The 72,089-nt window shown below is 38.3% G+C and overlaps 6 non-coding genes and 1 pseudogene across 6 annotated transcripts; all 7 read right to left on the bottom strand.

Moving 5' to 3' along the window:
* Positions 1-21,887: 21,887 nt before the first annotated feature.
* On the bottom strand, positions 21,888-22,785 carry LOC113353454 (annotated as a pseudogene).
* Positions 22,786-36,536: 13,751 nt separating this feature from the next.
* Positions 36,537-36,626, bottom strand: LOC113354852. The gene has a single exon (XR_003362059.1). It is a non-coding gene; the product is annotated as a small nucleolar RNA snoR20a (small nucleolar RNA).
* A 69-nt stretch (positions 36,627-36,695) lies between these two features.
* On the bottom strand, positions 36,696-36,779 carry LOC113354791. Its single transcript, XR_003362007.1, has one exon. It is a non-coding gene; the product is annotated as a small nucleolar RNA R38 (small nucleolar RNA).
* A 559-nt stretch (positions 36,780-37,338) lies between these two features.
* On the bottom strand, positions 37,339-37,448 carry LOC113354870. Its single transcript, XR_003362073.1, has one exon. It is a non-coding gene; the product is annotated as a small nucleolar RNA snoR100 (small nucleolar RNA).
* Positions 37,449-37,731: 283 nt separating this feature from the next.
* Positions 37,732-37,842, bottom strand: LOC113354864. The gene has a single exon (XR_003362067.1). It is a non-coding gene; the product is annotated as a small nucleolar RNA snoR100 (small nucleolar RNA).
* A 208-nt stretch (positions 37,843-38,050) lies between these two features.
* Positions 38,051-38,140, bottom strand: LOC113354851. The gene has a single exon (XR_003362058.1). It is a non-coding gene; the product is annotated as a small nucleolar RNA snoR20a (small nucleolar RNA).
* A 60-nt stretch (positions 38,141-38,200) lies between these two features.
* LOC113354789 lies at positions 38,201-38,284 on the bottom strand. The gene has a single exon (XR_003362005.1). It is a non-coding gene; the product is annotated as a small nucleolar RNA R38 (small nucleolar RNA).
* Positions 38,285-72,089: the final 33,805 nt, after the last annotated feature.

The following is a 72,089-nucleotide window of genomic DNA, read 5'->3' as shown; positions in this document are numbered from 1 at the left end:
TCGGGTATTTTAAGGATAGAAGGAAAATTTAATTTCATTCTTCCTAGACACTCTCTCAGTTTTCATTCTTCCTTTAAATTTTCTGTCTGTCTTCATTGAACCTGTGACCTTAAATTCTCTGTCAGTCTTCATTGCACTTGTGATCTTAAATTTTCTGTCAGTCTTCATTGCCCCTGTGATCTTAAATTCTCTCCACCTTAGCATTAACCACGCCCGCTTCTCCTGTTTGTTTCTTCTACTGCTGTTTTTGCCGGTAAGTTTTCCTTTTCTTTATTTCCACCGTTTTATGCTGTGTTGACTTGTGAATTTTCTGCTACTGTTGTTCCTTGTTTGTGATGAAGAACTTCTTCTGATGCTTGTATACTAGTTTGCCCCTGTTCTTCATCTTAAATTAAAGAAGCCATTACTTCGAGGGTGAAATATTGAGCATGTATACTACTTTTAGGGTTGCTACGTTATCGTGGTTGTATTACTATGGATGTGTTTTTTGATTTTGGTGTGTAACTTGTTCTTGATTTTATTCTTTCCGCAGCCATGTCTGACCGTCCGCGGCCTACTTATCAGACTCCGGATTCTGGGTTATCGAGATCTCCTCCGCGTCGAGAGTCTCAAGATGATGTTCGTCGGAGTCGAGTTTCTTCTGGAGCGAAAGCCTCGTCCTCTAGGGAAGATATTCCCCCGATAATTCCGTCTGGTTCTCGAAGAGTCTTTGATCGCTCAGTGGCTCGTCCTCGTGATGATACTAGGAGTACGCAGGCTTCGCCCCGCGCTGTTGCTTTTGACATTCCTCCTCTACGTTCGTTAGTGCCCGAGCATCATCTACGGTCTTCTCCAACTTTTAAAGGGAAGAATACGAAGAGCGTAGCTCCTAGGGTTGAATCTTCAAAGAATCCCCCCGTGAAGAGGAAAGCTTCGGAAGCGTTCGTTAGTTCATCCGGCCCTGCCGAGGAGGATGAGGCTGCTCCCTTGATACGCAGTGTCTCTGTTAGCAGGAAAAAAGTAACTTTTAAGCACATCGATCTTGAAATATTCAAGGAAAAGCATGAGCTTCAAGCCTTCGGGGTTCGTTTCTATGCCCCTGAGGATGATATTACGTATGAGCTTATCTCCAAGTACGAATTCGATGAGTTTCATTTGTTAACGACGGTTGGGGCATTCGAGGCTGGTCTGATGCTGCCGTTGTACAAATCCGGTGATTCCTTATACTACGACGTGCTGGCTAGTCGTGAGGGTTCTTCCACCAATACTCATAGCCGTTCCGTATCCCAACTATCGGGGAATTATCTCCGCGCCCTGAAGGAATGCTATCTGCGGAGTAAGGGGGAAACGTCGATGACTTGTTACGTTCCCAATCCCATGGAGAAGGAATGGTATACGCCTGAGAATTTCAATAACTCCTTTGGGGATTACGTCAATAGTAGGAATCGCAAGCCGTGGAGTGTCAGCCTTCGGAATCTCCCTGCTCCTCGAGGCGAGATTCGTCTGTTAAATGAGGTCAGCGATGCCAAGCTGAAGTATGTTCCTGGCACGGAGGCGTCCAGTCGTCGGAAACTCTTCCCCGCGCGAGAGAGGATCAAGCGCGATCATGATTACGAGTAGCACACCACCGTTATCGAGATAGTTGGTCCGTGGGCTTACGGTTGGATTCCCGGTCCCCGCGGTTGGCGGCCTACCGAGAATAGTAAGCCGCGCGAATCTCCTCATGTTCGCTATGGAGATTTCTGCCCCTGGCGTCTGAACTTTGCGGACATGAATTTTCCTTATGCCCTGGACGTCATAGAGGGAGACGAGGAGGATGGTTCCGGTGCTATACTCCCACCGAAGAATATCTCAGCTGCTCAGGTATGCAGATTCTAGCTGCGCTTCTTTTTTAGAACTTCCATCAGACGGGAAAAATAATTCTTTTTGTGGTGTTGGTTTCAGGTATTGAAGAAGAAAAAGATTAGGCCGAAGCAGTCTTCTACTACGGTGATGGGCGAGGTTGAGGCCCAAGAAGAAGTTACTAGTCCAGTGAACGAAGAGTTTGCTGAGGACGAGATTACAGATGGGGAGGAACGTACTGGTACGTCCCCTATCAATGTCGGAGAAGAGGTCTTCGCTGGTCACGCTGGTGATGAAGGAAAGAACAAAGTTGTGATGGCTGATGACGTTTTCATTGGGGATGTTTCCGTCCCTGCTGGTGATGTCGCGGATACCCTTCCCACTTCTCAAGAATTTTCTTTTGATCGGATGTATTCCACGGGGGAGTTTTTTGACGAAGCCCTCGATTTTCCCGAGGACTTCTCTTTACTTTCCCCCAATGATGATTGGGATGTTCTTGGTGGTGATGGTAATGGGGATGCTACTGTAGAAGATGTTGGTGCGGAGGAGCCTGCTGTGTATGTAGGCGCGGAGGAGCATGCTGAGGGGGTCGAGTCAGAGAAGGAAAATCTGTCGTTGACGCGCCGCCGATAGTCTTCCCCAGTCGCCGACGTCTGAGGGTGAGGACGCCATCATGGATTGGTTTAAGGAAAAGAATCTTCTGTTTGTCTCTCATCCCGCTCCTGTGGTTGCTGGGGAAAAGGAATCAACCGCGTATACCCGTCGCATGATGGAGATGTCTTCTAAGGCGCAGGTGTCTGAAGCCTGGGGAAAAAGGTTGACTGTTCCCGAAGCTACCCTCGTGCCGGAGCCTCCTACTTCCGTTGCCGATATGATGGCCATCGCCGACGGGTATCAATATGGCTTTCCGCAGCAGCGTGTGCTGGAGGTAAATTTTCGTACACACTTCTACGTGACGATCAGACGCTTCGGTGAAATAATGTGTCATCTTGATGTGTAGATGATGAGGAGCGAGCATTGTAACCACGTGCTGTATCAGTTCTTCAAAGCGAAATCTCTGAAGCTCGAGGCTAAGCTTCGTCACCGAGAAAAGGAATTATCTGCGGCTGAGGTGGAAATGAAGAGCTGAAGAAAAGCCTTAAGGAGAAAGAAAAGCTGGGTGAAGCAGAGGCTGATCTTCGTTCAGAACTTGTTGCAGTGCGCGCTGAGTTAGAGCAAACTCGTAGCCAAGTTTCCACTTTCACAGGTTTGGTTCTTTTCCCTCGCCGTATCGTCTCTTTTATCTCTTAGTTGTTCTGTCTGAGTCTCCCCACCCTATCTCCAGTGGGTGGCGTCCCCGAGCTGATATGGCTTCGAAACGAAAGAGTTCGGCAAAAATCTCGTATTAGAGATTTGGTTGAGAAAATTAAGAGTGAAGCTAAGAAATGGGATGCTCGGGCTGAGGTATGGCGCGCGCGGCATGTTCAGATGGTCGACATGCAAAATCTGTACAACCATGATCGTGCTTTATTTAATGGCACACTGCTGTGGACCCGTGATAATCTGCGGGAAGCCCGTGAGCGCACTTCCTTGTTGGAATCTAGGATTCAGCGTTGGAAGAAGAATTACAGACGGCTCGATCCATTCCTCTTTCAGGGGTCCAGGATAATATGCTCTGTCTTGCCAGAGAAAGAGATGATGCTCGTGCTGAAGTCTACGCTCTCAGCAATGCTCTTTCCGCGTCTCGTGCCGACGTAGCTCGTCATGCTGAGTCTGAGAGGAATCTCGAAGTGTGCATGTACAGACTCAGCAAAGGGGTCTCAGAGATAAATAAAGAGGTCGACCACCTTCGTCATATGGACTCGATGAAGCAGGTAGAATTAGATGCCTGTCAATTTACTCTCACCAACCTTCAACTAGACTATAAGAAATTATCCGCGGAATATGATCATCTTGATGAAGCGCGAGATGCGGTTGTTAATGAGTATGAAGAGGCTTCGGCTTGTGTCGAAGGTATAATCCCATTTCATCGAGTGTGACCTTGTTTTTTTCTACGCTAACTCCGTGGTGTTGTCTTTTTCAGAGCTCGAGGGACGCCTTCGCGTCACAAATGAAAAACTTGAAAAGGCTCAATCTTCCTTAGCGCAGCAGGAAGAACAGACCAATCACTTCAAGAATTTAGCAGCAACCCGCGAGGAGGCCGTTGGTGCTGCTTCTAGAGAAGTGAATCGGCTATCTTCGTTATTATCCCAAGCCCAACAGCGGACAACAGTTATTAAACACAGGCTCGTTGTCAATTGGCTGAGGAGACGAACAAGATGCTGGAGAGGATAGAACTTGGCCTAAGGAATGAACATGGTCTCGTGAAGAACTATCCTCGTCGTCCCGTTCCTTCTGCCTTGCCCAGCTCCTCGGGCCCTCTTCTGGTGGGAGCGTCCCATCAAGTCTTCGGAATAATCCTGCCGATGGGGCCGCCACTTAGGTAGAGATCGCAGCGTTTTGTAGGATCCGCGGCATCATTATACTTTTTGTAATCATGTAACAAGGATATTTTTTGCTGATGATCCTGTAAAAGGAATATTTTTTGATTGTGTATCCTTGTTTGGCTTTCACTTCTTGTAATCCCTTTATGAAATGAATCTCTTCTTGATATACCTACAATGTTGTTTGTTTTTATTTTAAGTATTTGTGAAAAATCAAAACAAAAGTTTTTAAGTGTTTTTGAGTGCGATACTGAAGGAAGGTACCTTCGTGATCGTCTTGAGACCTGTCACCCCGCTGGCGAATCCTGGGCCAGAGGATTCCCAGACGGTGGGGGCCGGGGCAACGTTCTAGGATATGGGATTAAAATATTTACGCACCCATTCCGTCGACCCGTTGCCTTAAGATTGGTTGGGTATCTCTTTCTGCTGGGTGCCTTCCCCCTGGTCCTACACTTATGGACACTGATGGGGGAGCCCTGAGAGATTGTAGATTAACTACTTTCCCCAATATTGTAGGTAGATTCCACTGACTTGATAATTTGAAAGCTTGTTTGATTGATAAGTTGAGGTCTGCAATTCCTCTTCCAGAGATAGAAACATGTGGAGCGGTCAGGCTCCCTTCTTCTTCTGGTACACTCCAAGCAGATTCAAATCTGCGTTGCTTCTATGGGAAGTATGGTTTGAGCCATTTAGCATTCCAAGGATGCCGGAGGACCTCGCCTTTTAGATTACGAAGGTAGTAGGAACCGTTACCCGCAATGTCGTGGATCATAAAAGGTCCTCCCCATGTAGGTGCTAACTTTCCCCATTTCTTTTCTTGCTGATACCGTGGGATTGTTCTCAACACATACTGTCCCTCTACAAAATTCCGTAGCTTTACCTTTTTGTTGTACTCCCTTGCTAGTCTTCGTTGATAATTTTCCATCTTTTGCAATGCTACTTCCCTTCTTCCTTCCAAGTCGTCCAACCTTTCTAACATCATATCTGTTGTGAGGTTTTTCTCCCAAGCTTCGGTCTTCGTGGTTGGCATGAGGATTTCCGTAGGTATGACTGCTTCAGCTCCATAAGTTAGAAGAAACGGGGATTCCCCGGTAGCGGATCTTCGTGTTGTCCTGTATGCCCATAAGACATTGTGCAGTTGTTCGCACCATCTTCCCTTATGCTCGTCTAATTGTTTTTTGAGTATAAGGGCGAGGGTCTTGTTGGTAGCTTCCGCTTGTCCGTTGCTTTGAGGGTATAAGGGGGTGGACTTGTTCTTTCTTATTTTGAAGTGTCGAAGAGCATGTCTATATTTTTTCCCTGTAATTGCTTGCCGTTATCAGATACAATTTCAGCAGGTATACCAAATCTGCAAATGATGTTCTGGAATATGAAAGTGAACACATCCGCGTCTCTGATCCTGGCCAAGGCCTTAGCCTCCACCCATTTACTGAAGTAGTCCGTGGCTACTATCAAAAATCGTCTCTTCCCTGATCCTTCGATGAAAGGCCCGACGATGTCTACGCCCCATTTTGCAAATGGCCACGGGCTATCGACAGAGTTTAACATTGTTGCCGGCGCGTGGATTTTTTCGCGAAGCGCTGACATTCTTCACATCGTCGGGACATCCTCGCAGCATCTTGTATCATGGTCGGCCAGTAATATCCTTGCGTTTTTGCTTGTCAGCTAGTGATCTCATGCCGCTATGATTCCCCGCGTCACCATAATGGATATCATTTAGAATTCGATGCCCCTCTTTCCGGGACAAGCAGCGTAGTAATGGTCCAAGGAAGGATTTCTATACAGGACCCCCTCCCGAAGATCATATCTTCCCACTTTGGAGAGTATCTTCCTAGCTGTTTCCGATCCGCAGGTAAGCTTCCTTTTTCGAGAAAGGCATGTATTGTCACCCTCCAGTCATCTTCGTTGCTGAAGTCTTCGTCTTGATTTGCTCTTGACAGGATGTCTTCTTCATCAAAGTCATTATGGATGTCTTCTCCTACCTGGTCTTCGATATTTTCTTCCATCACATCTTGATTGGTAGCGAAGGAGAATTGAGATGCAATCGAAGGCTCGTATACCCTTGCTATTTTAATAACCTTCGGCATTTTTATCCCTCAGCATGGATGATATATGCTAGGGCATCCGCGTGCCTGAGGTCCCTTCTGCATAAGTGCCGGAACTTAATGTTCGGGATTTGTGATGCCAATGTTTGGACCAAGGCCATGTAAGCTGAAAGGTGTCATCGTACACATTATACTCGAGCCCTATTTGCCGTATGACAAGCTGCGAATCACTTGTCAGCCTTACATCGGTTACCCCCATCTCTATTATTATACGTAGGGCATGTACGACAGCTTCGTATTCAACAATGTTATTGGTATGCTCTTTGAATTCCAATCTAAGTGCCTGTATAATCCTTTCTCCAGTTGGGGTGATAATGACAATACCTATTCCTGCTCCTTCCTTATTTTTAGATCCGTCGACAAAGACTTCCCATTGTCTATGACTCGCAGGTTCGAGGATATCCATTGGATCCTTGATTTCTTCCTCGGCTTCTGGTATTCCCTTAATCTCTTCGTCGTTGTCTAGGGGGAGGTCTGCTAAGAAATCTGCCAGCACTTGGGACTTCTGAGAATGTTGAATTTCATGAATGATGTTGAATTGGTCCAGATGGGTGTTCCATTTGGCTATTCGGCCCACTTTTCCCGTGCTTTTGAGGACTGCTTCCAATGGTGCTTTGCATGGTACCCTGACGAGGTGAGTTAGGAAGTAGGTTCTCAGTTTTTGGGTAGCCCATACCAGTGCGAGGATGAGTTGTTCAATCTTAGTATAATTTCTTTCCGCGGAATTGAGTGTTGCTGACGTAATAGATAGGCTGTTCTACCTTTGTATTGGTTTTGACTAATACCGCGCTGACTGCGTCCTCGTTGCTGCTATGTACAGTGCCAAAACTTCATCAGGGTCTGGCTTCTGCAGGATGGGATTGAAGCTAGATGTTCTTTGATTTTTTGGAATGCTTCCTCGCATTCAGCGGTCCATTCGAACCTGCTCCCTTTTTTAAGAATATTGAAGAAATGTTTGCATTTGTCCGAAGACCGTGCAATAAATCTGCCCAACGCTGCTATGGACCCATTGAGCTTCTGCACTTCCTTCAGATTCTTTGGGACGGCATCTCTACTATGGCTTGAATCTTAGCTGGGTCTACCTCGATGCCCCTTTTCGTCACCAGATACCCGAGGAACTTCCCCGAGGTGACACCGAAAGTACATTTCTCCGGATTCACTTTCATGTGATGCTGTCTCATTGCTTCGAAGATATTCCTCAGGTCCTGGTGGTGATTTTTACGCAGCTTGCTTTTGACGAGCATGTCGTCCACGTAGACTTCTAGGGTTCCTCCAATCCATGGCTTGAAGATAGCATCGACCATCCTTTGGTATGTTGCCCCTGCGTTTCGGAGCCCGAAAGGCATTCTGGTATAGCAATAAAGGCCATGTGGGGTATAGAACGCTGTGTGTGGCTGATCTTCTTCTGCCAGGGCTACTTGGTTGTAACCAGAATATCCGTCCATGAATGACAGCTCTTCGTACCCTTCAACTGCTTCAACCAGTTGATCTATGCTCGGCAGGGGATAGCTGTCCTTTGGACATGCCTTGTTGAGATTAGTAAAGTCGATGCATATTCTAACCCCTCCATTTTTCTTAGGAACAATGACCATGTTGGAGATCCAGGTAGGGTACTTGACTTCCTTGATAAATCCTGCATCTAGTAGCTTCCGAAGTTCTGTTTCTACCGCCTCATGATATTCTGGAGCCACTTTTCGTATTTTCTGCCTGAACGGGGGCGTGCCCGGTTTGATGCGTAGTTCATGTTGGATTACTTTTGGGTCAATCCCCGGCATATCTCCTAACTTCCAGGCGAACACATCCGCATATTCCTTAAGTAATTTGGTTAAGGAATGTTCTCTTCCTTCGTCCATGATGGTCCCAATTTTGACCATCTTCGGGTCTTCTTCCGTTCCTATGTTGATTTCCTTTATGGGTTCTACTGGTGTGAACACAGGCTTCGGGTTTCCGAGGACTGGGGCGCTCTTTAATTGCTATTTAGCGTGTTTCTGCTCTTCGCTGGTTGTTGAGGTACTTGTTTCCGAGCCTTGGACATTACCATCTTTCGTCAAGCCTTTTCCTGTAGTTTCCTTAAGGAATAGGTCTACGGCTTTCTCTTTCGCGGTTTCTTGATTTCTTACTCTTCGGATTTTTCGCTGCTCTTCTTGCTCATTGTTGATATGATCCTGAGTGGCCTGGCATTCTCGCGTAGCGATTCGATCTCCCTTGATCTCCATTATTCCCTCAGGTGTTGGAAATCTGAGGTATTGGTGGTATGTTGCCGCAACTCCTTTGAGCTTGTGTACCCATTGTCGTCCAATAATGGCGTTGTAGGGGGAAGGGGTGTCCACCACACTGAATCGGGTATCCAGTTTCATGGGCCCTGCGACCTGTAACACGATGTCTCCCAAGGGCTTCGTGGCTGCTCCATTGAATCCGTAGATGGTGTGATAAGAGGTCATCAACTGTTCATCATGGAGCTTCATCCGTTTGAATGCATCATAGAATAGGACATTTACAGAGCTTCCCCCGTCTATGAGGATCTTTTTGAGGTTACATCCAGCTACTGGTAATGTTAGGACCAAGGGATCGTTATGGTCTTCCATATCTTCTTCGATATCCTCGGCATCGAAGATGATAGGAGATTCCATCCATTCTTCGTGTTCGTCCACGCTATCCCATCGACCTTATATAACTCGCAGCGGTCTTCGAATTGCTTCCGTAACCTTTTTCCAATCTGCGCTGTGAGTGAGGGTCCTGTGGCTTCGGAACACGAGATGGTGTTGATTGTTCGGTTTTCTTCCGGAAGTTGGACTGGTTTGGTTCGTTTGGATCTGTCCTCGGTAACCTCCTTTCGTATGTAATGTTTGAGCTCTCCCGCATCAATTAATTTTTGGATCATTATTTTAAGGTTCTTGCATTTTTCGGTCTGGTGTCCGTTGAAACAGTGATACTCACAGTAATCTTTAGACTTCTCGGATCTCGGGGGCTGCTTTCCCTTAGACCATGGCCACTCTAAGTTTTCCCTCCCTTTGATTCTCGTAGGATACGAGCATAGCTAGCGTTGAGTTTCGTGTAAACTTGATCTTCGAATTTTCGGTCGCCTGTTCTTCGTTCATCCCTCCGTTCCTTCCTATCTTCGTGAGGTCTCTCATCTGAGCAACCCCTTTTGGCCCCATTGGTTTGTTCCGCTGAATTGGTGCGGGTGAGACCTCTGCGGATATGCCCTCGGGTTTTCCCGTTGAATTTCTTCAAGTCGAGCGTGCTTCTCGATAATTATTCGGAGATCCTTCTGTCTTGGGCACGCTCCCGTGAATTTCAACAAATAGGGGACTCATTCGGTCTAAGCCCCATTTATAGCAGTTGATGCTTACCACTGGGTCCACGCTCCCTATGGCTTGGCAGATCTTATGCCATCTGTTTGTGTACTCCCTCGTGGTTTCCTTGTAGCCAATTGCTAGTGAAAAGAGCTTATCCATCCCGGTGTTTACAGTCTTGTTGTACATGTATGTTCTTAAGAATTTCTCTGCGAGTTGGTCGTATGAGTGGATGGAGTTTGGTGGCAGATTATCAAACCATGATAACGCCGATCCCTTCAAGCTTGACGGGAAGTATCTACAGAGTACGGCGTCGTTCTGACCCCATCTAGCTAAGACACGGTTGTAGTACCGAATGTGCAGCAGGGTCGCTGGATCCATCATAGCATTCGAACGTCGGGACAGGGCATTTCAGTGGAATAGGGGTGTTGGCCAAGCGATGCGTTAGGGCGTGGAGTTAGCTTCTCTCATGACCTCTTCTAACCTTCCCCCACCTTGTTTTTTTAATTGCCTGATCTCTGCCATCATCTCATCTCGTAGTTCCTCCATTGCGCGTTGGTGCTCTAAATTCTTCAGCTCATTACCGTCTGACTCTCCATCGTCATAATCCGGGTCGGATACGCTACGTCTCCTTGTCGCGTCTTCATTAGCCGCTAGGACGACTCTACAGTCTTGGTTTGGCTCTGGTGCTTTGGAGCTTGCTTCATCAAGTTGTTGGCTGGTCTTCATGCTTAAAGCAATCCGCTCCTTTAAATCTTGATTTTCTCTGGCCAACAGAGCTACAGCTTCTGCGTAAACCTGCTGGTTCTTCCTCAGTTCCTCAAGCTCAGCCATTAGTAGGTGTGATTGGTTGGACCCCTGATTGGGAGTCCCAGCGCGTGCCGCTACAGCCGTGGTACCGCCCTCCTCCATGGTCTGTACTAAAGGTGGCAGGGGCTCAGCTTCGGTTGCTGGTGTTTCCAAATTGGAGTGAGCGCCCCTCTGCGGTGCCAGAGCAGCCGGTATGGTTTGATTCTGATTATTTGTTAGCGGCATTCCAAAGGTTAGCAGGTGCGCGGGTTGGAATGTTCGGGATTCATCCACCCTTTCTCTTGGTTGATTAAGTTGACTCATGGCGAAGGTATTGCTAGCCTCCGCAGCCTTCGGAACTACCGCAGCCTCCCCGTATTTTATCGTTGCTGCTCTGAGAGCCGCCGCTGCAACTGAATTAGCGTTCATGGGTGAAGTGATTTCTGCAGTATCTTGCCTTCGATTGGTCACTTTAGCTTTATCTCCTTTCTGCTTGCTTCGGGTGATGATCGGGGTTGTCCTGGGCGTTTCTTTTGACAAAGCTTTGGATTTTCCTGCTTCCTGCGTCTTTTCCATCACGTGCCCTTTTGTTGATACTGAAATCTCGCGTAAACTTGACTTCTTTACTCACAACACGTTCTCTCTGCATAAGTTATTTCAAACAACAGAAACGGGAATATCCGCGTGAAGCGGGTTAGTTGGCGAAATACAATTTTTCAAGAGGGAATTAATACCCGCATGCTATAAACTACGGGTTAGAGTTTTATTAAAAGCGATCCTTAGTATAAAAACTACGAAAATTGTAAATCCGATGGATTAGAACGATAAGAGTTATTGTTCTAGCACCCCCGCTTAGAAAATAAATCTTATCGAAGACCAAAGGTGGGTTTTTGAACATAATACAGTTGACGAATGATCTATACGGTCCGAGCTGATAAAATCAGAGCAATCATATGCCAAATTAAAATGAAATCACAGGACAAGATAAATCTTTTACCGGGACGAAGTCCCTGTTTCTAGCGCCAAATTGTGAGCACACGAACCACGTGCGTGTCCGAACCCTCACAATCAATCTTTGATATCTAAGGAGACTATGATGATGGTACCCTGGTGTTGATTCATTGGCTCAAAACCTTCGGGTTTATCATGGCCAAAGCACACCAATTGCAATGCCAGAAGACGAGAAATTAGCACTTTGATCAAAAAAATAGCCGACGAGTACAATGTGAAGGCTTCTATAGAGTTGGAACCATAACAAAAGACGGCACTCCTGCTTCAACATTTTTGCTTGTTGGTGTCACTAAGGTTTATGCCTTTTATCTATTTTACTAATTTTGATTTCGTGCTCGTTTATTGTCTGTGAGTGTGATTTGTATTCTAATAATTTGATGGAAATGTATTTAAACTTTATACAGTACATGTTAAGACTGAAGAGTTTAAATTGTTTGTACTATTACAATGGTGGAATCAAATCCACTTCGAAACAGATTCAGCAATTCTGTTAACATGGCTGGAAAAAGGCGATGCACACCCCCCATGGATCATTCAGAGCATGATTAGAGAAATACAAATCCATCTACAACAAATCGAACAATTCACTATCACGCACGTGTATAGAGAAATGAATCAAGTTGCAGATGGATTGGCAAACCATGCAACACAACAACAACTACAAGTAGGAGATAGCATACATACGTGTATATGGGACAACACATGTCCAGACTTCCTTAATGTATTTGCAACGAATGAGCCATGGGGTATTCCTATCCGAGAGAAGGTATTGTTTAATATTAAATAAAAAACTCCTCTTCAAAAAGAAAGAAAAAAGCATGAAGCTCCTAGGCAGATTATCGACCCTGCCCCAGAAGCAAACACCACAAAAATAATAAAATGGGAGAAATAAGAAGAGTTGGTTTCTTTGACCCACGAACATAAATTGGTACGATCTTTTCAACATCACTTTTCAACATCACTTTTCAACATCACAATAACTGGGCATAAGAATCACTTCAACTAAATATTCTAGTCCTACCTCCATCATCTTTGCTTCCATACAATTTAAGAGAAGAATCCTCGTGACAGCAGCACTTGCAACGGATTACGAATTTTGACACTCCAATCGAGCATTTATTGCTAACCACTTCACCTTTCAGCTCTGAGCATTCATCCTTACACCAATTAGTACAATAAGTGCAATCTGAGGTGGGATATGTGATCTCTGAGTAAGTGTCCCCAGATTTATCACATTTGTCTCCCGTAGGGCTAGGAGATAGCGGTGATGGCGGTGGTGGGGATGGAGATGGGGGTGAAGGAGGAGGAGGAGTAGGAGGAGGAGGAGGTGAAAATGGTGGAGATCTTGGTGGTGTGCAACAACAATCACAAACGGCACCCGCAATACTTGGATAAAAATTGCAACCAAGCTGACGCGTCTCCTTGTTCAAGCTCATACATTTTGACATACATTTGTTTGCAAAAGCACTGCAACTAGTGTCCGTAGCCCAGCTATAGCTATCCTCTCGCGCAGGACACAAAACTGGGGATGGTGGAGGTGGGGGTGGGGGTGGGGGCGGTGTACAACAACAATCACAAATGGCACCCCCTGTAAGAGGATAAGAAGTGCAATCAAGCTGACGCGCCGCCTTATTCAAGCTCAAACAATTTGATGCACATTTATTTGCACATGAACTACAATTAGTGTCGACCTTAGCCCAGCTATAGCTATCCTCTCGCGCAGGACACTTAAGCTCATTTACAACCTCTACACAAGAAAAATACCAATTCATTAACAAATTCAAGTATCATAAGAGCTAGCCATATGTATAGATGCTCACCAGAATAGGCCGGCCGAGCAAGCATTGCAAAAACAAACAACCAAATTGGAGATGAACTGCAAGAAGCCATCGGGGAGAATCTTGTGATTATGGTCAAGCTAATGATATACCCACTACTTGGATGTTTGTAGGGGATTTTGTCTTTCTATTTATGGTAACAATATCAGTTTTAAAATGCTATCTAGATCTCGAGTATAGGAACCACTAAGGCCTTAACTAGTAAATGCGCCATGTGCATTCATAACTCCCCGCAACTTAATGCGCCATGAGCACCCTATGGCTAATTAGTGTAGGAACTTCTTAGAAAATGCACATAGGAAACCGCGAGATCTTACTTTGTCAACCCATACTACATATAGTAAGTTATTTGCAGAGTTCAAACTTCCAAAGGATATGGATATCTGCATTCGATTTGTGAAACGGATGGAGGAGCCTTTCCAATGCGCTTTGCAAAATCAGTTCGTCTGTATGGATACTTTCGGGCTAATTATTCTTGTGACCCTGAAAAACATGGTCTTACTCTCTTGGCCCTAGGGTCATATAAATAATAATCCAAATTTTTCTCATGACCCTAAAATAATTGTGAATATTTCCTACGTAGATTCTAGTTGTGCATATTTCCTGCACGGGTTCTAGTCGTGGATATTTTCTACACAACTTCATATTAATGTATTTGTTCACCTATAAAAAACGGTTTTCTAAACTTATTTAATGTACATATACTATAGTATAAACAAATATGAAAGGTTAATAAATATTATGGATAATATCTGCACGCTAGAAAAACACTGTGGATAATAAGTGCAAACTAAAAAAAATGTGAATATATTTGCACACCAAAAAAGATATTATGAATAATATTTGTACTTTAAAAAAATCTGTTGATAATATCTACACACTAAAAAATAAGAAAAAAAATTAAAAATCATTTAAGGAATAAAAAGTTCTAAAAATACGAATAATTTGATATTTGTATTTACGCTCGTTGGATTGGTCTTTCAAAAACCTTTTCTAAAGATATAAAATTTGTCAAATTTCTACGTATGGTTTGTGAGATATGTTATATTGAAGTTGGTTTGTCAATTATACCCTTACAGAATAGAGTTTAACATCATCTAACGTCTTTATTCCTTTAGTAAGAAATAGCAGGAAGAGGACCAAACACTTAGAGCCTGTTTGGTACTATTTTCAAAAATAGTTTTCTACTGTTTTTAAAACAGACTCCTTTTCATTGTTTTCATTTTCTAAAAGCTGTTTGGTACGATTGTTTTCAAAAACATAATTTCAGAAAATATATTTTTAAAAATTAGTTATAAGTTAAAATTAGCAATTCAAAAAGTAGTTATACGCTGGGATAAATGTTTTACACATAACAACAAGTTTACATATTTGTATAAGCTACACGCGCTGGTGGTGATGTCGGCGTTGATGATAAAACTTCGAGGTAAGGAACTATTGCAGAGAACGGTCACCAGTGCTACCCTGTAAGCGCCATTATCAGCATCTGGTATTTGTCAAACCATAAAAAGAGCATAAAAAATCTTAGATTCAACTATTTCACGAAGTACTGGGTGTTGTATGTAAACACTACATGTCATGAACAAACCAGAAGCAACTTCAATAAAATGTAAGCATAGATTCAACTATTCTGTAATTATCATCAGTAAACAAACAATGGCAGCATAAAGAAAGGATACAATCCAGTCCAGCAAGCATCTGATGTTCAATAATATGTTACAATGGCAAAAATTGCTGCAAGTTTGAATGCTAAAATCGTTCTTATTAATGTTCATCAAATATGTCTATCTTCTTCATGTTGGATTAACTTCAACATAGAAGTCACTAACAAGCTGTTTAGGACAAGATTAGGAAATTGATGTAATCGTAAGGAAATTAGAAGTCATCTAGTTCTAAGAAAAGGAAAGACATGTAATAAGGTAATAGGACGAGGAAAAGGAATTCATAGTTCTATATATATATGATCACCAAAGTTGTGGTTGATCATATGAGCAAGATTAGAGCTTGTGTTTAGTTTTGAGAGATTTTCTAAACATCAATAAAGAGAGTTGTCTTTATATAAGCTAAGTTTCATCTTGCAGTTGCCATTAATTGGTATCAGAGCTTGTTTCTGAGCCATGGAAAACGAAACCACCATTGTGGGTGCAAAACAGTTCACGCCACCATCAATACAAGTTCCAATCTTCAACGCCACAAACTACACAGTATGGGCCATGAGAATGAAGGTACTGATGAAAATCTACAAAGTTTGGGAAACAATTGATCCTGGTACACTGGACCCAGACAAAAACAATGTTGCCATTGGATTACTCTTTCAAGCAATACCAGAATGTCTTGTTCTACAAGTTGGTGAACAGGAAACTTCAAAGAAAATTTAGGATGCAATAAAGGCACGTAATCTCGGAGCTGATCGAGTTAAAGAAGCCCATCTGCAAACCTTAATGTCTGAATTTGAAAGAATGAAGATGAAAGACACTGATACTATTGATTGATTTGCAGGAAAGCTATCAAAGATAGCCTCAAAAGCTGCGTCACTTGGACAATCCATTGATGAAGATAAACTGGTAAAGAAGTTTCTCAATAGTTTACCAAGATCCAAGTATATTCATATCATAGCTTCTCTCGAACAAGTATTAGATTTAAAGAAGACTAGCTATGAAGATATAATTGGAAGATTGAAAGCATATGAAGAGATAATACTTGATGAAGAAAACAATGGAGAAACTCAAGGAAAACTCTTGTACACAAACTCTTACCAACAAAACTCTGCGACAAGAGGAAGAGGTCGTGGAAGAGGTGGTAGAGTAAACAGAGGCCGAGGTCGTGGAAGAGGTGGTAGAGTAAACAGAGGCCGAGGAAGGGGAGGAAGGTTTAACTCACAAGATAGAACAACAAGTCAGAATGATCAAAACCAAGGGAAAGAAAAGAAGGATAGATCAAACATTATTTGTTACAGATGTGATAAACCAGGACACTTCTCCTCTATATGCCCTGAAAGAATACAAAAGATGGAAGAAGCAAACAAGAATGAAACAAGGGAAGCAGATACAGCTCTTTTCATGCACGAAGTTGTATTCTTAAACGAAGGGAAACTAATACCAAAGAACTACGAATCAAAGGATGGAGAAGAAGGAATCTGGTATTTAGATAATGGAGCCAGCAATCACATGACTGGTAAGAGACACTACTTTCTGAACTCAATGAGAAAATCAAAGGACAAGTGAAGTTTGTGGATGGATCTTCTGTAGAAATTGAAGGGAAAGGATCAATTATATTTCAGAGCAAGACCGGAGAACAGAAGCTTGTCACAAACATGTACTTCATCCCAATCTTACAAAGCAACATTCTAAGTTTAGGACAATCTACAGAAGTTGGATGTGATGTTAGAATGCGACAAGATTATCTAACAGTTCATGACCCAAGTGGAAGACTTTTAGTTAGAGTCTCACGCTCACAGAATAGACTCTACAAGATAAGTCTCATGATTGGAAGGCCATTGTGTCTGAATATGAGACTGGAAGATCAGACATGGAAGTGGCACGCAAGGTTAGGACACATAAGTTTCAGAACCTTAAAAACTATGTCTCGGAACAAGATGGTTCGAGGGCTACCACAAAAAAATGGAGTGGTGGAGAGGATAAACAGGACTCTAATGGAGATGACAAGAAGTTATTTAAAGGCTATGCAGGTACCTAATTATCTATGGGGAGAAGCTGTACGACACTCCACATACCTGATAAACAGGATACCTACGAAAGCTCTGAAAGACATGACTCCATATGAAAGTTTTTGAAAGAGAAAACCAAACATAGATCATTTAAGAGTGTTTGGTTGCAAAGCATAAGCAAAAGTTGATTATGAAACTCTTAAGAAACTGGATGATCGATCTCATACTCTTGTGAATCTTGGAATTGAGCCTGGATCCAAAGCTTACAGATTATTCAATCCAACAACGAAAAGAGTAATAGTGAGTCGAGATGTGGTATTCGATGAAAAAGCAAACTGGAACTGGAAAGAAACTAATGATGGACCAAGTAGGGATCCAAGAATGTTTCACATGAGATGGGGTCAAGTAATTGATGAAGGAGAAGGACCCATAATCATCAATACCAATGGAAACAACGATGTTAATCAAGAAGAAGAAGAGAATAATGAAAACACTGAGAATAACGAAGAAGAAGAAGAAGAAGAGATCGATGAAATAACTCAACCCATTCCACTGCGAAAATCAACAAGACAGATACAAAAGCCACAGTATCAGGAGGATTATGTTTTTCAAGCTGCAGAAGAATGTGAGATTATGCTAATTTGTGTTAATGATGAACCAAAGAATTTTCAGGAAGCAAAGGTCTCGACTAAATGGACACAAGCATGTAGAGAAGAAATTATTTCAATCAACAGAAACAAGACTTGGTTTCTAGTTGATAAGCCAGATAGGATTCAGATTAAACAAGAAGCTTATGCAAGGAGAATTCTGAAAGAAGCAGGACTTGATACTTGTAATCCAACTAAGATACCAATGGAGTTTGGACTTAAAGTTTCAAAGGCACAAGAAGAAGCAGAGATTGATTCAACGAGTTATAGAAGAAATGTTGGATGCCTAAGATACTTATTACACACAAGACCATATTTGGCTTTCTCTGTGGGAGTAGCAAGCCATTATATGCAGAGTCCACGCAAGTCTCATGGTGATGTAATAAAGCAGATATTGAGATATCTAAGAGGAACAATCAGCTGTGGATTGAAGTATGGTCGAGGAGGATTAAAAGGAATTGTTGGATATAGTGACAACAGTCATAATATTGACCAAGATGATGGAAAAGGTACAACTGGTCATATATTTTATCTAGGAGAAGCACCTATTACATGGTGTTCACAGAAGCAAGACATTGTTGCCCTCTCATCCTGTGAAGCTGAGTTTATGGCTGCAACAGAAGCAGCTAAACAATCAATATGGCTTCAAGAACTGTTAGGTGAAATTAAAGGAAGAGAACCTGAAAAATTTCTCATCAAGATTGATAATAAGTCTGCAATTGCACTCACTAAAAATCCAGTGTTTCATGGGAAGACGAAACACATTCACAAAAGGTATCATTTCATACGAGAATGTATCTAGAAGGAGATCATCAACGTTGAACACATACCAGGAACTGAGCAGAAAGCAGATATATTGACAAAGGCATTAGCTCGGATCAGGTTTGAAGAAATGAGACAACTGATTGGAGTATAAGATATGTCACGGGTAAGGTTGAAGCTTAACGGGGAGAATGTTGGATTAACTTCAACATAGAAGTCACTAACAAGCTGGTTAGGACAAGATTAGGAAATTGATGTAATCCTAAGGGAATTAGAAGTTATCTAGTTCTAAGAAAAGGAAAGACATGTAATAAGGTAATAGGACTAGGAAAAGGAATTCATAGTTCTATATATATATGATCACCAAATTTGTGGTTGATCATATGATCAAGATTAGAGCTTGTGTTTAGTTTTGAGAGATTTTCTAAACATCAATAAAGAGAGTTGTCTTTATATAAGCTAAGTTTCATCTTGCAGTTGCCATTACTTCATATACGGGAATGGCTTTTGGCGAACCAGGTTGCTGCTGCATTGGCATCTCAGCTCAATGCAACATTATCCTATTCCTGTTAACATATATGGGCTCATGCCACCTTATTATTACAGTAATTTACTTCTTTTTCTGATCGGAAATCAAAGCATCTACCAAATCTCTTCCTTAACTGACCACATTCATAGATCTTAAGCGGGAAATAATGGCAAAGTAAAGCTACATACCTGAAACTTTTGATATGCATATTAACAACCAAATCTCTTCCAAATACTCCCTTTGGTACAGTCCTTACACAAAGAAAACACATATTGTTATTACACAAGATAGGCAGAACCTGTATTTCGAAAAGAATGTAGTGTTCCTTAAAAACCAAAGCAACAAGAACCTGTTAACTTGACAAGCACAACAAATAACAATAAAAAAGCAACTTTTACTAATATTAACATAAACCCATTACTATTTACTATCAAAATAAGCAGATCACATAAAACCAAGCTTATATTGAGATATTAATGTGTCATAGTCTAATTTCAAGTTCTAAATCTCAACACTCAACAACCATTAACCGAGTTCAGATTAGCTAATAACCTTAGAAAAATCGAAATGAAATCATCCATGAAACCTAGAAATTGAAAGAGATTTTCTTATCTAAAAATTACTGCAAACCCTAGAATTTGATACCAAATCAATCAACCCATCTATTTCAAATCATGCATCCAATTAGTCCAAAAAAAGATTTACTAATAACCTTAAATAAATCGAAAAAAAATTATACATAAAAGCTATGAAAAATTGCACCTTCTTGGTTTTACTCTCAGTTCGTGTTTTTGAAGAAAGAAGAAAATGAAAACGATGAAAACAATAAATATTCGTTTTCGTTTTCTCTGTTTTCCAAAACAAAAAACAGGTGCAAAACGTTTTCAAAAAAACCGCTACCAAACGTGTTTTCGTAGTGTTATCTGTTTTCTTTGTTCTTGAAAACGGAAAACAAAATGATACCAAACAGGCTCTTAATTTCCACTTTGCCAAACGATCATTAAATTAGGTATCCGTTTTCACCAATAATTTTCGAATCAATTATACGCGTTTCTGCGCTGTCGCATTCTTAACTCACATACCATTTCACTCACTGGCGCCCATTACTTGGTCGGGACCAATGATTTTATTACTGATGAATAGAACTCCAAAACTTGCACTATGCTTTAGACGCTGGTCTGCCTTGTGACCCCATTTAGTTCTACATTGATGTTCACTCATAACTACAGTAGTCTATCACTCGATGGGATTAGAATTTGATTTACTTCTAGAACGAGTTGCCAAGACCTGGTCAACACAGTTAATCAAAGTCAACTAGATTTGTTGGCGCTGGTCAAGAATTAAGACCTCCAAGAAGTTGCCAATCCTCGCTTGTTCATCTTTAAAGCATACATAGAATTTCTTCCGGCTTTCATTTCCAACTAATATAAAACCTAATTCTCTTGTGTTTTTGTGTAAATTCATAGGATTTTAACCTAACCAGAAATCACTATAAAACACATTAACTTCTCCAAATGAAGCATCAATTAAGGTTTCAAGATAGTGAAAGAAAAAATTTATCCAAAAACAGAAGAACAAACACACATTTGAAAAAGGAAAATAAAACGGAAGATTTGATATCGGTATCGGATAGTGTAAAAACGCTAGCCGATGAACGTGAGAAAGAAATGGAACCTGAGAAGCTTATGGTCAAGAATGCAATTGAGAAGGGTAACACGAAGCAAATTCGCATTCACGCAAGAAATATGGTTCGTATGAGACAAGAAGTGACAAATTATCGTCAAATATCTAAGCGTCTGGATTCTATGGTTGATTACTTTGACAATGTACCGGAGAAAAGTACAGTACTTAGTTCGATTCCATTGATTCCGCGTTGGCAACTGGAAATTCGAAGAAGATTTTAAAAACAATGGATCAAATTGAAGCACAATTTTTCTCTACCGAACTTGTGGCAAAATTCAATAGTTTGTCAGGTACCGAGTGCGCACCGATTTGTTTGTCCGAAGATGAGGAAATTAGCAGTTTGATTCAAAAGGCAACCGATGAATACAAATCGCCAGCAATAGTCGAGAATGAAGATAAAGACGTACAAAAGATTAATGAAGATGATACTGAAGTTAAGATTAAAACTTCTAGCTGCTTCCACATTTTTGCTTGTTGGGGTCATTGATATTTTCATTTATCTACATCTTTTCTACTAGTTTTCGTTGCATATTCTTTAATGTTTTCTAGTTTTCGTTGCATATTCTTTAACGTTTTCTAGTTTTCCTTGCATATTCTTTAATGTACGTGTGTTAAGTGGATTCTACATTGCATTGGCTGGACATGAATATATATTTGATTGATTTAGTATTACAAATAAATTTATTTGCTCATTCTTTTTTCTCTGTATTAAGAGATTGTTACCCAAATTGCAGAAACTAGATTTATGGCAACACAAAATTGGTCAAATAGCTCTAAAATAATAATTTTTGGGTGAAAAAAATACTGTTTAAATGTCTAGGAATTAAAAAGATACTTTTCAATTATCCAATTCGGATATCTTTCCCAGAAAAATATAAATAAAGTAAATATATTTGTCTAAAATAACCTTAATATGATATAATTTCTAACTGAATAGTTACTTTTTCTCCTATAGGTGATTATAAGTTTATGTTACAGATGCAACATATAGTGCCACAATCTACTATGTAACAGATTACTCAGTAGCGGCTTGGCCACCGATTATCGGACTCCTTAAGTTAACCACTAAGTTTCCTTGAAAGAGGAATAAATATTCAGAACAACACAGAAGTGGTTCATAAGTCCGTGATAATGGAAATCTATCCATAAATTCAAACCTACACAGTAGAAGAAGTATTTAAATTGGAATTTGAACAAATACAGAAAAAACAAGATAAGTTACACACTTACACCCGGAACACAGAGGAAAAGAGCAGTCTACTAAGTAAGAATCCTTTCATAGAAATATAGGAAGAAGTTTTGTTCAACTTTTAACACTAGTATAACTTGTTCAAATTCTGACAGCAGAAAGATAAACAAAAGATGCTACTAGCATACCATATAGGATTAGTTAAAAAGGCTCAAAACCAAACTAAAGTCGCAAAATCGAAACACAAATTGCAGCTTCACGGGAAACTAAAACACTTACCATTATCAATCTCTCACAACCTCACTAAATGATAATCCGAACTACATATACCACTTCTTTTTACTTCACTCCTACTGAAGTTCCTCCTCTTGTTCGTACTCTTCTTCCTCATCAGCAGTTGCGTCCTGATATTGTTGGTACTCGGATACTAAATCATTCATGTTGCTCTCAGCTTCGGTGAATTCCATTTCATTCATTCCTTCTCCTGTGTACCAATGCAAGAAAGCCTTTATTCGGAACATAGATGTGAAGTGCTCACTGACTCTACGGAACATCTCCTGAATAGATGTGGAATTTCCAATAAATATAGATGCCACTTTTAACCAAGTTGGTGGAATATCACAGACAATGGACTTCACATTGTTGGGAATCCATTCAACAAAGTACGACGAATTCTTGTTCTGAAAATTGATCACTTACTCATCAACTTCCTTGGTGCTCATCTTTCCGCAGAACATAGATGAAGTTGTTAGATACCGACCATGGCGAGGATCAGCAGCGCACATCATGTTCTTCGCATCCCACATTTGTTGGGTAAGTTCAGTTATTGTTAGGGTTCTGTACTTGTACGACCCACATGAGGTAAGAGGTGCAAACCAACCATAAAAGAAATGGATACGAGGGAAGGGAATCAGATTGACAGCTAGCTTGCGAAGATCAAAGTTAAGTTGACCAGGGAATCAATGACAGCATGTTACCCCTCTCATGGTAGCATAAATGAGATGGTTCAAGTCACCAACTGATCATATCCAAACCAAAAAAAAAAACAGCTCACATCAATTCCCATAAAGTAAATCGTTTATAAAAGTCATTACAAAAAATTAGGTGGTTAAGCAGTTCATTTATCCCCACTTAAAATTCAAGTCATAATCATAGAGATGACTACATTTCGATTTACAACTAGGATTTAAAAGTACTTTTGCAGGTATCCGGTGGATTGAGTCTAAAGTGAGCATAACTAAAACCATTACAACAGTGAAATGTACAAATAAATTGTTTAGCGGTTGAGAGGTTCATACCTCATTCTCTCCATACTGTTGAAAATCAAACATGGTGCTAAGGACAATACCTCATTCTCTTCATTTGCAGGATGTATCTAGTTTCATCAAAATACTCAGGATGAAACCAATTTCATATAGTCATAGACTATGATTAAACTGATTTCCATGCTGCATATTCCAATGAAAATACAGTTATATCATAATCTATGACTATATGAAATTGGTTTCATCCTGAGTATTTTGATGAAAATACAGTTATATTACATTCTATAACTAGATGAAATTAGTTTCATCCTGAGTATCTTGACGAAACTAAGTTATATCAATGAGCAAACTATATGAAACTGGTTTCATCCTGAGTATTTTGACGAAAATACAGTTATATTACAGTCTACAACTAGATGAAATTGGTTTTTGGCTGAGTATTCTGACAAAAATTAAGTTATACCAATGTATAAACTATGTGAAACTAGTTTCATCCTACATATTTTGACGAAAGTGCAGTTATATTACAGTCTAGAACTATATGAAATTGGTTTCACCCTGAGTATTATGACGAAAATTAAGATATATTAGTGTGTAAACTAGATGAACTTGATTTGATCCTTCCCGGCAAAAAAAAAAACAGTGTCATCCTTGTACAAACTTTAATGAAAACAACTTCAACTCAATCCAAAACAAGATGAAACCAGTTTTATAAAAACCAATCAATTTCAAACTAGATCTTGCATAAGCTTAACTCGGATGAAAATAGTTTCATCCGAACAAAACTTCAATGAATTTTAAATTGGATTTTGCTAAAGTTAAACTAAATGAAAGATACGATGAAACTGTATAAATATGGGTGAAACTGTTTTCAACCAGATCTAAAAACAAGATGAAACTGGTTTCATCCACATCAATCATAAATTTGTATTTAAATCATAAGAAATTCTATAATTCAATCTTAAGAAATCAAAGATAAAATAGATAAATCACTCAGTTAATTACATCCACAAGTAGAATGCACGTGCGTTGCACGTCAGCAAACCATGGCTTGTTTACATTTATCTTCCTTCTTGGCAGAACTATAACACTCACAGAAATATTGTTTCTCATACATCAAAAACACAATTTAGTAATGTTGCAAAAAATTAGTAGTGAGCTAAAATGAAGAAGCAGATTATGCGTGCTTTTGGTTTTTGGCATAACAATTTTTTATATTTTTTTTTTGGGCATAATACGTTATGATGGACTGTTCAGCAAGACGCTAAAAAAAGAATAGAAGAACAATCAACTCGAATTAATTTTTGATCGGCTTTTTTCAATCAACTCGAATGAGGTGGACACTTTAAGTTGATGGAGGTTAGTTAGATACAGATGTAACGCATTTCATTCATTTTACACTTTCACTTGTGAGCATCTCACAATCAGAAACATTAGTTCCCAAATATTTGACACCACAAAAAGAAGAGTTTTTTACATATCTATGCTAGTAGATAAGCTCATATGAGATCAAAGGAGAAAAGCACTCCAAATCCAAGTCTTGGTCATAATTCTTTGTGTCCATAAGTTACTATGTTAGTAGATAAGCGGAGTATCTGATCCTTCGGCATATATGTAGGTCTAAATTCAAACATGCTTAAAAATGTAGTCATTTACTACATTCAAACTTATCAAGCCAGTAAAACAAAATAAAAAAATTGCTTACACAGTATGAACCCAACTACATCACGCTCTTGAGCCCATAATAATGTTACCTGCATCTCTTTAGGTGTCCTAGTCGAGCTAGCTCAATTATTCTTGGATCCCAATATGGATGAATACCCGAAACTTGACCTTGTATTGAACTCATCTACAAATGAAAAAAAGAAAGTAAATCAAAATCGGTCATATAAGTTAACTGAAAATTTAATAAGTCCATGAAAACAACATAATTAAACTAAATCTTTACTCCTTAGGTCGACAATATCAGTAAATCACTTGTCTAACAATCATTTCTAACTATCAATTCACGTCACTGATCAGTAAAAGAGGGTAGACATCTGTCTCATTGCTCTCCTGGGCATTTTCACAAAAACTTCATAGGCATTTCTACAAAGACTTTAAAGAGAATTGTATCTGGCTAAATTTCTCAAACACATAAGCGAAAATTGAAGATCAATTATTTGGAGAAGGTAGAAGTGATAAGTTTCATAGTAAAATCAAATTGATGTTTCAACATAATTACATCTAACTACGTAAAATTAACTAAAACTGAAAATGAGACATTATGAAAATTATAGATTTGAGTTTCTAACCTACAAATGAAACTCAGATTAGACATCTGGGGAAAAAACCCAAATCCTTTCTTGATTTGTAATTCGAAATTTAATTTGGTAAAATCAAAGAAGGTGGAATAGGGAAGATCGGGTTTTTGGCGAACTCGAATTCATTTACTTTGTTGAGACCGAAGGTTTACAGTTTCAGAGAGAACTCACATACGCAGTTAAGAAGAAAAAAAAACAATCGAAATAAACTTGGGAAGAAACTTATTTTGGTAGGGGTATTTTTGTCGAGTAACCAAAAAACACCTGTGACGGGAATCTTTAGAGAATATTCGATCATTTAACGGTCCAGATTTTAAACTAAAAGAGATCCAACGGCTGTTGTTACCTAACTCTTGAAATTTTGATGCTCCTGCTCTCATTAAAGGGGGGGAGATTTATATGACAACAAAATCAACCAACTCAACAATCAGTGCATGTTATTTTGAAAATAAAATCAAAAGTAAATTTAAGGTTTTGAACTTACGAGTTTTGGGACTATCGAGAGGCATTTTGACTCTCCACCGCCAACTGACTCAGCTTCTGACTCCCTACTTCCTTTTATTTCCCTACCCCCATCTGACTCACTTCTGACTGTACTTTCCAAAATCAAAGCCTGATTACGTGCCAACAACAAATTGTTAACGGCATTTTGAATTTGAGCCGGAAATAGGTCCTTGACTAGAAAGTAAAAATTGCTAACTTCCCGACGATACTCAAGCTCCACAAACGTGATTTTATCTTCATAATTAGGATCTCATTCCGACGTTAGCACCACCTTCTACCCATCCACCTCCGCCACCAACACCGCCGGAATTGTATTGATATTTCCAGTGACTGCAATTCTAAAAAACCAGTTTCCATCCATCCTTAGTGTTTCAGTTGCAATCCTTGAGAATCCTCCTCCATAGAGTTTATTCCCTAGTCTTTTGATCAACTCAGAAGACCATTTATCAGATGCAAGTCCCCTAACCTTAAACCAATGGCCGATTCCTAAATCTTACCAACTGGATATAATGTCAGTTCTTTCTTCCGTTGCAGATTATGCACCATCATCCTCTTCGGTTTACTAACCAAGTCACCAGTTCACATTGCCAAAAATATCTTCACACCTTTATAAATCCAATTTAATGGTTTCCATATTTTCTTCCACTCCTCCTTCTCCATCTCCAACAATCCTTCCAACATCGACACTCCTTCAATCCCCAAAAACCTTGTAATACCCAACTCCTTTTTAATCAGAACAGCCACCTGATTCCACCCAACCTTCCTTGGCAGTGTAACAACTCCAGTTTTTTTTTAATCTGGATTTGATCGATCCACCACTTTTAGGAAAATCCACAGATTTGGGTATACTTTGACTCACCTCCTTCCATCCCATCTTCTCCAAATATAAGTCTAAAATCTCAGCAAGAATAGACCAGCAGCTCTTATTATCACCACTAGGTACACATATGCTATAAGAATTTTCTTCATCACCTTTCACTTGTCTTGAAATCCTGATATAATCTCCTCCATGATTTGACTGGACTCTAATAATAAAGATCTGATCTCCAACCAATTTCTCGTACTTCACCTCCTTATTCTTCCCTTTATAAATCATCTGTAGCAAAGATATCACTCATAACACGGTCTCCTTTGGTAATGCTATCCAAGCTCTAGCACCACCCCAACCCATGTCCAATATCTTCACCATCTCCTTGTTGCCGAAAGTCTCCCTCGTGATCTCAAAGGTTTTCCTGTCCAACTAAATAAGCTTCCGTCTCCCTCCATCTCTCTCTCGCTGTTTCACTCTCTCCATCTCCATCCACCCTTGTGAAAATAATTTTATCATCCAAAACATAAAATTTCAAAAAAAAAAAATTTAAAGAAAGAAAAATAAAAGATCATCGGATTCCAAAGTCAGTGGGAGAAATGGAAAAGCATTTTATTTGAAATGACAAGCAGTGGTCAGAAAATGGAAATCAAAACAGAAGCACTCAAATCTTTGTCGGGAAATATAAGAAAGCTAGCTGATGAATGCGAAAAAGAAATAGGACCTGCAATCGGGGACGTTCCTGAGAGATTTTTGCCCTGAAGCAAAATATTTTTGTATGCCCCCAAATTTTTTTTCTTTTTTGTTGCACAACACTAATAATGAAAGGTAGTTTTTTTGTTATGTGAATAATTAAACAAAATTCTAATAAAGTTTGTGAAAATATATTTTTAGACGCAAACTCTTTGCGAATATAGACCCTAAATTCAAATCCCTCTAAATTAATCAACAATAAAATTACAATTATAATTACATCAAAATTCCCAAAACTTCAAAACCTTGACTCCTCTCTATCTAGATGTATTATGTTTTTTGGAATCAGAAAAAAGGAAAATGAAAAAGAATTGTTGAGATACTTTTCTCAATTAGCCAAAGATTCAAAAATACAATAGGTAAAAGAAAAGGAAAAAGAAATGTCCCTGGAAAACATGAGGAATTAACGAGTTCAAGAAATTTTATCAGAAAGTCCTCGGACATTTTATCAATTGCCCCTTATATATTAATAATGCAGTTTCATGAATAAGTCCCTAAATAATTGTTTTCTGAAGAAAGACCCCCAACATAAAACCAGTCGTTTGATGCCCCTCGGCCTTGCTGCCCCAAAGTGGGCCTTTCCCTGATTCCCCTATGGGGCCGGCTCTGCCTGCAATCCGTAAGATAATGGGTGCAATCAAAGAAGGAAATACCAAGCAAGCCGAAAAACACAGAGACAATATGTACCGCATAAGACATGAGGTCCTAGATTGTCGTCATATATCTATGCGAATAGATTCTATGGTGGAATACTTTGACAGTGAACCAGAACAAAGTACGGTGTTTAGTTCTATTCCGGGGATTGTTCAATCTATTAGTTCAACGTTAGCAGCTAAAAATCCGAAGAAATTGTTGAAAGCCATGAATAAAATTGAGAAACGATACTTTGATAAGTATTCGGCAGCTACATTCAAGTATTCGGCAGCTACATTCATGGCGGAAGATGAGACCAAAACTCATAGTTGGAGGTCCAACATTTTCAGTTCGACTAATCTTTTGAGTGTGGTGCACGTGCTGCATTTTTTTAACGCATGTCTTTATGTGATAGTCCCTCCGTTCCACTTTAAATGATGTTTTAGGAGTATTCACGCAGATTAAGAAATGGAGAGAGATATAAAAAAATTCTATGCATACCCTTGAGAAAAGTCTCCAAACATTAATTGCTATTAGTATATTTAAAAATAAATTTATAGTTCCAAGATAAAATGTTAGGGTATTGTTGACAGTTTTGTGGGAAAAATACGAAAACTATCAAGTATTGTGGAACAAAAAAATAACCCTAAACACTCATTTAAAATGGAACGGATGGAGTATTATTTTTATCACGAAAAAAAACTACATCAAAAAATATGATAGGTTTTTACTGGTTGGTCCTAGTTATGAAAATTGTTACCTTTGATTATGGGGTCTTGAAAGCGAAGACTATCATTTTGGGACTAAACATCATATTTTACTCTTATTTTTTTTAGATTTTTTTTCCCAAAAGAAATACGTTAAGATGAAAAAGACCAAAAAACCAACTGGCATTAGCCCAGTTCATTAGGGATAGAGGTAAGAAAGAATCCGGAATATCAACATCATTCCTCACTGGATTCTCCCATGAAAATTTATGAAGATGTGTGTCATATATTTCAAATTTTCAACATTAAATATGAGTAATTTAAATTTTTCATTTTCCACATTTCTTTATATTGTTTACATTTAGATTAATTTCACTTATTTGGTAGAAGTCCTGACCTAAAATACCTGAATGAAGGAATTGAACATCAGGAAGACAGGAATAATCTGGTAACTAAATCTTGCGGCACTAGGAGACAATTGGAACTTGCATATTTCAAACAAGAATTATTAAACAACCATTGTAGACCAAGCGAAATATGAATCTCATGATACTGAACCATTGGTAAACATCATGCTGGTACCAATTTGAACACTATTTCATAAAAACACATGGACTAATTTCATATCCAAATTTCAAATACTCCACTCAATCACTCTTTCCAAAGGCTTACATTAACCAAATCTAGTATCGAATCCTCGTCTCTTTTAAAGGCGCAAGGCTATAATTATATTTTCAATATAGCACATTTACTTAAAATTCAGTAATTCAGTAAACAAAAGAAAAAAAGTGTAGATATGTTTCCAGGCGAACAAAATCAAAACCGGTAGCATCAGAGCAGGCAGACATTAGTACCAACTCGTGTTTTTTTTTATTTTTATTTTTATTTTTATTTTTATTTTATTTTTTTGATTGAAAATGTAATTTTATTGACTAGCAAATATAGTACATGAAATTTATAATTTCATCTGTATCAAAACAGTGTTTCTCTACAGACCGAGCAAAAAACCTGACGTCATTAGGGGCTACCCTGAAAGAATTAGGGGCGACACAAAAAGATAAAAAAAGATCACCCAAGCGTAAATCTAAGCTACTCCTTATCTCTGATTTTTCAAAATGGCAATTTTACCCTCCATAATCGTTAGTTTAATTAGGTCTACGACGTATTTTTTCTACGAACCCTTTAATCAGTAGCTATTATTAGAATCGGTTGTGTCGGTGTTCAAAATCGATAGATTACTCAGTAATCGGTAGTTACAGTGATGAAAATCGGTAGATAACTCTACAGTCAGTAGATAATGTGTATAAAGTTGGTTTTGGGAAACTTTTTCCCATTGTTTGGTTTAAGTTTTTGGTGGGAGAGAGAGAAGAAGAAGAGAAAGAAGAAGAAGTGGGAGTTTACCATTTTTCTTAAAATCAACAAGAAACATGGATGGGTATGAAGAAGAAGAAGGTGAAGAACATAATGTTGAAGCTTCACTACCGTTTAGAGAAGACAATTTGGCGGTTTTGTTGAATGACCCAAACTTTTGTGGAGACGAAACCCTAGACGACGCTTTCATGGAAGAAAGCGTAGAATCACCCGAGATCGAAGCTAACGATGCATCTAACACACAGGTATTGTGTTAAGAAACTCATGACCCATTTTGTATGCGTTTATATGCGTTTTTAAACGAGAAAATTCGATTTTTGCATGCAGTGAATGCCATGAACTACCCATAATCAGTAGATAATGTGGTCATACATCTACCGATTACTAAGTACTGTGTAATAATATATAATTAATCTGTAGAAAAGGGAACATAGAATTCTACCGATTATGAAAAACCCCCAAATTGAAATTTTCAATTTGGGATAATCGGTAGTTTCGTAAATTTACATAACTACCGATTGAAAAATTCGCCCCCAATAGAGATATTTCAAAACTTTAATTATTGGTTTGTTTCATAATCCACAATCGGTGGATTATGAAAAATTTTAAACCTCTGATTATTGAGGAAGCTCCAAAATCAAACTCTTCCAAAACTGAATTTTTTTGAATTTTTCAAATCTCATAATCGGTAGATGAGTTTTGTTTTTCTACTGATTCAATTATAATCGGGCGTATGAGAAATACAACTGCTACCGATTATTCAAGATTATACATACAGAGACGGGAAACTTTTCAAAGGATTTAATTGGTAGTATATAAACTGTATTTATCTTCCGATCGTTCATTAATCGGTAGATATGTGCTATCACGTGCTTCCGATTGTGGTGGCCTAACTTGTTATTGTTGTTTGTAGGCTATTGTAGCGGTGGATGATGAATTTTATTTGAGTCCTGATACTTTCCACCACTACACAAACGATTTGGTATACTCATGACTTCTCTTTTTTATTCTTCAAATAATATATGTTAAACGCTTATGTTTATGATGTTTGTTTTGTTATATGCGCATTTAGTCATTTGGAAGTAAGAAGGAGGCAAAGGAATGGCTCATCAACAAGGCAAAAGAGAAGATGTGCGTGGTATCTCAGAACCCTTGTGTGAAGGATATTCGGTTTGAAATGACATGTGAGCGAGGTGGGGTGAAAAAGAGTCACCAAGGTAAGAATCATAAGTATGTAAGGAAGACGGAGAGGAGGAAATACCAAACTCATGATACAAAGAATATTGGATGCCCATTTAAGATTGTTTTCTATAAGCCCGGTGGTAGAGAAGGTAAAGAGTGGAAAATGTCTAAAGTTGTTAATGGTTGTCACAACCACGATGATCCGGATACTCTTATTGGACATGTAATGGTTGCGAAATTAAAACCACATGAAATGGATACGGTGAAGTCTATGAGGATTTGTAAAGAGAGTACGATCTTAAGTAAGATTAAGAAGGACGACCCCGACAACCTTTTATATTTTTCTACGATCAAGGAGGACCTAGCAACGATCAAAAAGATGGAATGGGATGTTAGAACGGTTATGCAACAATCTGAGTGGTTAGCGGAGTTACATGACTACACGTTGCGAACGGAATAAAAGGATGGTAAAGTGGTACGTATTTTCTTGGCACATCCTTTGATGATCCAATTGGCACAATGCTTTCATCAAATTTTGTTGATAGATGCAACTTATAAGACAAACAGATATAACATGTCGTTGTTGAACATTACTTGTCACACTTCGGACAAAAACACGTTTACTATTGCATGAGGTTTAATGGATCATAAGAACGGTGCGAGTTTCATTTGGATGTTGGAGACATAGAGGTCCATTTATAACGGTGATAACTTTCCAAGGGTTATTGTACGTGGCACATTCAATGCAACCTAAAATCCAATTGCCATCATCATTTCCAAGATAAAAAACCAAGGGAGGGTACCAAGAGGTCGAAGGAAGAGGATGAGCGCATTAGTAAATTAACCGTGGAAGAACAAGAGGAAGAGAAAAGGTTATTTGATGAAAATTGGAAGGAGGATGGAATAATTTGGAGAATGTTCATGAAAGCATGGGACAAGATCGTTTTTTCGAAGACCGAGGAAATTTACGAAAATAACTTGAAGGAATTTGAGGATGAATATGGAACGGACTACCCAAAACCGGTTGAGTATTGCAAAAAACAACGGTTACCGATTAAGGAGAGGTTTGTGTTTGCATAGACATATGAATATCGTAACTTCAAGAACGAGGCGACAAGCATTGCGGAAGGGTCTCATGGACAATTAAAGAAAATACTAATTGGTAGTCAAAATGGAGTTGTGTCGATCCAAGAAGAAATCCATGAATACCCCAGTGATCTCATAAATATTAGGGGTTGTATGCAATTTAGTGCACATAGATTCCCTATGGAACATGAAAATGAAAGATTACTTCTAAGGGGCATTGTTCATAAAGTTTCAAGATGGGAAATAAATCACATGATGGAACAATTGAAGCTTTATAGAGCTTACGATAACGAGAATACGGTTTGTGTTTGCAAGGATATGATAGGTATTGGACTCCCTTGTCGTCATAAAATGGGTAGGTATGTCGAAGTGATTGACATTAATGATATTCATCCATTTTGGAAGCAATTAAATTTCACTCCAAGCATCCCGGTAGTTGAAGGTCCGTCGTGGTATAATTCGGAATTGTGTGCACGAATAGCCGAGCATTACGCTACAACAAATGGCGCCGAGAAGCAAATATTGATGCACCATTTGGAGGAAGCCATTCACCCTTGTTTAAGGAAGGTTGATGAACCTATTAAGCAAAAGGGGACAGGTAGGCCGAGCACCGAAGTGTCTAGGGATGTCGAAAGAAAAGAGTTGAATGAGCATTTGTCTAAAAAAATGACCCGAGTAGGCACATGTATATGGAAGCCGAATTTGAAGATGACCCGGAACCTAAGAAAAGAGGTCGTCCAAGAAAGGATCAAAATGGACCAACCGCCCAAAAATTAAAACCAAAGGTCTCTACGGAGCCTTCTCAACTAAGTCAATCCGAGGTGGTGGAAGCACTTGTGTTAGTGGAGACTCAAACTAGCTTTGTATTTGTTGATCAAATGAGAAACTCGCAACAACGGAAATGGTGACTATCAAAGAAAAGTATGGTACTCTTCGTTGTCCTAGTGATCTTCATGGAAGACCAAATCGATCCATGTATACAATATACGAGGAGTATTTGGAACAACTCCCTCCTCTCATTGTTCCTTTTGTTTTGTCCACTGACGAGGTTGATGGGGATGGCAATTGTGGATTTCACGTCGCTACGGAACAAATTAGTTACTTTAGAGAGGCGGTTAACGAAGATGTCACCCAATGTCAATATTTAAGAACTAAGATGGCGGTACAACTAATAAAGAACAAGGATTTCTATATGGAGATGATGAAGCGAGCAGATAGACACGACAAAGAACTAGAGTTCAAAGACTTAGTTGTGCGTGTAAAGTGCCGAAAGGGATTGAAGACAATCGGATCCAAGTATTGGATGACAATGCCTAAATGTCATTTGTGAAACAATATGAGACCAACATGCGTTTTGAATATCTCTTAGCGGATGTTTTGAAATGCGTGGTACATTTCTTTGTTCCTCCTAAGTATGGACATTCTTTTACGTTTGCACCTACAAGGACGGTTTGCGATGAATCGGTTAAAGATAGAAGAATTGTTATGGCATTTGTGAATGAGATGCATTTTATCGGTTTAAGAGTAAAGAGAAATTGCCCATTACCTCCGTTGGGTGGTTGGACGGATTACTTCCCAGCGAATAATTGTAAGGATTGATTGAAACAATATGAGACCAACATGTTGGATTGGGATCCTGTCATGAACAACAACTTTCCGGAAGGCCTACTCGAATTGGTTCCCTCGGATGATGATGATGAATGATCGTTATATTTGGAAGATGTATTTTGAACCGCCCTATTTGTACATGTTTTTTGTAAGAAATTGTGAAGATATATGGTACAATCAGTAGTTATATCATATGATATATCAACCGATTGTACCATCTTTTGTAATGAAATTCCACTTTTTTGAGATATTTCAGAATCGGTAGATTATAATACATATTAACTTCCGAGTGTAACCAAACTCTGACAGTGAAATTGGAAAATTTCCCCAGAATTGGTAGAATACATTATATAATAATGTCTGATTATAGCCAAACTCTGACAATGAAATTGGAAAATTTTCCCAGAATCGGTAGATTGTAATTAATACTAACTTCCGACTATAACCAAACTCTGAGATTAAAATTAAAAAAATTTCTCAGAATCGGTAGAATACATTATATAATAACTTCCGATTTTAACCATTTTTTCCTAAACTGTGGCCACGGACTTCAGGAATTCATAACTTCCATCATATATCAATTCTTCTCATTTTTCCGCTAAGTACTTCCTTTTTGGTAGTGCCTCCTAAATAAAACAACCAATACAAAAGAATATTAAGTTCGTATAGTTTAGCCACCCGGTGTTATGTAAAAAAAGTATGCAAATACTTACAAATTGTTGGATCGACAAGCTTAAGTAAGTGGCTAGTGTTAAAGATCCTCTTTTGTATCGTTATGTAATCATTTACCCTTTTTGGAGAAGTCGGAAACGATCATGAACTTTTTGGAGTGATCTTTGCTTTGGATTTCCACACTCTCGCACAAATTGGCTATATACCCTCCCCCAAAAGATTTCGGTTGTGATCCTTCCGGCTATGACATCTTCATGTCTTGTTTCGTGATACCATGTTTTGAAAATGACCAAATCTTCATCTGCCTGAAACATTGCCATGCTTGTAAGTTGAGATGTAGAATGAATTCACAAGAGTAGACGATGGAAAATCTATTTGTAGAATACATGACGCTATATATGTGTTGTATGGTGCATAAATAAGAAGAGTTTACCCTCCTTATATAGATGAGAATCCCAACGTCTCTTTTTTTTTGAAAATAAGGCCGTTGATGCGTACTTTTACAAGAGCATACTACACTTATGTATAATGATTACAGATAATCAGTAGATAAGGATTGAACACTACCTATCGATTATAACTAATCGGAAGCTAAATAGCGTTATGTATTACCGATTATTTGCAGTTTTGTCAAAAGAGTTCTCAGTTTCATTCAACACCTATAATCGGAGGATTATCAATATGTATTATTCACCGATTGTGTGTGGTTTTCGAGGCACGACTAGTTTATTTTGAACAAAATAGTCGTTGGAGTATAATCGGTAGTTAGGTAAAGAATTGAAACTTCCGATTTTCATAAATAATTTGAAAATCATAATGTTATCACCTACAAATCATAATAATTTTACAATCATAACTATTGATTGAACTTCCACAATTCTATTACAAGGTCTTGTGATTAGCGTCATGGACGTGTTGAACGAGTCCTAAACGGAATAAATCTTTTCATCGTCCTAAGGATTCTGAAATGAGCTTCATAACGAAAGCTTGATCTTTTCCATCTCCGCCATTCCCCGAGAGATCGTGTTATAAGCTCATCATTGGTTTCACCCCTCAATCGATATTGATTCACAAAATAAGTTAAAACATTAGTACATGAGATTTATCAGTGCTTTTGTGTGGCGATTTCTTTTGTGCAGTTTTTCGGTTTGTGTGTGGCAATTTCTTTTGTGCAGTTTTTCTCTCGATTTGCAAAAACTTTTTGGTATCAAAAACGTTAGTACATGAGATTTATCAGTGCTTCTGTACGGACCAAAAAAAAAGAACAGGTAAAAACCGCCCGTCACCAAAAAAAACACACAAAAAAAAAGACCACACAAAAAAACCGCCGGACACAATACATGACCCTGAACATCTCCCAAGGGACAGGATCCCCTGGAACCCACAAATTAAAAAAAAAAACTGTGAGAGGGGGTGGTTTGAGAGTGGCTGGTTTTTTTTTGTGTAGTTTTTCTCTCGGTCTGCAAAAACTTTTTGGAGATTTATAGTACCAACTCGTTAATTTCTGTACACAGTACCATGCTTCCCTCATTATTTTGTCCATAGCATCGGCTTAATTGTGCACAGCTTTACAACTTATATAAACAGATAAACCAGCAGCGGACTACATCCGTAATACAATTTATTATACAAGCCAATGCAAAAACAAATCCAAAAGTCTCTTCGGTCAATGGTTTGAGCTGCATTCAGTTTGGGGACTATGCAGACAAGAAAATGCCCAGTCTCATAACTAAATGGTTTGAGCTGCATTTAGTTTGGGGAATATGTAGACAAGAAAATGCCCAGTCTCATATCGAATACAACACAAAATTGATGAAATTTAGATGATAAAGAGTCCTAAATAAAGCCTCAGACCGTCCTAGTTCATGATTTTCTAACAAACTGCAAATTAAAATTTGCATTTCTGTCAACCATATTAAAACTATCATCACTGGCTCTTCAATTAGAACTTAATCATCAACCAAAGAATAAATGATTTCAAAATGGGTTGATAGATACATGAAAATTAATGTCAGAAGATAGAAATATCAGCACTGCTTTACTCAGACAGGGATAACTGTAAATTTCATTTTTTCACCATTCACAATACTGTAAGAAACACTAAACATACATACATACACCCAGATAGAGACTAAAAGAGATTCTATAGAGAGGCATCAGCTCTTCCTATTCAGTTAATATAACAAAAAAACCAACATATGAGCATTCACTCTGGAAGGCAATTTGGAGAATAAACGAATAAACATCTGTTTAATACCATGGACATCAATGAATTCCCTAACCTGATGGAACTGAACAACACGAACCAAGGTAATTAAATCTTGCAGCACTAGTAGACAATTGGAACTTGCATATTTCAAACAAGAATTAAACCATTGTAGAACAAATTCATAATTTCGCATCATTGCATGGTACCAATTTGAACACTAATTCCTAAAAACACTTGAAGGACTAATTTTAATTTTTAAGACAATAAATCAAAATATATATAACGAGAATAGATTACTGAATTTCACTTCCTTGGATAATAGATGCAAAGTTTGAGAAGCAAGAACTGTCAACACTGAACAAATCTAAAGAATCCAGAAGTAAAATACCAGTGCTCTGAATCACTGAAATACTACCATCCATAGTCAGGTTAGTTCCTAACTGTAGGTACATTTCCAGGCCCGCAAAATCAGAGCAAATGCATCAGAGCAAGCAGACATTAGTACCAACTCTTTGATCTCTGTACACAGTACCATGCTTCCCTCATTATTTTTCCGGAGCATCGGCTTAATTGTGCACAGCCTTTAAACTTGTATAAACAGATATATCAGCAGACATACAGCCAACATACAACTTATACAGGCCATGCAAAAACAAATTCAATTTCAAATCCTTCATTTAATCACTCTTTCCAAAGGCTTATATAAAGTAAATGCGTTTAACTTGGGGACTATGTACTGTAGACAAGAAAATGCAGAACCAAATCTAGACTAGAATCCTTAACTATTTCAAAGGCCTATAATTATTTTCAATTCCATAAAGTAAAGAAAACAAATATAGGTACGTTTCCAGGCCCGCAAAATCAAAGCCAGTAGCATCAGAGCAGGCAGACATTAGTACCAAATAGTTGATTTCTGTACACAGTACCATGCTTCCCTCATTATTTTTCCGGAGCATCGGCTTAATTGTGCACAGCTGTACAACATATATAAACGTACATCCGCTATACAATTTATACAAGCAAGTGCTAGAACAAATGCAAAACTCTTCAGTCAATCAATCAAATCCCATATTTTACTGTTAGGACTACGCTGATCAAAGGAATAGAACACAAAATTGAAAAATTTAGATGATAAAGAGTCCAAATTAAAGCCTCAGACCGTCCTAGTTCATGATTTTCTAACAAACTGCAAATTAAAATTTGCATTTCTGTCAACCATATTAAAACTATCATCACTGGCTCTTCAATTAGAACTTAATCATCATCAATCAAAGAATAAATGGTTTCAAAATACAGGAAAATTAGTGTCAGAAGATAGAAATATCAGCACTGCTTTACTCAGACAGGGATAACTGTAAATTTCATATTATCATCATTCACAATACTGTAACAAACCCTAAACATACATTCTACAGAGAGGCATCAGCTCTTCCTATTCAATTAATATCACAAAAACCCAACATATGAGCATTCACGCTGCAAAGAGATCATCATTTGCCCTAAACTGCAGGGGAGAAAAACAAAAAAGAATCCTCCGTAAAAGAGATTATTTAAGGAAAATTGAATTAAAACAAAACATAAAAAGGTTAACTAGCCTAGGGTATGAACAAATCCATTGTAAATAACACTTATCTGTGTGAATCTGAGTGGGATCGAAGAGCTACGGCTTCGTCATGTTCATCACTTCATTGCGCATTCTGATTTTATAAGGTGTTTTCTAGGGTTTGGCCACGATTAGGGTTTGAGTCAATGGTTACGATTCGATCCGGAGAATATGGGTATACTTCTTCTAATAAAAGGCTTGAGATTTATTTTTATTTTTATTTTGGACCATGACATTTTGGACGGCACCCTTTTCTACTCAGGGCCTTAGCCCATCTATTGTGATCCTAGTAGTAACAACAAATGACTAGTTATTTAAATTAATCTAAATTTAACTCGAAATTAAAATAACCTAGCATTTTTAGGGGTTACTCAAAAGGAATTAGGGGCCAACAATAAAACAAAATAGGGTCATCCAAATATAAATTGAGTCACCCCTTATCTCACAGATTTCCTAATGGCAAAATTGCTCTTATATAATCGGGAGATAAGTGCACAATCGGACGTTTCACCTCCTTTCATAAAGATGAAATTTTAGAAATAAGTTTGAGTAGCATTCGGAAGATAAGGAGACAATCGGAAGTTTGAGTATCATTCGTAAATAAGAAATTTTTAGGAAGAAGTCTGAGTAGCATTCGGGAGATAAACCTACAATCAGAGGACTTGAGATAATCGGAAGTTTTAGCGGTTAACCAGACTTCTGAATATAGAGTGGCTCAAAAATTAGATTTTGGAAAAAAGTGAAAAAATTTTAAAATTTGGACTTGACATAATCGGAAATAATAGTAGTTAACCAGACCTCCGAATATAGAGTGGCTCATAAATCAGATTTTGGAAAAAAAAACTCAAATTTTCGAGTTCTGTACTAGTCATAATCGAAAGACCATGTAATTCATTTGACTTTTTAATATGTGTTGGCTCCCAAATAAGAACCACCATGAGCCTTGGCATATAGGGCTTTGGATCCACCATGAGCCTCGACATATAGAGCCTTGGCACTACTATATTCGGAGGTTTATATTGTTACTCGAACCTACGAATATAGAGTGTCCCAAAAATCAGATTTTGGAAAAAAAACTCAAAATTTCGAGTTTTTTACTAGTCATAATCGGAAGACCAAGTAATTCATTTGACTTCCGAATATGTGTTGGATCCCAAATGAAAACCACCATGAGCCTTGCCATATAGGGATTTGGAACCACCATGAGACTCAGCATATAGAGCCTTGGCACTACTATAACGGAGGTTTATATTATTAATCGAACCTCTGAATATAGAGTGTCCCAAAAATCAGATTTTGGAAAAAAAAACTCAAATGTTCAAGTTTTCTACTAGTCATAATCGGTAGTAAATTGTGTTACGTCAACTTCCGAATATATTCGATTTTCGAATTTGTGGTACTAGAATAATCGGTAGTAAACTATGCTCATTATCTATCGATTGTGTTTAATTTTAGTACATAAAATTTAAAACAGTAGCAGGAACATAATCGGTAGACAATAATCTAATTTACCTACCGATTATGGTTGATGTTCTTCATTTCCAAAGAACATCAACCATTATCGGTAGGTAAAATAGATTATTATCTACTGATTATGTTTCTGCTACTGTAAAAACTAGAAAAAATTCTGATCAAATTTTTGATTCAAGCAATAAAATCCTATCTTTGGATCACAACTATACTACCAACTATCCGTTTTGTTTATTTAACTCATATTTTTTTTATGTTCTGAGTTTCAACTTTAAGGTCAATGAATTTTGGGTTTTAATTTTAAACAATCAATCACAAAATTAGTTTGATCGATGATCTTTGGTTTCAATCAAAATTAAAACGATGAAAAAAAATCTTAATGGGTAAAAAAGAGAAGAAGAAGACGAATGATATGATTATGAAAATAAAGGACATAGGTTTAGATTTAGTATAAAGGTGAAGGACAATATAGACAATTCTTTGTTTTTAAGACACCCCTTAACCCTCTTCAATGGTTGGAAATAAAAGAATGGCCCCTAATTCCTTTTGAGTGGCCCCTAAAAATGCTAGGATTGATAACCTGATTAAAATTTGAAGTTATAAATAGAAGAATGCAAATTGTTTCTTCTTACTGATTTTCATTTTAAACTCTTTTATCTTCTTTACCTTTTTATAATCATCTTAATCAGGAATTCAGAAATTTGTATATTAGAATGTATTTTCCATCTAACCCATATATTCTTTATACATTCGTGATTAATAAATTGAGTAGTAATCATAAAAATTGAAGTCGCAAAGATAAGTTCGATTAGGAAATTTGTAAAAGATAAACCTCGTCTAACTAACGGGACTTGATGGAAATGAAAAATAGTTCGGTCATTTCGGAAGAAAAAAACTCCTAGTCGAACTTTATGTAAGCATATATTTGACTATTTCAAAGGAAAAACAAATACTACTCAAACTATCTAGTTTCCTAGTAGAACCTTATGTGAATGTAGATTTCGATTTCATCTTAGGTTCGGCTAGGATCATGGTGGACTCGACATTGCCTGACATAACTCTGTTAAACACAAAATAGAAATTCGGCTTGTTGTTATTGAGTTCTCCAATATGAACCTAGTCCACACACCATTAAAGCGGATGTCCGACCACCTGTACTTCTATTTTTCTAGTCGAACCTAGTCCAAAACTCCATTAAAAAAATGTTCGACTATATGTACTTCTGTTTTCCTAGCCGAACCTATAATTAACTTGTCGATCTAACTATTAAAACTTTCATTTTCACAAATCACTCATTATCGGATTCATGTGAAGATTGACGATTCGTATGAATAAATTGGCTTTCAAATCACTTATTTGAATGCAAGAATCTCAAAACCTAGTTTTTTAAATATATATATATATACACATATATAATTATTCTTATATATCCCCATATTCTTTTGAATGATATTTAATCGTAATTCTGTTATACTAATACTAACTAAAATATATAATCTGATCCGCAAACATAATCTATTATCTTAACTAACTTAACTTCTAGCAATAAATTAAAATGGGTATTTTAGCCATTAACTATATTATCTGGATAAATTGAAGGACAACTGTCGAAGGCACTGCCAGCAAAACTGATTGAAATTGAAGGTCAGGTCTTTTACAAGTCCTTGTCATGTTGAGTTAGATGCAATAGGCAAATTCGGGATGCAAAAGACTATGGCAAAGATCGTGGAGATCAATTGAAGAAGAATCATTCCGTACGTACACTTAGGCGCAAATGGAATTCAATAAGTTTTCAATTGGGTATTGATGCATGATTTGAGAAGCAGTGGAAGCGTAGTGAACGACGCCAAAATATGGATCAAATATAAGAGATCAATAACATGGCATCAAAGCTAAGTGATGTTGATGCTAATGCATAGAAGTTGGCGAAGGTCGTTTTTGCGGAATCCAGCAAAAATTGCTGAAATTTCAGAGAGGTTCTGAGAATTCATGCAATGAAGGTTAAGATAAGTATAATGTTCATACTTGGTTGCGTTTAATGAGGACGTTGAACGAATTAGGTGGGGGAGGTCTGATGAGTGCTAAAAAGTGCATATTTCTATATATTTTTCTTGGCATTTAACTCATCTTTTGTGCATTAATTCTACATTTTATCCCATATTCTGTATTTTCATTGTTTTCAAGAATAAATATTTTTATTAATTAATTTTGCATTTTTAGGTACTAAATAAAGCCTGGTTAACTCACGGAGCAAAAAGAGCAAAGAAACGGCAAAGACTCCCGCAGAAAGGCAGCGAATAATGATGTTTGCAAGAGCCGGATCAATTAGAAGTGGGCTTGAAGAGGAAGAATTGTTCTTAAAGAAGATATGGGCTTGGCATACCCAAGGCCCAAAACCCTTACCCAAATCCATTTCCATTATCCATACCCATTTCCATGAGAGCCGTCAGATTGGATCCATCTCATCATCCAACGGCCACTTCATCATTGTGCATCAAAATCCAAAGATCCTGTCAAACACCATAGTACCTAGCTCCATCTGTAGCCGTCGGTTTCGTTGTATCAAATCATCCAACGGTCGCTACATACCTCTTCATCTTAGCCGTTCGAGTCAGTCTATATGGGATCATCCAACGGATTCTCGTCGCCGTACATCAACTCTTGATGTCTCTGCCTCACACCCTAGCATCAGAAACCTATACCCTCAACCAAACGAACCCGAATCCCACTTCCATCGACTTATCCCCCATCTCCTCATTTCTCTGCAACTGCTCCACCCCCATACCCTGCCATCGCCACCACCTCCACTGTCTCCTCTGGTGCAACCACTTCCCCTGCCACAACCATCCTATCTCACCATACCCCAAACCATCATTACCACCTAGCCCCCTATCCTCCTAGCCGAGTTTTTCCATCAATCTCACACTCTTCCTCTCTGAACCCTAGAGTGTGCAGTTGATGACACAAATCAAGCTAGAAACGTAGCAGGAGCAGGAGGAAGAGAAGATAAAGCATGGGTCGAGCTGAATTCGCAAATGGGTGAGAGAAATTGAAAATCCCCAAATTTTAGGGTTTAGAAATTAGGGATTTGATGTAAGCTATAAATAGAAACTGATGTAGAATGTTTAAAATGTTCTTGGGTCATCCGAGATACCCCCTAAATGGGTTAATTTCATGTTTAATTTCAATTTCAATTCCATAATACTATCAGTACATGTTCTTCACTGTTAAATTTTGTTCTTATGTTCTAAACTTTGTTCTGATGTTATGTTCATGTTCTTGTGTACGTTAATGTTCATGTAATTCCCCTGTTTGACTCACATGTTCCTGTTTTGAGTCTTAATGCTTGACAAACATGAAAACTCCTAACTTCAGCATGTTCTAATTCACCACTAGGGTGAGAAGACCATTGAACCATGTTGGTTATCCATTTGGGTTAGACCCTGTTGAGCTCAAAACACTTAGGTTAGTGACATTCCAAGGGTTCACTGGCTTGTGATTAGTGGTGCTTTAAACAGACCATTAATGTTAGGAGTTAGTAATAATCTAAGGGATGAACAAACCATATTATTTAGAAACCTAGGAACCTAAATGACCTGTGATTGTTTATGCTTTAATCAGATAGGCAATGCTAGGGGTTAATCTAAGGATTTTAGGTAGTTAACTAGCCAAATGACAAGGATTTATCCCAGGCTAACTAGCTAGGTGAAAGAGAATTCTCATCCATCTCCATACACTTCCATTCCCACTGTTTTCATTTTCTTCACTACTTTTTCCACTTTGTTTCTTTGTCACTGCCACTGAATTTTCTTATTCACTGTCACTTGTTTCATCACTTCAATTCACACCCAAGTCTCTGTGGTTCGACCCTGCCTTGCACACTCACTACAACAGACCCTGTGCACTTGCAGGTATCATTTCTGTGACTCTTTTAGAGAGCCACCAAGGTCTATGACAGGCATGGCTAGTGAAGCGCCATAGTGGCCCATCACAACATAGCCGTCCTAGTCAGTGTTCATCCATGATGGATCTACACTACATAAACCATGAAGTTCTAAGATAATGGGACCCATCATGGCCAGTAAAGCGCCAAGATGGCACTACACTAAAGAGTCGATGAAAAAGTGATGAAGCTTATTGGCTGACAAAATGAAGCTTCATTGAGGGAGGAAACACAAGGCCATATTGATAAATGCAACATGTGGCATTGAGGCATATCCATGGAATTTAGTTGGCCCAAACTCAAAGATGATGTGAGAGTGTTGACTAGGTCAAGAGTTGGCTTATTCATTATGTTAGAGCATTGCCCGGCCGAACTCGTAAGTGTTGCTATCTCAAGCTTGTTTGTCAATGTTAGTGATTAAAACTATAAGTCTTGATTTTTAGTCTACTTATAGATGTCTCAGAGTAGGATAGATTGTGTAGTTGAGGATTAGACTTCACGGCGTTCATCATTTGAAGACGAAGAACCACTGGGGGAGAGCTTGTAGAACTTCATCAACAAAAGATATGTGGAGACTGAAACTCATCTATCACTCGGAAAGTCTATTTCTACTCTATATCCTATATTGAGATATAACTTGTAGTGCTATATAGTTTTCTACTATGCACATATGATATTTCGAGCTGAGTTTAACTCGCTTACATGTTTCTCAAAATATGTGTTGGTAAGATTTCGCTTCAACCAAGTTCATCTTATATTCTTGACGAAAGTAAAAAGATGATCATGTGAAAATTGTCGAGTAACATCTTACATGGTTTGTGTGATACAATCATTTGGTGTAGACTTGGAATGTTTCGTAATGATTATTTCAATAACTTGAAAATTTCTTTGATGCCAATAGTGTGTGAAAACGGCTATTGTCATCATCTAAGAAAGTTTCAATGATTGAAATAAGAGTTTAGAACACTTAACCAATATTGGATCGTGACATGTTGTGCATTCTTGCATATATGTAATTCATGTTCGGGAACCATAGTATGCATACCCGTATGCGTACCTGTTGGTTTGAGAAATCCGGGAACTTAAGTATGCATACCCGTATGCGTACTGGCGTGAGGTTCATGTCCGAGATTTTCTGCTGGGATTGGAAGTATGCGTACCCGTTCGCATACTGGAGAAACCCAAACACAGTCCGGTAATTTCAAGTATGTGTACCCGTTTGCATACTTGAAGGTTAAAGTTCTAAAATCGGTTGTGTACATGAACTAATACATTTATATAATAAAGAATGCAATCTTTGCAAATTAACCGTGGCTATAATGTTCATGAATTGATTCGATTGAATCAAATCGATTTTGCTTCAATTGTGTTCTTGTATACTTCTTTGAGAATATTGAAATTGAACAACTCTTTAGCTAGTTTCATTTGAGTCATTTGAACTAGTTATGGTTAATATGAACAAGGTTGATATGAGGGTGTTCATATGGCTAACTTCGGTTAACCATTGTTAAGACAACTTGGTGTACACGTTTAGGTACAGTTACTCAAACCTAAATGAAGGTACATTTAATTTTTGTATGACAAGCTAAGTTCGATCTAACGGTTGAAAGATATTAGCTTGGGTTTAATCAGGTTTTAATCTAACGGTGAATATTGAATGCTTTGTTACCAAGGTAACTTAGATTGCAAACCCTGATTTTAAAACTATATAAAGGAGAACTCCAGCAACTGGAAACCTAATCCCCACACCTCCTATGTGATACTAGTTGCATTATCTAGAGTCGATTCTCCTTTAACCTTAGGTTTTTCAAGAAAACCCGTAGGTTAACGACTTGAAGTCTTCATTGGGATTGTGAAGCCAGACCCAAGTCACCCAACTATTTTCGCTGTAGTTGCGTGTTCTGATCTTGCCATGTTCTATCGTGATTGAGTACTATCTTCTCTAACATTTGCTCGAGAGTGATCTCCGATAGGTAAGATAAAAATTAGTCACAAAGATCTTCGTCTCATTGTTTGTGATTCCACAATATCGTGTTTCTCTTCCATACGATTAAGATTATTGTGAGGTGATTGATAATACTAGGCTGTTGTTCGGGAATATAAGTCTGGTTTATCAATTGGTTCATGTGCACCTTGATTTATCAAAAGACGGAACAAAACTCATAGGTATTTCTATGGGAGATATATTTAATCATTCCAATAGACTTTTCTGTGTGAAACATATTTGTTTATCAAGTTTTCGACTTTGGGTCATAGTAACTCTTAGTTGTGGGTGAGATCAGCTAAGGGAATCAAGTGCGTAGTATCCTGCTGGGATCAGAGACGTAAGGAGCGCAACTGTACCTTGATCAGTGTGATATTTATTAGCGCTCAACTGCAGTCCAGTCCGAAGTTCATTGGTAGTATGCTAGTGTCCGTAGCGGCTTAATACAGTATGGTGTTCAAAGATGGACTAGGTCCCGAGGTTTTTCTGCATTTGCGGTTTCCTCGTTAACAAAACTTCTGGTGTCTATGTTATTTATTTTCCACATTATATTTTGTTATATAATAGAAATATCACAGGTTATGCATTAAGATCAATCAATTAGATAATCCAACCTTTGGTTGTTGATATAAATTGATTGACACTCGAACATTGGTCTTTGGTACCGTTCAAGTTATTTCTCCTTATTCAATTGGGCTCGCAAATTCTTATTTGTTTTATTGCGGATTGAATAGAGAAATAGAGATATCGCTCTTTGGTATACTTTCCTATAGATTGAGTCTGATTGTCTAGTTGATTCTCTTGAAAGTATATTGGAGTAAGTCCTCACAGATTGCCAAACGAATTGTTGAGTGTGGTTGTTAGACCCACGCTTTTTCAATTGGTATCAGAGCAGGCAACCTTATAAGACTGTGTTTGTAGCGATCTGAATATGAACAAAAGTGTTATCTCCATAAACGTACCACCAGTCTTCGATGACTCAAATTACTTATGGTAGAAAATTGCTATGCGTGTCTTTCTTCAAGAGCGTGATTTTCCAATCATGGGTTTATGTGGTTAATGGCTATGATCCTCCGAAAGTTACAGAAGGCGAGGTAATAGTTCCAAAGGATATTGGTAAATATGATGCTGCCTAGATTCTTGCTGCGAACCAAAATTCCGACGGATTGAATGCTATCATCCATGCCATTACCCCAGAGCTCCAACATCATGTGTGAGAAAGCGGGGGTCTAACAACACCACCCAATATTTCGCTTAGCAATCTGTATGGACCAATTCCGAAATACTTTCTAGAGAATCAACTAGACAGTCAGACTCAATCTAGGTAAAAGTATCTCAAGGAGTTAATATCTCTCTCTTGTTTTGATTTACTCGAGCTAATAGAAATCAACGAGTCTTTAATCAAACACAAGGAATAACTTGGATGGTACCAAAGACCAATATCCAAGGATCAATCAATGGAAATCAACAACCAAAGGGTGGATTACTCTAATTGATGATCTAACGCACAACCTGTATTATTTCAATTATAAAGATAAAACAATATAATGCGGAAATTGAAATAACACAAGACACCAGAAATTTTGTTAACGAGGAAACCGCAAATGCAGAAAAACCCCGGGACCTAGTCCAGATTGAACACACACTGTATTAAGCCGCTATAGACACTAGCCTACTCCAAGCTAACTTCGGACTTGACTATAGTTGAACCCCAATCAGTCTCCCATTGATCCAAGGTACAATTGTACTCCCTACGCCTCTGATCCCAGCAGGATACTGCGCACTTGATTCCCTTAGATGATCTCACCCACAAATAAGAGTTGCTATGACCCAAAGTCGAAGACTTAACAATAAACAAATCTGTATCACACAGACAAGTCTATCAAAGGATCAATCTATCTACCACAGATAAACCCTAAAAGTTTTGTTCCGTATTTTGATAATAATCAAGGTGAACAGGAACCAATTGATAATCCGGTCTTATACTCCCGAAGAACAGCCTAGAGTTATCAATCACCTCACAACAATCTTAATCGTATGGTAGCGAAACAAGATGTTGCGGAATCACAAACAATGAGACAAAGATGTTTGTGATTAATTTTTATATCTTTCCTATCGGAGATATCAATATCAAGCCAATCATACAACTGTACTCGTATGATATAAGATGCAACATCAGATCACACAACTACGATAAAAGTAGTATCGGTCTGGCTTCACAATCCCAATGAAGTCTTTAAGTCGTTAACCCGGTTTTAGAAAAAGAAAACCAAAGGTTAAAAGAGAAACGATTCTAGCACGCAAACTAGTATCACACGTAAATTGTGGGGATTAGTTTTGCACAGAGTCCAGAGTTCCCCTTATATAGTCTTTCAAATCAGGGTTTGCAGTCCAAGTTACCTTGGTAACAAAGCAACCAATACTCGCCATTAGATGAAAACCTGATTTAGATTCAAGTTAATATTTCTCAACCGTTAGATCGAAAACTTAGCTTGTTACACACAATTGAAATGCACGCTTCTACGTTTGTTAATCGTACCCAAACATATGCACTTATTGGTTTAACAATAGTCAACCAAAAGGTTAGCCATATGAGCAATTCATATCAGACGCATTTATGTGTCTATTTTTTTCTCAATTTTCTGTATTATTGACTCGATTAAGTACTTATTGTGTTATTTTGTGTTCTTGTAGGAAATTTTAGAGAAATAAGCCCTTGCGGCGAAATGGGATCAAAAAGCAGTGTTTTACACCCCGGAGAAATGTACCGTAGGCACCCCAGAAATGCACCGGAAGCGTCCCAGAAATGTCCCGGAGGAACCCAGAAAAATTACTATTTCCACCCCAATTGATATTCGCACCCCAGCACTCTGGATAAGGGGCACCTTCTTCAACAATTTGAATTTGTGTTTTTGGCGGGAAATGAAGTTTTCAACTGGCAGAATTTTGGTTGTCAAAATGAATGGGTTTGAGTGCGATTCAATCGCTGAAAATTGGCAGAAAGATGTGATTTGGCATAAGGAACAAAGTTTGGGTGGTGGTTTCGATCAAATTTGGCTGGAATACGTGTTTTGATTCTCGAGTTCAAAACAGGGCAAGCATGCACTGGAGGATGATAATCACGTGTCATGGAGAGTTATGGACGTGTTCTGATGATGTGGAATGGCTCGAGCATCACTTTGGGTCGTGAAGAATCGATTTGGAGTGTGGAGGGAGGAAGTTTACGCAAGAAATTCCAAGTTTGGTAAGAAAATATTCAGAAAATATTGTTATTCACTGCCCGCATAATGAAGAATTATATTGGAGTTATTGGCGAGATTTGGAGCTGTTGTTGGGTATAATTAGGCTCTTTGGGTCTACTAGAGAGGGGGTCGAGAGTTTTGGGAGCTAGGGAGAGCTAGAGAAGCAGAAATCAAGAGTTTTCAGAACTCTGCTGCTGCTGATGATGAAGAACATGAAGAACACGAAGAACGGACCTGCCAGAGCAGTCATTCTTCAACTATAATAGCGACAGCGGAACGTGGGTCGTAGTTTTCCAACGACTACAACACTTAAGAGATATCGTTCTTTGTAACGGGTTATGCAACGATTATAAACGTTGCAAACACCTGATTTTCACCATTTTCTCTCCGTTTCATCATTGTGAACCATTTTTGAGCCATAATAAATTATTTTGAGAGCAATTTTACTATGATGAGTTAATTCCCTCGTAACCAAGGCAATGGAGGAAGCTATTCACGCAACATAAAAGGGTAACTATTTCATTTAATTATATAATTTACCTAATCGCTGCTTTTGCAGAGTTTTAAATTGTTTGAATGATTGTCTTAATTATTTGTTATTCAGTTTGATAGGTTATGCTTGGTTTAATCTCTTGATAATCTATGCTTAAGGTTTACAAATAATGTTTGAGAATCTGTATGATTGATAGTGAATTAAAGATAAAAGAGGACTTAAGAATTGAATAGAGTTTTGAAATATTTATCATTCAATTTTGCATAATAGTGGAATCTAGTGTCTTGGTTACCTCTCGCACCCATTGTTAATAATTTTGTATATAATTTTATTAAACCTTTAAATTTAATCTTCACAAGTCCGAGAGTTTGAACCTCATTACTACAACCCACGAAAAATCATTAATCAACCATGTTCTTCTTCACCATAACTAGTTCAATTGACTTCAAAATGAACTAGTTAGAGAGTTGTTCAATTGCAAGGAAATTTTATGTAACTACACAAGACACAATTGAAGCAAAGATTATTTGATTCACTTGACTCGGTTCATGAACTTTTATAGCCACGGTTTGCAAACTGCATTCCTTAGTCTTTTTAAGTTTAAGTTCAGAAATCATCTTTAGATATATAACCTTTTCAAGTTCGCAGACTAGGTTCGCGGACTCAAGTTACCGGGAAGAGTTTACAAACTCCAGCAGAAATTCTCGGGAATGAGAACTTCGCCGGTTCGCGGATTGGGTTCACGGACTTAGTTTCATGCAACAGTTTGTCAACTCCAGCAGAAATTCTCGTGTTTGAGAACTTCGGTAGTTCGCGGGCTGAGTTCGCGGACTTGGCTCATGCCATTCTTTCGGTTCTCTTGATCAACAAAGTTCGCAAACTTTGGTTCAAGGAATATGACTTGTACATAAATGTGTTTCCACAACAATGCTCATGTCCATCATTGGTTATGCAATCTAAACTCTCATTTCAATCATTCAAACATTCTTAGAGGACGTTTTATAGTTGTTACACCATTTCTCGCCAAAGAAATTTTCAAAGTGATTAAACATAACATGACTTTCGTCACTAGGTAAAGATAAACTCGGTTGAAGCGAAAATCTTACCAATACATATTTCGAGATATAGATAGGCGAGGTATACTCGGCTCGAAATACCAAATGTGTGTAATCAAAGTCTATATATAGCATACGACCTTTTGTCTCAAGAAGTAGGAGATAGAGTAGATAGACTTTTGAGTGATAGATAAGTTCAAGTCTTCACATACCTTTTTGTCGAGAATTTCCACCGGTTCCTTGAGTAGTTCTTCTTATTATATGATGAATATCCATGAAGTCCTTGAGCTCAACTACACTTTCTATCATAGTCCGAGACTTAGCTATAGTAGACTAGAAATAAGGACTTATAGTTTTGATCACCAACATTGACAAACATGCTTGAGATAGCAAAGCATGAGAGTTCGACCGAGCAATGCTCTAACAATGTGACTACTTGCACAAAGTCTAAAGATGCTTGGGATATCTTAGAAACCATATTTGAAGGGAATACCTGTGAAAAGGAAGCTAGGCTTCAAAACCTAAATTCTGATTGGGAAAACCTTCGTATGGAAGATGAAGACTCATTTGATGAGTTTAATCACCAAGTGTCTGGAATTTTTAATGCATCTTTTGTGTTGGGTAAGACTATTCCTGAAAAGGACATTGTGATGAAAATTCTCAGATCGATGCCATATAGATACGATTTTAAGAAGCATGCCATCGTTGAAGGAAATAACCTTGCAACTCTTTCCATAAATACTCTGGTTGGGAAGTTAAAGATCTTTGATCATGAGCATACATCCAAATCCGGAAAGGATGTTGCTTTTAAAGCACAAAGGAAAACTAAACTACTTGGCAAAAGTAAAAGTGTTTACGTCTCTGAAGATGATCTTTCTGAGGCTGATTCATCAGATGGAGATCTTGACAAGTCAGTCTTTTTGATCAGAAGACAGTTTAGAGATCTTCTTTTGAGGAGAAGTAAACGATTCCCCGGAGATACACCTAAGTCATCAGTTAAACCTCATAATCGTGTTCCTCCTAAAAACAGGGATGTTGAAGAAACTGATGACGGGGATATACCACAGTTCTTTAAGTGTAAAGGTTTTGGTCATTTTGCAAATGAGTGTCCGAACCGCAGAAAATACACTGGGAACAAAGGTCTTGCTGCAACTCTTGATGAAATGTCTAATCACTATGATTCCAATAAGGACGAAAGGTCAAGTGTTGCACTTCTTTGTGAAAATATTAATTTTGATAATTGTAGCAATAAATACATCAATATTGATATTATTTTAGAAGAAACCTCAATCGGTCTGGAAGAAAATGTTGACCTTTCTGTTGGAAACTCTCTGTCTGATTTTTCAGGTTCCACTATGTGTCTAGCAGATTACACGTCCTTGGCTTCTGAATCATCCTCCGTGTTGACATGGTTTTATTTTTATCTCAAAGGTCATGAACTTTCAAAGTGTTTCAAGTACGAACACAAAATGAGATACGTCAACAAACTTCAATGAAGAGCGAATCGATTAGAAAACAAGCTCAAACTTGTTCAAAATCATCATAGGTATGTAAAATATTCTCTTCTTCTTCGAAGTTAGTTTCCAAAGAAAAGACAAGACCATTAGAGAAAAAATTATGGTCAAAACGTTCTGAAAAACAGGGTTCTATGAATTCCTTCCAAAAGGGTTATGGTTGACAGATTATTGTTCACCCCAATACAACTTGGTTGTGTTGTTTGGTGCATCTTGTCTCATGTGCCTGATCAAAAGATACAAGATTGTGCACACCTCGGGATTTAGGAAAAGAGAAATGTTTTTAATTTTTCTTGTTTTTATCTCCTTAGCTTTGCTATGTTTTGCAAGTTTGGAATTCTTCCATCCTTTCATATCTAATTGATACTGGAAGGGACTTCCCTGTTTAATCAATAAAAGAGGGTTATTCTCGACAATTATACTCTCTTTAGGGTTGTCAGTTGTGCGTGCGTGAACTTTTGAGTTTAAAGGTTCTGTAACCCTACATTCCTTTTCCTTCTCTGAAACTCTTTTATCTTAAGGCTGCTTGTAGTTGCATCTTTTCTGATGCCTACACCCATGATGATCTTAACCATCAAAACACATCAAACACACATAAAGAAGATAAAAGAACAGGAAAGTAAAGGAGACACGGATCTTTTTACGTGGTTCGGTCTCTTGAGACCTACATCCACGGATTTCACTATGATGTGAGGTGTTTACAAGTTTCTCCATTGGAGAGGCTCTCATGAAGCTCTAAAGAAGGAGTAGGAGACCTATGGAGGTCATCAGGAGAGAGAGGTCTAGCCTTATCTAGAGACCATCCAAAGATCCCCCTAACCTTATTTCCCTTTCTCCTATAAAGGGTAGGTGGTTACATTAAATTACATTTATGCCCACAGGGTTGACTATATAGGATAATACTAAGTAGTTGGGTGTACATAGTGTAGTTGGGTGCATTGTAGTAGGATACTTTGGCTCCTAATCTTGCGCCACGTAGCGAGCTCATCTTTTGCACTCACATTTTTCTCCTTTGGTTGAGGGTTGCTGGAACAATAATCCTTAAGCAAATCATCATCCGGTGCGACTTTGAAGGCGAGAGGAGTGGCTGAGCGAGATTTCCGAACATGCTTGGTTCTGATCTGGCTTCACTTCTGTGGTTGGAGTAGTCCGAGTTTGGATACTGCGATACTAGTGTTTCACGATTCGTGATCTGTGCTACACGATGTAGATGTGTGTGTTGCAACTCTGAGTAACAGTGCGAGGTCACTCTGACTTCTTGGTCATTGATTTTGTGTTGGAGTTGGTTCGCCATTTCAGTTGGTGGTGTGATGTTCCGAGATTCATGGATTTTTTTTTGTTGCTGAAGGAACTTCGCAGAAGAACATACCAGCTTTTAAAGTATTAATACTTGCCCCCGTTCTTGTGTGAAGTTCTGAGGAATTCCTTGTGTTCGTGATCGTTGTGCTTGCTCCTTGACATTTTGTGCTCTAGCTGGCTTGGTTGGCATCAGTTACTGACGACTTGTCGTGGTGGTGTCTACCGGAACCATCATGGGTACCTGCTGCTCCTGGGTGAGTCACAATTGTTAGCTTTATTCACAATTGGATGATTGCCTTTGCTTTTGTAGCTTGATCCTTGCTCCGAGCGATGAGGATTCATCCGTATAGGTATGACAGTTCAACATATATGCTCTGGTGTAAAAAGTCTTGTATGATCAATTCATCATTGTGGGGTCTGCCAAGTGACTTCGGATTGCAGTCCGAGGTCTTGCCCCGAGGTCTTACTGAATGCCCCAAATCGTGCTGCTTCGCGACTGATTAGGTTCCTTCGGATGGTGGTCCGAGGTCTTATTGTTTTCTCCGAGATTTATCAGATGCATGTATCTTTGGGGACTCATCCGAAGCCTTGCCCCAAGGACTTACTGTTTGCCTCAAATCACATGAATGCGAGATCTGGTTTTATGCCTTCGGACAGTAGTCCGAGGTCTTACTTCGTCATCCAATTGGAGGCTTGTGTCTGTGGGGACTCAAAATGTCTTCAGATCGTAATCCGAAGTCCTGCCCCGAGGACTTACTGATTGCCTCAATCTATGATTCGAGGATCTAAACCTTTGTTGAAGGCACTAAGGGTATACACTTCCCCCTTTGGGTTTTGAAAGCTTTGGAGCTTATAACTTTTGAAAGCCAAGGTCAAGGTTTTGCCCCTAACTCCATTTTCTGACGATATTATTTATGATGATACAACTTGTAGCTTGTACCTTAATATAGTTTTACTGTTGCACTTGGGTGCGATTTTATATGAGGGTCACACCATAGTGGTATCCCTTTCGTCCTTGGACAAGTTATGAGCTATAAGTCCGAGAAGTGATCAACTTCTCATTTGGACAGATAACCTCTTACAATACAAGTCGAGAGGATTTCAAGGATACTCCTGATACCGAATATGTGTCCTTATCAAAAATATATTCGTAAATTATGTATAGTGCTTCACTGTCGGAAGGCACCTGCCCCATGGTCGTCTCGTGGTACTAACTATAGTGAGGGAGATACCTCTGATAGTTGATTCGCACTTCAGCCTAAAGTGAGTCAACTACAGGGTACCTCCTGAAGTACATGACATCAGATGACTCGTGGCCGAGATGGCATTAGCCTAAGTCAATGTTTTCGTCTCAGGTAGCTTGGGGAGTCCCCGCATCATCCAACTTCTATGGTTAGATGTCATTGCCCTAGGTCACTTTCCGTATCAGGAAGCTTGAGCATTGCTCGCATCATCCTGTTTAGGATGGAATGGTGTGGCTAGCACCTTACCATTCGTGATGGTCTTGAGGAGATGTTTCCTCGCATAGGGGTCGTGCCCCTGTTACCATTCGTGATGGTCTCGAGGAGATGTTTCCTCGTATGGGGGTCGTGCTCCTGTTACCACTCGTGATGGTATCGAGGAGATGTTTCCTCGAGGAGATGTTTCCTCGCATAGGGGTCGTGCCCCTGTGACCACTCGTGATGGTTTTGAGGAGATGTTTCCTCGCATAGGGGTCGTGTCCCTGTTACCACTCGTGATGGTCTCGAGGAGATGTTTCCTCGTACAGGGGTCGTGCCCCTGTTACCACCCGTGATGGTCTCGAGGAGATGTTTCCTCGCATAGGGGTCGGGCCCCTATTACCACTCGTGATGGTCTCGAGAAGATGTTTCCTCGTATAGGGGTCGGGCCCCTATTACCACTCGTGATGGTCTCGAGGAGATGTTTCCTCGCATAGGGGTCGTTCCCCTGTTACCGCTCGTGATGGTCTCAAGGAGATGTTTCCTCACGTAGGACTAGTATCCTGATTACCATTCGTAATGGTCTTGAGAAGAGATTTTCTCATCTGGGGATTATAACCCGACTACCATTCGTAATGGGACAATACTAAGTAAGTGAACATGCAAATAACATATATAATTCATACATTCAACAGATCAAAATAATGAATAAAACAATCACATGAAAATAAATCATATGGCATCGAGAAGAGATATTCTCGTGTGGGGCGCATAGCCCGATTACAATCGTTGTGGTATTGAGAAGATATTTTCTCGCACGAGGGTTTGGTGCACCCCGATACCATTCGTAATGGTCTCGAGAAGATGTTTTCTCGTATGGGGCTCATGGCCCGATTACCATCGTTGTGGTATTGAGAAGATATTTTCTCGCACGAGGGTTTGGTTCACCCCCGATACCATTCGTAATGGTCTCGAGAAGATGTTTTCTCGTGTGGGGCTCATGGCCCGATTACCATCGTTGTGGTATTGAGAAGATATTTTCTCGTATGGGAATCATTCCCCCTGTTACCATTTGTGATGGACAAATTTCATATTAAGAATACTAAATTACCCTGCAAAAAACACACATTTGACAAGAGGGAGATATTTATATCACATTCATTCAAATGTCCCTGCAAGCAAACACATATATATATATAACAAGCAGATGGGGGATGTATGTATGATACACCAAGTACCCCTGCAGGAAAACATATATATAACAAGCAGATGTACCGTACATACATCGAGTGTACCTGCAAGAAGACAGAAACACAATAAAAGCTTTATTGCGGATTACGACTAATCCGACTATAACCTAAGTGCATGATAAGCATGCCTTTATGCGGATTATGTCTAATCCGACTTTACATTATGCGGATAATGAATCCTACTTAACTGAATTCTCCCACCATATGGAGATTTGTTGCTAAACATGAAATGTTATTACATCATATTGAAGATTTAAGCGTTCAATAATTTTAAAGCATTCAGCCTATTTAAGCAATTTCTATTCATTTTCAAGCGATATGGTATCGTATTGTCACTTACTGTGATGCTCGTTGTGGATCAGGTGCACTACTTTGCGGCATATAATTCTGGGTGTACCAGTGTGATATGTACATCGTCTTAAGTCTCTGGAAGTACCAGTGCGATACGTATATCGGCTTAAGTCTCTGGAAGTACCAGTGCAATACGTATATCGTCTTAAGTCTTTGTGACTAGCTTATTTTCTTAGCTTGCTCTTAAGAAAAATTGTGCCTTGGTTAGGCATATTGATATTCATTATTGAATGTGAATAGATGAGTTTGAAACTGCCTTGTTTGTCTTTAGACTGGCAGGAAAGGTAGGAGATCGTATCGTCCTTTAGCTTTGTAGCTTTTTTCATGAGGTCACCTTTTCCCCCTGGAAATTCCACTTACTGGTTAATAATAGTAGATAAATTATATGAATGATTATGCGTCAAGTCAGTGACTAGGCATGTTTAAGTTCATTTATATAAAATGATAAATTTAGAGATAAAGAGATGAATATGTCCCCTGTTGTAGACGTTGTTTGCAAGCTAAATCGTGAGATTGGCGAGCTCGGATGAACTGTCGTGACCGATCCGAGATGAATGCATTGAGCATGTAAAGCATTTTATGCATATTATATCATCATAATAATTTTTGAATGGCATGTTAAATTACATGAACTTATTTCTTATTTTTGAACATTACTGAATACATTAAAATGGTTCTTTAACTACCATATTATTATGTGAGGTAATGAATGTGAATGTTTGTCCTTCCTGGATTGGCTACTTAGAGATTCTATATATTATATTCAAAATGCAATGAAATGCATCAGTGGCATACTACTCTTCATTAAGGAGTTGGTGTTGCTCATTCGAAGGTAAGCAATTCTAATATGTTATAACGATGCTAAAGTTTACTTCTAAAGCATTCAATTCTCCTGAGCGATTTCTATCATGCGATTCTACACTATTCAATTACTTACACAAGTATATGTAAAGTTAAGTCTTTGAGACTAGAGATACTTAGCTTGCTGTTAAGCTATATAGTTGTTTATTGGACCGTGCCCATTGTTTCTTTGTATTGGCGACTTATTCCAGTCCCTGTGTATTTCAATTAAAGGTTAATAACCATTCAAAAGAGTTGAAGACAAGTTATCATGTCATAATTAAAAATACTAATAGTAATTTCTATTGCAGCTTGTGAGTTTCAATCAAACATATATGATTTATGTTATTCGGATTTGATTATACTTCCTTAAGATTGTTTGGAAGGCACTCAATCATATATATTTCAAAAATAAAGAGATAAGAATTTCTCCTGTTTGGCTTTGTAGCTCTAGTGGTGAGTTTGGCGAGCACGGATGCATCATCGCGGATGATCCGAGATGATTGCTTTTGATAGCATACATTTATTAATCTTGAAATGACCATCTAGGATAGACGCCGTAGCATAGTCTCTCTGTAGAGCATTTCATCATGAACCTGTTGGTCATTGAATGTATCAAAATTCTTTTGATTAAAAGCATATAAGCATATATAAAGCATCTAGCTATTATTAATTAAAGCATGTCATGTATGCAATAATCAGATTGAATCAGTAAAGAAGAGTATGTTATCCGAGTTGCTTCTCGGAGAGGGACTGCTAAGTCCGAGTTCATGCTCCACTCCGATGACTTGGGTAGTCCGAGCTCTGGCTGGCTCCCCTCGTGCTGGTGTTTCTCCACGAATTGATGAGAGTTGCCTGTCCGATCCAATCGCGAGGATCTGTTCGAGATGGCTGCTCCGAGATATGCGGCTCGGAAGTGAACTTGTGATAAGTCCGGGTAAGTCCGAGTTCATGCTCTGGTTGAACATCATGTGAGTCCGAGTAGATCGTTCTCTCATCCGATATCCATGTGTCATCAGAGTTCGTGCTTCTTGACCGATGACACTGAACGATCCGAGTTCATGCTCCTTGACCAATCAATTGCTGAGTCCGTGCTCTGGTAGAGCATCATTGTGTTGATTTCTTCGTCACTGCAAGATCTTAATCGTGTTGATTATTTTTCCGAGATTGCCACTCGCACGATATGGGTTGGACTTCATCATGCTCCCAATTAGGGGTGCACATACCCTACCCATATCCGCCAACCCTACCCTACCCGTCAGTTTTTTAACCGTATTCTACCCTATCCACTATTTGGCGGGTAGGGTGGCGGGTAAAGATTTTCTTAACCGCCAGTAAACGGGTAGGGTGGCGGGTATAGGCCATATCCTACCCACCCTACCTAGGAGTGCACATACCCTACCCATACCCGCCAATCCTACCCTACCCGCCAGTTTTTTAATCATATCCTACCCTATCCATTATTTGACGGGTAGGGTGGCGGGTAAAGATTTTCTTAACCGCCAGTAAACGGTAGGGTGACGGGTAACGGGTATAGGCCATATCCTACCCACCCTACCCGTTGTGCAGCCCTACTCCCAATTGGGTTGTCCGATTCATTTGTGGTCCGATGAATGGTGAGTATGGGATCTTGCTCTGACTGGCTCTCATCGTGCTGGCTTTTGTTCCAGCATCAGTCTGTTGCTTTTATGTCCGAGATGGATGCTCTGGTTTGAGCTGTACGAGATGGTCTGTTCGATTGGATCGGTGGTATCTCCACGAGTTGGTCTCGTGTTGGTCGTGAAGTTAATGGTAGCAAACTGATGTTACTGCTCCGATGCAACTTCTCCCATCACCGTTTTTTCTGTGCTCGTGATGCTGATGGTAGTCTTGATCGTGAATCAGTCCGACATAGCTCTTGTGAGGTAGGACGATGAGAACGAGTGACTTACTTCGATTGGCCAGCACTATGCAGCTTTGAATCTCTCTTCTCCGAGTGGTTTTTTGCTGCTGTTGCTCCGATTCCGATGTAGTTTCTTCGATCATCGATTATCAGTATAGCATTTTTCTGCTTTTCAGAGAAAACCCCTAGATGGGTTTGAAGAATAAGGTCTACTGATTGTAGATTTGTAATCAAAATCATCTTGAATCAAGATTTTTGAAAGAAAATCAGACTTTTAAAGAACAAGCCCTAGTTTTTGAAATTTATTTTTCTGAAATTTTGTGTTGTAAATCTTATAGATCTGAAATATTGAGAGCAAGATAAAGAGATGGGAAGAAAAAATTCGTTTCCAGTAGATTATTGATGACGAATATGCTGATTCAGAGCTTGATGAAGCTTTTCTTCATATTCTCCAGCCACAACAAAACTTCTGGTTTTCTCGCCTGTTTTTGTTTCTATTTCTTAAGCTCTGTTTGGAGACGAGATGTTTTTGTTGTCCGAAGCTCTTGGATCTTTGCCAAAAATGCTCTTAAAGCACTTATTTCAACTGTATCTTCACTGGATTTCTTACATAACTCGTTGGTAGTGAAGTAATGATCTTCTAAGAATCTAGGTTGGATAAATCCATCACTTTAGTCCCAGTTTCTAGCGCCAAAATGTAGTTGCATCTTTTCTGATGCATACATCGATGATGATCTTAACCATCAAAACACATCAAACACACATAAAGAAGATAAAAGAACAGGAAAGTAAAGGAGACACAAATCTTTTTACGTGGTTCGGTCTCTTGAGACCTACATCCACGGATTTCACTATGATGTGAGGTGTTTACAAGTTTCTCCATTTGAGAGGCTCTCATGGAGCTCTGAAGAAGGAGTAGGAGACCTATGGAGGTCATCAGGAGATACAGGTCTAGCCTTAGCTAGATAACATCCAAAGATACCCTAACCCTATTTCTCTTTCTCTTATATAGGGTATGTGGTTACATTAAATTTCATTTATGCCCATAGAGCTGATTAGATAGGATAAGACTAAGTAGTTGGGTGTACATAGTGTAGTTGGGTGCATTGTAGTAGGATACTTTTGCTCCTAATCTTGCGCCACGTAGCGATCTCATCTTTTGCACTCACACTGCTTGTTGAGTTTAAATTGTGATTTCCTCTCACAAACCCGTACGCATATGGATACTCCAAGCATCATGTCTTCTAATGGAAAAGATGTTAATACGATTGTTAAGCCATCAATCATAAAGGAAAAAGGTAGATCTCGTTACCTCCAACTTTGAAAAGAAAAAGAAGGAATGTGAGGAAGCCAAGAGTTGTTCCTTCAAATTCTCATAAGTTTTCTAGTGTTCTTGAAGAGTTGAAGGAAACAAGGAAGGAGATTCAACAAATAAAGACTATTTCTTTGAGAACTCTTGAAATTTAGAAGGCCCTGGTTCGACATCAGTTTAAAAGGTTTGTTGGAATTGACTCCTTTCTTCATGAACCTTATGTTCCCACGGTTGTTGACGACAAGGAGTTCGGGGACGATAAATTTTTTTTCAAAGGTCTCAATGTCTAGGAAACTTCTTATGAGAATTTTATTCTTGTGTTTTTAAGAAGGATAACTAGGGTTTGGAATAGCCATTATTGTGAGTACACATAGCTATTGCCAACGTTTTCATCTTGGAATGTTTTTAGATTTATTTATTTATATTCTAACACTAGTGGAAATCAGACATTCCGCGACCGCCGGGACACGTCATATAAACGAGTTAAACGACCTGTTCTAGGTTTCTATGAATGGGTCGTTTATAAAGCGTTTTTTAATTGCACGACCCTTATTGCGTGGGTCTCTACAGAAACCGTTTATTACAGTAACTAAATGCTGACCCACAAACACTGGTCGTAAATTTGAATTATAATATAAAAAAATACATATTCAGATCAGCTGAAGTGTCTGAATGTCTGAATGGCTGAATCTGAATTAATCTTACTGGTATTTAAGTCAAATAGTCAAGTCAAGTCTAGTTAAGTCAAACAACAGTCAAGTCAAACTACAGTCAAACTGAAATCCTAATGCAACCTCAAATTTAACTGAAATTCAAATGCAACTCAGATTTAACTGAAATTCAAATGCAACTTCAAATTTAACTGAGAATTTTAACATTCATTCCATTGGGTGTAAAACTACACAAAAAAAATGAAAATCTGAGTTCAGAGAATACATGTCCAAGATTGCTAAATTCTGACAACAACCAACTGATAAAAAAAAAATATGATAATTCAGCTCCTCCTATGACAATACTTCACAAATGATGTCAAGCAGAGCATCAATGTGTTGTGTCCTTGGTTCACATGCGACTTCCTGCAAAGCAAATCAACAACAGTACAATGACTCCGTTCAGTTCATAATACATGGTAGAACAAAATAAGTTACTAGATATTGGTCATGTACAACAGTGTGAGGTAATTCGACAGACATTCTAGCAATGGGTAGTAGCTGAAAGCACATCTGTGAGGTAATTTGACATATAGGTCATGTAGATAACAGTTATTGGCTCATTAATTGCAAGGATCAAACCATAATCATTTCCATTCTACAAGACTAATCAAGACCACAACTATAATTCACATCATTTGAACAACTTATACAATCCAAGCAAAACTCATTGTAATAGACAATCATAAACTTGGTCAACTTCTTAAAAAATTGCAGGGACATGAAATTCCAGATAACATAAGATGATCTATCCGTCACCTGGATAGCAAAAGTGTTTCATTATCATCACCATACATCACGTATATATTATAGGGGTAAAAATATCAGGTCTAACCCAATCTACCCATAGCTGCAATCTCATTTTAATCATCAGCACAATCTCAATTTCCCTAAACTACTATGTACCACCAGATTCAATAACCTCATAATTAAGAGTGCTAAAAACATGTTTCCTGCATCATTTGCATACATACAAATTCTCTGTGATCAACCATAACCATAACCTAATCTAGGTCATGTTTGAGGTAAATTTGACAAATCAAACCATAACGTTAGATATATATATATATAAATACATGCAGTATTGGCCACTAACTGCAGGAAAGTTATCGCACAACCATAACTATGATAGGAGAAGATTGCAACAAAACAGAAGCTTCAGGGAAATCGAAGGCAGATATAGGGGAAGAAGAAGATACTTGCACAAGCTAAGCTAGTAATCATATGTGCACAGGGGAGCTAATTAAGTACTAATTGTCAAGGTTCTGACTATACAATGCCTTTAAGATGCACAGGAAAACTCACATGTGCACATGGGAGCTGCATGATTTCCAACAGTTGAATTATAAGGTGCTGGGAAAGTTCATTCACGTACGTGTATCCCCATTTCTCGTTCCTTTGGAAAGATAACCAATTGTAGAAAATTAAATTCAAACGAAAGTAAACATAAAAAAATATAGAATCTACTAGAAGAGACATGTAAGAAGAAATATAATGAAACCTTACCTGATCTTCTCCATTCCAATACTCATCATCTCCAACAGTTGTCAAAATTGACGGAGTTTCATTCGCATATACAGTAAAGACAAATGGATCTTCCAAAGCATTCTTATTCGGGGCTGATCTTATTGGAGATTCCAAAACCAAATTCCAATGCTCCCTTGTCACATCTCTGCAGTTAAAAACTTGTCTAGCTTGAGAAGCATGGATGAATGGCTCGTCGACTTCTTTTGAGCTTCTCATAAACCTTCTGAAGTTGATAAACCTCAACTTTGTATCTGCATCCACATAGGATCCATGTATTTTGTCTTCGACTCGCTCCCAATCACAGTAAAAAACAATTTCAGAGAAAACTCCATAATCCAGTTCAAGTATACGTTGTAGAACGTCGTAGTATGTAGTATCGTCATCGACCAAGTTAGTATCTCTGGAACTTGCTCCGAAACTGGTGCAAGCTTCCATGATGACTCCACTATTTTGTATAGTTAAATTTTTTTCTGCATCAGTTGTGTAAAAAAGATATCCATTAACAAAATATGAGTTGTACGAAACTGTAGTGAAGGTAGGACCAATTGCCAGCCTACGAAAATCTGTCATGGGAGTGCCTTCAAGTTGTTTCTGTAGCCATTCAATGTAGTCTGTAGGTTTTATCCTTCCCGTACGAGTTTGGTTAAAATTACAGACGTATATCTTGTACTTCCTGTCAAACAACACACAAAGTGACAATTGATAAGCATTAACTAATAAACCAAGAAACATAATCAAGTACTACTACTCCTATATAACCTCGCTTCGAGCGAGCACACAATGATTTTATAAGATGCCATTATAACAATCCCAAATGTTTAACAATTAATGTCAATAAACTGAACCATAAATCAAACATAGAGACAAAACAATATAAAAGATAATAAGAAACTTTCAGTTTTAGCATGTGGTAGTTAACTTCTGGTTTAAGTTCATCAGATGTAATAAATTTAAACTAAGATCTATCACTGATTAATACTATATTCATGTCTTTGAACTTAAAAGCAATGCATAGTGTGATATGATCTAAATAGAAATCAACTTGGGATTTGCTTACTCTTCCCATTCAGTATTTTCATCTGAATGTCTCAATATCCACAAACGAACTTGTTCATATTCTACGTTGGTCAAAAAATGTGGTTTTCCTTGTGAATTAGCTGGGTATGGACCTTCATAAACATCACTGGGCATTGATATCTTTCCACGACACTTAATAGATTTTCGCCTCGCTGCAGGAAGTATCTCCACGCAATGGCGCGCTCCTTCATTGACCTCGTACTGTTTTGTAATATAGCTTTCTACATAACTTTTGTTGCGACCTAGAACCTTGTAGTATCTTATCATCCTGCACATGTAGTCAGTAAACAAAGATATGTAAGTTTTGCTTAGTTCCAAAAACAATAAACTGGATATTAGTAAACTAAAGAATCGTATATACCTCTCGTAAGGGTACATCCACCTAAACTGAACAGGCCCCAATTGGTGTGCCGCTTCTTCCAAGTGTACGACAACATGAGTCGTACTAACAAAAAAAGCAGGCGGTAAATACATTTCGAACATACATATTGACCCCACCACACGTTCGTGCATTATAAGAAGCTCAACACGATCAATAACCTTGGAAGTTAGTACTTTGAAAAACAATGATAAGTGTCGAACTGCCTCACGCAAAGGCTTATGATCTTTGAAACAATGCATTATAAAAATAGGCATTAACCCCTGCATCAGAATGTGATAATCGTGAGACTTCAAACCCTTCAATTGGAACTCTTTCAGGCATACTTTATTTTTCCAATTCCCACTGTAACCAATTGGAACTTTAATTTTGCTAAGAGTTTTACAGATGACTTCCCTTTCTTCCTTAGACATACAATAAGGTACACGAGGCATCTCCACTTTTCAATTCTCTTCCTTCAACCACAAGCTAGGCTTCAAGTTCAGTAGTTTCAAATCTTTGGGCGCCAGCAGCCCATCCTTGTTCCTGTCCTTATGGCTCATAAAAGTTCCAAACAAGTTCTCTGCAAAGTTCTTTTCTACATGCATGATATCCACATTGTGCCGGATTTGCATAAACTGATAAGATTAATTAAGTTAGAAAGGAATTTTAAACAACACAAACATATGGAAGTAAGGTAACTGCAAAGTATAAATTGGTCAATACCCTCAATTTACCTTCCAATATGGGAGACAAAAAAGTATCGATCTCTTCGACCACGGAGACTCACGTACGGCCGGCCGCTTGACCAACTTCCCAAATTCTTTATCTGCGGTTGCTGTCTTGTTGAATAATTCGACGCCACTCAAACGTCTTGGTACACCCCTTGTCTCCTCAAATCCGTTGAACTCGGATGTTTTCCGTCTATAAGGGTGAAACCTATCTCTTAGAAACCTTCTATGACCCGTATAAGCATACTTAGAACCCCATTTTAGCCTGATCACCTCTGTATTTTCTCCACATATAGGGCAACCAAATTTTCCATAAGTACTCACACCAGAAACATGAACATATGCAGGAAAGTCATGTATGCACCACAATAACATTGCTTTCATTGTAAAGGAAGTCTTTGTATGCGCATCATACGTTACTGCACCGACTGTCCACAAATCAATTAACTCGTCGATCAAAGGCTGCAAATAAACATCTATGTTATGATTGGGACCAAGTGGACCAGCAATCAACAGTGTTAACACCTTAAAATCTTTTGACGTACATTCAGATGACGGAAGGTTATAACAAGTAAGCATAACATGCCAAGTACTATGCACGCTCATCATTCCGAAAGGGTTAAAACCATCAGTAGCTAGTCCCAGACATACCTTTCGCTTCTCTTCAGCAAACTCATGCCACTTCATGTCTATTGACTTCCATTGTGACGAATCCACCGGATGTCTCATGTGTGTAGCACTTTCTTCAACCTTAGCATACCAAGTCATCAGCTCAGCTATCCATGATGTACCATACATACGTTGCAACCTTTCTGTGACTGGAAAATACCTAAGTCTCTTCACTGGAAACTTTTTAGTTGATGTACTGCCTTCTGGTGGTTTCTGCCATCTACTTTCACCATATTTGGGACAGTTATCTTCATTAACATACTCCTTGCGATAAAGAATACAGTCATTGATGCAAGCATGTATGATATGGACCGGCAACTGAAATGGCTTAATCATGTCCTTTGCTTTATGACAATTAGATGGTAATGTGTTCCCTTCCGGTAAAATAATCTTCAAATATCCAAATAACTCAGTCATGAAAACATCAGAACATTGATACCTCGCTTGCGTACTAAGCAACTCAATTGTTGCTGAAAGTTTTGTATGTTCAACATCACAACCTGGAAATAAGGGTTGCACCGCATCCTTCAACCTTTTCCTGCGATTGACAGTAGCACGATCTTCAAAAACAGTACCATCTTCAACAGTACCATCTTAAACATAAGTACCATCTTCAACAACAGTACCATTTTCAACAACAGTACCCGACTGGTCTTCAGGATTATCAAGACCATCTACACGTCCTAGTGTCCCATTGAATAAGTCAAATATCCTCGGAAAAGATGCAGCTCCCTAATTCAGAACATTATTGGCAGGTAAAGTACGCGCTTGAATATTATTCACACGAGGTCGCTCTCCATGATGGATCCATGTTCGGTATTGGCTGTCGAACCCATAATCAAGAATATCCCCATGTACATCATCTATACATTTTGGTAAACTGTTGTAATTCTTACACCTAACGCAAGGACAGCGAAATTCTTTGATACCTACACCAAGACTCTTTGTTGCAAATTGGATGAAAGATTGAACACCTGCAATCCATTGAGGGGAACCCTTGCGTGCAGTCATCCATTCTTTATTTGGAGTAGTTATAAGATTTTGAGACATCTGCAAAACAAAGGAATTACATATATCAGAACCAACTTAATGGACTAATGCTTAACAACTTAACAGTCCAAAGTGATGTAAACAAATATGTCCTGTATACGTACGTAGGTGATAAAAGTGGCAATACTTCACATAAAGACTCAAGATACTTATTACAATCTTATTACCAAAATAACTAATCAATGCCTAGTTGCCTACCATGATCACTGCAAACATGCTCAAATTCCAAATGCTTAAAAAAATCTGCTCAACCAGCTATCATGGTCTAACCATATCAGGAAGTAAGAACCAGTCAATAACTTAAATTACAGTCACACAAATTCACAGTAAAGGCCACAAATTTGCCAAAGTTTAAAATGTCAAATCTATTAATATTATGCGAAAGTTGAAAATGTCCCAAACACAGATTTGACAAGTATACCTACTTATTTTGACCTAATTAAACAAACCCCCAAATTCAATATACATTAATCAGTTAAAAACCAACTTTCCAACTGAAACTGAAATCAATTAAGAACTTTCCAACTGAGACATAAGTACTTACCTTAGTAAATTGGTGAGATGGAGATTTGAGTTCTGAAATCAAATTAGAGTTGTTGAGCCTTCTTCTTCAATAAATTAGGTCGAGTACATATCGAGAACTAAAAGCCTAACCAGAAGCTTCGATATTTAAACCTAACCAGAAATAAATGTGTCGAATAATTAAAACCCTAACAATTTATAACCCTCACCAATTTTTCCTAGTACCCTCATCAATTTTTCCTAATCAGAAAGAAATTTGTCTGAGAATGTTTTGCAGAAGTAAATATTGAGAGAGAGAATAAGTTTATGAGAAATAAATCTCTCTCTCTCTCTTTTCTATTCTCGGAAAGGATAAGAAAGTTGTGGTGGTAAAAGAGTCAGATTGATAACTGACTCAGCTGAATGGGCTGAGTTGTTTGTGAAACGAGTCAGATTTCTTTTTTGATTTTTTTCCAGATAGAAAGTTCCTATATATATTTATGAATGATGTAATCTTGAGATTTGAATTTAAAAGATTTTGGTGATGAAAAGTATCAATTTCTAGCCCGCTTTCTTTGATTCTCAAGTAGTAGAATTGAAAATCTTATGGTAATTCCATTGTAAAGTTATCAAAACACTGGAAAAACAGATAGAAAGGCAGTCTTGCTGAAATTGAAATTTGAGGATATACAAGATACTACAATACTGAAACTGAAAGGATTGCAAAAAATCTGAAAGTTAATAAATAGAACTACTAATATATTTCATTAGATAAGAGCATGGCTCCAAAACATGATGAAGCTATATATCCATGTAGAAGTTGCAAGACACTTCTTCACATGTTTTGAGCCTCTTCTTCTTTACAAAAAAAAAGATATGAGACTCAAAACCATACAAACTTGCAAGATCAACTAAACCCCAAAATACTTACATCTGAAATTAAGCTTCCCAACCCCAAAATACTTACATCTGAAAATTAAGCTTCCGTGAAAAGTTACATATATAAACCCAGTACGTACGTAAATATATATCCGACATGTATATCCCAACCATGCATGTATACCCAAAAAGAAAAACCAGGCCAGCACGTAAATATATATCCAACATGTATACCCAAAAAAAAGTCCCCAAAAAGTCAGTACCTCCACTGCAAACCTGAACTCCAACTTCATTAAAAACCATCACCGGCAATTGGATAAACATAGTGTTGCGGCCATAAAATCTTCTCTCCTATGTTAAGGTCCTTAAAATTTCCATCGCCATCAAAAAGACCCTCAGATTCTAGAAAAACTTCTTCAATCTGAAGCAAACGGCATTCATCATTTATTAGAGGCATAGTCTTGTCTATAAGGCCCAAGGCAACACATCTCTTTCGCATATTTCTCAAAATTACTCTTTGACTATTAGGTTGAAAACCACCAGCATCCATTCCCTGCAGATCATAACCACATCCAATACAACAGTAAGATATACTGGTGCAATAAGAAGGACAATGCAAACATAATAAATTTTTCAACTGCTCGCTAAGAAAGGTCATATAAAACCAAAGGTTAAAGACTCAATCATGATTCAACCATTATAGCATCTAATATTTTCTTTTCATTGTTTCTAATTCACTGTCAATTAGAACAAACATTTATTCAATCTACAAGCAACTCATGCAATTAATCACTAACTAGTTATAGAATGCTACCTGAGCATTAGAATTGCTGGTGCTAGCATTGCAGCTTAAACCAGCCATTAGTGTCTCCACAGTGACCTCAAGAGTACGAACACGTTCTTACACGGCTCTAGTCTTCATCACCTGTTGATGTAACTGCTCCCTAGGAATGGAAAAAGCACGCACTTCAGTCTTTGATATCCCACCTCCCATTCCTCGAACAAATCCCCTACCATCAGTTCCAAGCACCTACAAAGAATTAAACAAAACATTTAGCTAGCAATTGACAAGTTTCTTTTTTGCAAACTGCAATAAAAATTCAAGTTCACCCACCGTGGAAACAACATCTTTGTCCAAATTAGTTTCATTTCTATACTGCTCAGTTTTGTTCAACTCTCTTATCTTTGTCTGCAAAGGACATCAGATTATATGTAAGTGGAAAACCAAGTACAAATAAAACTAAAAGATAAATGTATGCAAGTTGCTCAAAAACCAAAAAACAACTTACAACATATTCTCTGCATTTTATTTCATAGCAATTTGGGTCCATTAACTCAAGATGTTCTTGAGGGATTTCTTGGTAAACATGTGTTGCCAAGTATACTACAGACCTTGATACACTACCAGTTGGACTTTGTTGCTCCATCAAATGCCGACGACGAGCAATGCCATCCCTTCCAGTAGTGTGGAGAGCTTTCAGTTGCTTCCTTGATTCCCTCCCTATTTGCCTTAGTTTCTTATCCTTGTCTGAAGCATACAAATTAACAAAGCGAACCCAATCCTCTCTCCTCACACCTGCTGGTCTATTTTGCTTTTGCGCAGCAATAGTATCAAACTTATCACACCACAGTCTTAGTTTGTTCTTTCTGTTCTTCCATGATTTATTTTCCATTCTTAAAACCTTTCCCTTGATGATTTCAGGTAACTTGTACTCATTGTTAAGGGTCCTCCAAATTTCTTCCTTACATTCCAGATGGACGATTCTCCAATCCTCATGATGTGGTGGAACAACATTCCTGCATATCACCCCAATTCTGGAAGCATATGGCTTAAAAATATTTTCTACTGGTTTTCCCAAGGAATTGAAAGGAATTTCTAGAAGATGGTCACCTACATAAAACAAAACAAAACAAATTAGATGTCAATTAATCATATAAATTAATCTGAAAAACAAAGTTATATAATATACCGTTGTTCATGCTTTCCTCGGTATCACCAGGATCATTATCCGCCTGATGAAAGGCCTCATGCCATCCATGTTCCTCAGGTTGATTCATAGTACCTTGGCTTGGAGAATGTTCACCATCTGATGAAGACGCTTGTCGACTCCCTACACTTGGACTTCCAGATGGGTTTGCACCATCAGTTGACGGATATCCTTGTGAATTGATAAAACCCCTTGGCCATCTAGCTTCATTTGAGCTAGGAGTGGTACTTGGTGATCTAGTACTAGCAGACCTAGTACTTCCAGATCGAAATCGGCTGCTACCTCCAGCACGAGGTGTTTCCATATTTTTCTACAACAAAATCACACATTGAAATATTAACAAACTCACTTCAAACAAAGTTATTACTCACATAAGTAAAAGTTGAAGAGATCCATCACAGAGAAAGAGAACTTTAAGCAATAAACAATAAACTGTAAAACCTATCTAAGTGCAAACATTAAGTTGCAGCAACGATCACATGACATCCATAAAGCACAACAATGGTGTCATTAAGAATAGAAAACCATTTCATCAAAACCAGAAATTACATTGTCTGGATTAATTCACTACAACTAAAAGCATGTTTTCCCAATTAACTGGTCATATATACACTGAATAAAACACCCATTAATAATCATATAACATTAAAAAAAAAGGTCATGCCTTGAATATATGACATAAAACTTTAACTATTAGTGTTGCACCCTTCACAAGTCATAAAATAGTGAACATAAGGAAGAGGGATAACAGATGCTCAAACTTGAATAACCTATTAACCCATCACATAAAACATAAGGAACCAACTGCAAACCAAAAGGAAGAACAAAGAAAAATCTATGGGTAACAACCATACAACATGATTCTTTTCAACAATACAAAACCTAAAACATGATATACAGACCCAATCAACAATATAACTTAACTAACCCTAATAAGTGATCAACTATTATCACCCAAATCGATAAAATCTGCTATACCTGATGAGAATCTGAACTGCAAAGCTGTTGAGATATACCCAAAATCAACCAAAAAAATAATAATTATTAAACCCCATGACCAAAATCGACCAGAAAAAGAAAAAGAAAACTTCAATCCAAAACCCTAACTGTACCTGTTGAAGAATTACAACTAGATCGCTATTGAGATTTACCTGAAATCCACCAATAAAACAGTTATTGTTATACCCCTTGAAGAAAATCGACCAGTAAAAGAAAAAGAAAAAAAGGAAAAGAAAACTTCAATCAAAAACCCTAACTTTACCAGTATCTGATGATTTTGAGAATTAAACCTAACTGCTGCACAATTGAGAGTTGTAACAGGTTAATCTTAATAAAGATTTTGTGATACAAAGGCTTAATTAGTTTTAATGGTGGAGTTCTGGGAGAGGAGGAGAAATTTTAATGGTGTCTGGTTTTTTTCTCTTCAAATGAACTATTGGAGAGAGAGGGACGATATGAACGAGATAAATACCATCATTAATAACGAGGTATATAGAAGTGGAAGGAACCGAGTGAGACTTCCCATCTTAGAAAATATCACTGAATCAACTAGATGTAGCAGTCTCGGTGTGGGTTACTGAATTAGGATACGAATGGAATTAAAAAATTAACTGAACGACCGTTTCTAGGATTCCGGAATATGCTCGGGAAATTTACCGTATCAGAGACGGTCTTCAATGGTCAACAAGCCGTTGACCGGTACTGAGGGTCTCTGATGTGGGTCAAGAAAACCCCATTTTCCACTAGTGTAAGTTATTTGGAAGATGATTTTTGCAGTATTAATCTTTATGGTTTCATATATTGCAATTTGTTATGCGATATGTTGTTCACGTCCGTGAACCTTGACTGTCCCATACGTGTTCAAAAGTTATCTCTATTATATGTCGATATGCAAGTATTGATAAAAGATAGAATGAACTTTTGACAACAAAAGTTAATCCTATAATGTTTTTATGCAAATATTGATGGAAGATAGGATGAACTTTTGATTACAAAGATTAAGTCTATTATATGTCATTGTGC

The sequence above is a fragment of the Papaver somniferum genome, chromosome 2 (genome assembly GCF_003573695.1).
Source record: "Papaver somniferum cultivar HN1 chromosome 2, ASM357369v1, whole genome shotgun sequence".
Classification (NCBI taxonomy): Eukaryota; Viridiplantae; Streptophyta; class Magnoliopsida; order Ranunculales; family Papaveraceae; genus Papaver; species Papaver somniferum.
Note: the sequence above shows the minus strand (reverse complement) of the source record. Positions and strands in the feature narration are given on the sequence as shown.